At 33.3% G+C, this 72,089-nt stretch overlaps 1 protein-coding gene across 1 annotated transcript; it reads left to right on the top strand.

Annotated features, from left to right (window-relative positions):
• Positions 1–26,181: 26,181 nt before the first annotated feature.
• On the top strand, positions 26,182–31,226 carry LOC142317530 (uncharacterized). The gene is made up of 2 exons (XM_075354090.1): positions 26,182–26,323; positions 30,444–31,226. Exons 1-2 carry the CDS (start codon positions 26,182–26,184, stop codon positions 31,121–31,123), a joined length of 822 nt encoding a protein of 273 aa, XP_075210205.1. The 3' UTR covers positions 31,124–31,226.
• Positions 31,227–72,089: the final 40,863 nt, after the last annotated feature.

Raw genomic sequence — 72,089 nt, 5'->3', positions numbered from 1 at the left:
AAATCGTCACATTCATTTTCATAATCCTCATCAATTGCAACAACTGCGCTTGCGTTTCATTCATTGCCCTTCAATATAGGGTAACTATTAATATAAATATTTACCTACACGCAGTAATGTAAGGATGCCAACGCAGGGTCAAATAACTAAACTGGTTCAGCCGCTGAGCTGCTACGGTGGAACAAACATACACCCTAAATACATTACATTCTTTTTTTGGAAGTCGTGTAATAATACAAGATGTTTGGCGTAAAATACTTTAGTTAAAGAATTTTGAAATGTATTAAAGAAAAAAAAAACATAAAATGTAGCTGATTTTATCTAGATATTAAGTGAAACAATATGTTCAATATACAAAACCAAAAAATTAAATATTTTAGAAAAAAAAACAAATGAAAAATCAAATAAAACACTTCAATGAAACAGACATCCGTTATTTTTCCTGTTTAGCCTCCGGGAATTACCGTTGAGGACTTTTCCTTCAGAGGATGAATGAGAATGATATGTATGAGTGTAAATGAAGTGTAATCGGTTCGACCATTCCTGAGATGTATGGTTAATTGAAACCCAACCACCAAAGAACACCGGCATCCACGATCTAGTATTCAAATATGTATAAAAGTAACGTGTCTTTACTAGGACATGAACACTGAAACTCTCGACTTGCAGATCAGCCTATTGGGGATGACGCGTTCACCACTAGACCAACCTGGTGGGTTTCAATGAAACAGTCTGTTTTAATTTTACCGAACGTGCAGAAACCAGGACGAAATCATTCGCTAACGAAGCGTTTCCAATCCTTTGTTCATATGATTTTTCTTCTTTATTTTCATCATTAAAATATGTCCTGAAATTTTTTTATATTCTGCATGAATCATTCGGTGTAATCAATAATGAAACCAATGCATCTAACGATCTTCGTAAAGGGCAAATCGTGAATGTATTTACTACACAGCATTTAAAAAACACCGCAGTTATAAAGAAATACCCATAAATAATACAATTTTGAAAATTAACGGAAATGAAAATCATTTCCTCAGAAAATCACGTCTATTAAATTACATAAACACATTTTATTTATTTTTTTTAATGAAAAGAACCTAAAATTTTGTCATTAAAAATTTCTGATTTTTTTATTTTTTATTGTTATTATTGAATTATTATTGATCCTAAAATTCTTTTTATAATGAGATGTTAATAATTGTTAATAAATCAATATATTTAAATTAAAAAAATAAGTTAAAAAAAAAGATGAAAACTGATTCGAACCTCGTATCGCTTTCCCCTCGTAAGATCAAAATATTTCATTTGGCTATAACTCTGGAACCAATGAAAATAAGTACTACTTATATATCGTTGAAAAGCTCTCAATTAGGACTTATTACTGCAGTTAAGAAAAAGTCAAATATCCAATTTTGTTTTTTGATTTTGTTTTTTTTTTGAGATTTTTGGTCCAGTCGATTGGTCCAATCAATAACTAACAATTCATTATTTTGTAATTAATATTTTCTAATCAATTTATAAAATTTCTGCCAACATTATTAGTATTGTCTCATTATTAGTTTCATCTCGGTATAGTATCGTTACCATGATGTATTTGAGACCACTAAGGAGTTACAATTTAATAATTAAATATATTTTATAATTAATTAAAAATTATACCACGTCTACGTCTGATAAGACTGAAATATTAACCGAAGTTTAGGAAAATACAATTACAAAATCAATTTTTTAAAAAGTAATTTTGAAATGTTTATTTCAATATACATGTCGTAAGTGAATTAAAAAATCAGGCGGCCGGCTAACTGGATTACCAGGAATACCGGCCCGCTTCGCTCGCTACTCGTAGTGAGTAGCGTGTTTGAGTAGCGAGTAGGGTTAAGTTTGATTAGATTAAATATACATAAAACTCACTGAATTGGTGTAGTGGTGAATGCATCTTCTCAAATCAGCTGATTTGGAAGTCAAGAGTTCCAGCGTTCAAGTCCTAGTAACGTCAGTTACTACGGATTTGAATACTAGAACGTGGATACCGGTGTTCTTTGGTGGTTCGGTTTCAATTAGCCACACATCTCAGAAATGGTTGAACTGAAACCTGTACAAGACTACACGTCATTTACACTCATACATCCTCATTCATCCTCTGAAGTATTATCTGAAAGGTAATTAATTACCGGAGGCTAAACAGGATAAAGAAAAGATTATTTATATAATTACCAATTAGCCGGGTGCATTGCAATACGCCTGATTTCTCAATTCGCCTACGACATATATATTTAAATCACTCGTAAATATGAAACATATATGTTGTGCAAACATATGTGTTGAGGTTACCTTATCCCATAATATGCTTACTATTGAAAATACTCTTATATTATTATCATTAATTATTTAAAATTTATTTAGAACTTTTAATTGCTTTATAATTATTTTGATATTTTAAATAGCGATGTAATGTAATGAATAAACTTAACAATTTTAATAGAAGATAAATCATTCAGAAGTTATCATATTTTTGTAGTAGTGTAATTTATAATACTAATGTTTTTAATGCATTCATGTAACATGACATCATAATTTATAAGATACTTAAAATCTAGCTTTTTTCGTTCATACAAATTCATAAATAAAACTGTAAAATTACAGTGAGTCTTGGAAGTTAGTTAATTCTGTTATATTGGTAACACTGTAGTGATTGCAGCGGTTAGGTCAGGTTATGTTTAGCAACCTGCTGGTTGTTATGACTACACTCTGACACTATACAGAGAGAGGCCTATAGGTATACACAAAAAGTGAACTTTGCAGGCAGGCATTTCAATATCCGCGAGTTGCGATAACATACTAATAATGTACAGGTTTTAAAAGTTATATTGTTAAGTCACTGCAGTAATTCTATTTCGTAACTTGTATAAAATGTGACGACACTCTCCTCTTAGAGTTAAATATATAATATGAATTACATATTTAAAACGACTCGATCATTTTAGTATTTCTAATGTTGAGAATAGTAATAATACAATGTTTAAACTCTCGTTTTAAAATAATTTAACATTTATTTGTAATTGTATGAATTATAAATAATACATTTTCAATTATAAATAAAATTTTATCTCTTAAATTATATTACGCGTACTGCTAAAGTGTTTTAATTTCATTTATCCAAACCATGTAAATTTGTTTTTCTCTATTGCTTACCTCCTTAGAATTAGGGTCTTTTTTTGTTTCTCCTCCTCCTTGGTTTTTTAAGAATATTTATTTAAACTCATTAACAAAATTGTAATTATTTTTTTGTAACTTATGCACATATTGATATTAAAAATTAGAAGTAAAATTTTTTAACAAAACAATTTAATGTTTAGAGTTTATGCAATATCCCGCGGTACTTTTTCGCAATCGGACAGCTACTTTTTTCAATTATTTCTTCCAAATCAGTGGTATTTGCAGAGAAATTATAAATATAATCCAACCAAACTTAACCTACGTTCGCTAATCAAGGTTAGCAAGTGTAGTTTAAGTTTGGCTGGTTGATATTTATCATTTCTCTGCAAATATCTCTAAATACCCACTCATTTGGAAGAAAAAGTATAAAATATAGTACGTAATACGTAACGTAAAAAATCTGATGTAGACACTACATGACTTCCTTGGGCGTGACTTTAATAGGCGTGTAGACACTACACGCCTATTAAATTGCATATACACATTTTTTTTAAATGAAAAGTACGTAAAATTTTATTTCATTAATTACTTATGGTATTTTTAATTTTTTTTTTTTTTTAATTTTTATTATTGGATTATTATTTATTGTAAACGTTTTTTTTTACAATCGGAGGTTAATAATAATTAATAAATCAATATATTTAAATTAAAAAAATAAGTTAAAAAAAGGAGATGAAGTCGGATTTGAACCGACCTGCCTTCCCCTTCTAAGATCCAAATATTTCATTAATTAAACTTTCATTTGGCTGTAACTGGAAATAATTACTTACCACTTACGTACCACTTATGATACATCGTTGAAAAGTTCTTAATTAGGGATTATTACTGCAGTTAATAAAAAGTCCAAAATTAATTTTTTTATTTTTTATTTTAGGCTTTTTTGGACACTTTTGGTTCAGTCGATTGATATCAAAAGGGAAGGTGCACAACTAGATGTTACAAGAGTTCTAAATCCAAAATTTCAACATCCTACGGCTAATTTTTTTTTGAGTTATGCAAGATACATAAGTAGTGTAGATTTACCAATCTTGGAAAATTTCAAGGTCATTCGCTCTATCTCTCTCACTCGCACACAGGTTCTCTCTATCTCTCTCACACGAAGGTCACTCACTCTATCTCTCTCTTCGACACAGACACACACGCGGACAAACATACACATACACAATTTGATCACGTTTGGTCAACGTTTGGTCATATGTGAAACCTGCGAGGCTAGAAGAGACAAGGCGTGCACTTTATGCTACAGTAGACAAATGTATTAAGCGAGCACCCCATGCGAAACTATAGTAATATAATAAGCGAACGCCCCATTCGAGGCTAGACTAATGTATTAAGCGTGCACCCCATGCAAGGCTAGACAATGAACTATCCCACCGCTTGAAGCTAAATCAACACACACATACACGTGGATTGACGTTGCTGGGTGAGATGCGATAAGTATGCACTCCCGTCCGAGGCTATGAGGTAAGGTGAGTACCAGGTGCGAGGCTATGGAGACTGAAGCACGAATATTTTAAATTGAACTAAACGAACTATGAGCCGGGGATTTGAATGATTCGAATCAATTGAATGGTAATTAAAATCTGTAGGTTTCCCGTGACAACTGCAACAATAGTATACCCTGTTGCTACAAGAAGAGCTAGAATTCCAGTTGACATCTTAAAATTTCCTTTGTTCCCTCCTTTTTTCCTAATCCGCCATCTTGGAATTTCCTTTTTTATCTGTGAGAATTTCCTTTTTTACTGTGGGAATTTTCTGTTTTACCTGAAAATTTTCTTTTTTCCTCTGTGGAAATTTTCCTTTTTTCCTGAGGTTACTTCCAAATTTTTCTGAAAGAATTTCCCTTTTTCCCTTAGGAAATTTCGCTTTTTCCCTGTTGAAATTTCCCTTTTCTCTCGTACTACCAGTACCACACTCTACAACCTCCCTATCACTCTCCCACACAGTAGAGTGTTGTAAGTGTCGGAACTGCGCCACTTCCGGTCCGCCATCATGGATCCGCTATCTTGATGGCGTGACTTCCGGTTTCCCCTCCCCGAACAACAAACGTACACGAAAAAATATAAAAAACAACGTAAACAAAAAACATTGTGACTGTAAGGAGCGCTAGTGTCGCATACGTCATCATGAAAATTCCCCACGCTGTTGTTATCCTAATTATTTCAAAATTGGTAGCACATCAAATGTTGAACTATCTGCTGGTGCACAACGTGCAAAGCATAGTTTAAACACTTTCCTCACCATTCGTAACATAATTTGATATTGGACGGATGCAATTTGAGATCTGCCCAAAAAAAAATAGTCGTACAATATTGTATGAAGAAGGAATTTAGAGTTTTTGTTTTGTGTTATATGTGTTAATGTGAGTTTAGTCCTGAAAAGGAGTATTTAAACCGTTTTTTTACATCTCATTGATAACACTCTCTCTTTTAAAAATTATTAAAAAATCCTCTAGATGAAATTGAAAACTTTTCACATTCGAAATAGTTATTGTACATTATAAAATAAAGTGATACGATCGACCATCCCCTTCATACTGATAACTTTCGCAATTTGAATTTTGATTTGTATCGTATGCTACAAGAAGTGGTTCACATGAAACACAATCGTGGATGTAGTCGGTCTCATCACAGGTCTACATCCATCGGCAGCAACACGAGCATAGCAGGTGAATTTCCTTTCTTTTGCGGTATATACGTACGTCTACAGCGAGTACATTATTTCTGATAAAATACGAAGTAAATCTGTTTATTTAAAGTCACCGTATCCAACATTATATTCATCTAATCGTTTAATTTAAAAGCCTTCATCTTTTGATTATCACCATCTTGGAAACCGGAAAATACTTTTCTCTATCGCCTATAAGTGCAATAGTATTATCGCCACACTTGAAATCACAATAGAATTTTTGATTGCTTGTCGATTCAAACTTAAATTTTATAATAACATTATCACCGTCGTTATCAAACATATGTCCGCTAAGATCAACAACGTACACATAACTGTATTTTCAATTTAAAACATAACAGTGACAAACTTCGACGACCGAATTGACATCAACTTTCTTAATAACTCAATAACAATGACGTTGTCGACAATGACTATGATTGCAATGCTAAAGTCATCTCAGAGATTGAAGTCCTATTGTCTGTTACATCACCTTTGTCCCTCCCTCACCAACTGTTACCACCATGCACAACCGGTCGACCATGAACACGTATAAACCTGTCGAAAACATCTACACATACAAACATAGATAAACCCCCAACCTCTTCCCTTTTTTACTTGTGTTGTTAGTGCGGGGATTTAAATTTCAGAGTTGCCAACATAACGTTATTTATTATATTCCAAAGGTTGGTAGCACATCCACTATGACGTCACAGGTGAGTGGGAGAATTAAATATTTCCTTTACTGCACTCCTCTTACCTTTTTTTTTAACCTCCGGGGCTACCGTTAGGTATTGCTTCAGAGGATGAGATGAATGATTTGTAGCGTGTGCGAAAATTCCATGCCTGACCGGATTTCGAACTCGAGACCTTCGGATGAAAGGCCAAGACGCTACCACTCGCGTCACAGAGGCCGGCACCCTAATATAACCTAAGCCAACTTTTTTTTTCCTGTTTTGCCTCCCGGAATTACCGTTCAAGTTTTACTTCGGAGAATGAATGTGGATGATATTTATGAGCGTAAATGAAGTATAATTGAAACCCAACCACCAAAGAACACCTGTATCCACGATCTAGTATTCAAATCCGTATAAAAGTAACTGTCGTTACTAGAACTTGAACACTGGAACTCTCGACTTCCAAATCAGCTGATTTGGGAAGACACGTTCACCACTAAATCAACCCAGTGGGTTAACCTAACTCATCCTAACCTTACCTAACATAACCTAACCCTCCCTGGGATGATCAGGAAAAATTGAAGAACAAGACAATATTGAACTGCGAACTGTGAACTACGAGTTGGGTTTTAATTATAGTAATCAATTTCTGTTGGGACTTTGTATGAGGCTAGGTGCTGGTACCATGTGCGAGGCTTTATTTGGAACTGAACTCGTAGAAAAACAACGTAAATTAAATATTGTGACCGCAAGGAGAGCTAGTTTCGCAGTCTGCCATCTTCACACACGCAAGCGAGTGGTATATGGTACCACGCTTATCCGCTCAAACTTTTAGGTTAGCTGTAGGAGCTAGTTAGGACACTGGTCGCTTAATTGTTTCGTGGCTCCGTAGCTGTTTGTGGCACAGACATTCGGTCTTCTACTTTAGGGCGACCGAATGGTGTGGTGGCGGGAAAAATGCCAAGCAAACCAAGTCCGTCATCTTGAAAATTCCCTCAGGATGTTGTCATTCTAATTAGTTTTTTGAAACTTTAAATATTTGAAAGGTTGTAACCGTCTGTTTGTGCACAAACTGTAAACCCTAACGTAAACACTCTTCTCACCATCATTCTCATAATTTGACGTTGGACGGATGCAACAATTGATTATATCATAAGTCTTGGAACCTTTTCCTTAAGCAATGCGAATAACTATTATTTAAAATAATAATAATAATAAAATAGTCGTAAATTACTGAATGAAGGGGTTTAGAGGTTTTTTTTTGTATGTATGTGTAAATGTGTTTTAGTTCTGAAAATAACTTTTCCGGTGTCCTTACCCCTCCTCCTACAGATAGTGATGATCTGAAACAGACAAAACAAAAAACAAACATAGATAGTACGTTTTCCTTTTTTTAAATAATAATAATTTCATTTTTAACTAATGCGTGTGGGCATACCGTAATTCATTCGCGCGTGTGCGGCAGTACTAGTGGCTACTTTAAATACGTTTTTACACTTTAAATATTATTCATTTATCAAATTCTACCGTTTATCAGTGACATCGCAAAATAGCAGACGACTACAGCAGCTGTAGTCAGTGCTGCACTAGCGCGTCTTGTGGTGAGAGGGGGGTACTATTTACACAATATACTCACTTAGCCGCTAGTTTATTTAGATCATTTTTTTGAGGTGGTGGTGCGGCATCACCCCGTTGAGCTTTTAAGCTGAAAATTTAATGGCATCAATGTCCCATATACAGAAATAATCTGGCCAAGTTTACCTAAAATCGGTCCTGCAGTTCTGGAGATATAAGGTGAGAGCGACACTGAACATCCGGCAAATTTCCATCCAGTTTATTCGGTTCCTTAGGTGTCAAAACGTCATGATCCGGTGAAAATCGCATATGACCAGATTGAAGCGATTACAATACTTTTCTTTCTATAGCTATAGTTCTGCTACAGCATTGGACGGGAAAGTAAAATATGAATAAGTAAAAATTAAGATTCAGATAAGTAATTTAAAAATTCAGGCCAGTGTGAGAGAATATTCGGAATAAATTTAAAAAATCAGCTAGATATGTGAAAAAAAAATTTGGATCTTATCTTGAATACAATAAATACAATAAAGAATACAATAAATTTTCTATGTTTAGCACTGTCTTTCTTAGCTTCATTTTTTTTTTTTATCTTTTGCTGACGCATTTTGGAAACACTACATAGTCAAAACTTTTTGACAGTGGTTCCGGAACGCGTCAACAAGAGATAAAAAAATGAAGCTAAGAAGGCAGGCAGTACTAAACATATTGTGGTCTTAGCAGAAAAGATAATTGTAATTATTATAAACAATAATGGTCTTGGCAGAAATAATAATTGAATTATTACCTTAATAACAATATGATAAATTTTAATGCGTATAAAACATTTATATATTTCATTAAGTTGTTCATAAAGTTATAACAATTTATTTTTTTATTACATCTTTTTTTGCCACGCCTTATTGTAAATCACTTTACACTTTTTACCAGTCAGTTTGTAATTACATAATGAAAAATGGTTCTTTATATTCTTTCTTTATATTATTAATGGTGATATTTGTTATTAAAATACGATTCAATAATTCGCGCCAATTCGGATATTGTATTGAAATGTTTGCAATTAACAGATTTGTTTTCTTTAATCCTTATACAGATCAGCAGCAGTGTTCAGCTGATGTTTCGCGGCAACAATTTTATATATTTAGATACATGAAGATAAAATATTTGTTCGGCGGCTCAAACTTAAACGATGTTATATCAGTGTGTCTATTTCGATTGGGAAGTAAATTAGGTAAATATTTATATTTATCTAAAACTAAGGGATATCGTAAGGAATTAACAAAAAAATTGTCGCATCTATCAGGAACTAAACTAATGTGAAACTAACGATTGTTCCTCAAAATAAATAAATTTAGGTGTCACTTTGAGTAGGTTAGTATAATATTAGCCTATTTATGTTTTACCGTAATACTGGTAGATAAAACATACGGATAACACTATCCGTACATTTTTACTTTAAATACGGCTGTTTCATGAAACAAACAGAATACATTTAATAAATCGAAAGAGACACCAATAGAATGAAACATAACCAGTATTAACTCGTTTGTTGTATAATAGCCGATTCATTTAGTTATGAGTTAGAAGTTATTATTTCTACTAATTATAAATAGAAACATGTTAATAAATAATTATTATCTTTTATAAATTTGATACAACTTCATGTTAATGAGATAAGTATTTATTTACATGTCCGTTTCAAGATATGTACTGAATTGCCAATGAGAAACCTCGAAAATTCACATCTGGATCTCATCAGTATCTCAAAATTCCCGCAACAGAAATGAAAATTCCCGAATTTATTCCACTCAGTTTTTTATTCTGAAATGAAATTAAATTGTATTAATGAACTAGTTTAAATATTTTTCGATCAAGTGATTCATCGATTAATAACAGAACAATAAAATAATTAAAAATAGAATACTGTATTGAGTGCATCAACCATATTAACAAAATATGTAGGAACGTAAATAAATTAATAATTTGAGCTCGAAATCTCAAAAATTAGATTACAAAGAATAAAATTATTTTTACAACAAACAAGAGCACATCAATCGTACGAACAAACGTTTATCCCAACAAGGATACGTTTCTTTTATGATTACTCTGGTGAAGCGGTGGAATGCAACATCATTGGTTGAACGATGGGGAGAAATGGTATTATTCAGTCCAGCCCTATCCGACTTTAAACACTGTTAACTGGAAAAGTATGCACGTTCTTGTCGCCACCAAACATAAACCTACTACAGTCACTGCTCAGCGCTGCCATTATGAAAGAAAAAAAAAAAACACCTCATGTCAATGAGGTTTTTTTTATTGCATAATTGCATTATGTCAATGCAATTTGAAAGTAAATATATTTAGATAAATAATTTAATTCTTGAAGTGTAAAAATTCTGAAAATCCCGACAAAATTTGGATTCACAAACTAATTCCGCAACCACTAGAAAAATCCGTTTTTTTCGGAAAAATCCTGCTCATTGGCAACCTTGGATATGTACCAGAAGTAATCGGTATTTTTCGTCACTATTCGGTATCTCTTAACTGAGCACTTCATTAACCTAGGGGTTCTTCGAAATGATATCATTCGGATTAGTTCTTTAACAGTTTGCGTCGATTGAAAAACAGACCATGCCAATTACAGTTTTATTATTTTGTTGCTAGCGAACATTTAAAATAAAAAAAAAAAAGTTTTACAATGTTTTAGCTTAATATATTTCGTAATATTTTCTTTTTTTTTAAAAAAAACCTACAAATTTGCTAATCTTTTATCCATCAATACTTTAGGTAAAATCTTTTATTTTTTCTCGTTTATTTTTAAAATTAATTTAAAATAATTATCAATATCTCATTTAGTTAATTTAAAAACAAATAAACATGATTTGTTTTAAGTGGGGTAATCATACAGAAATTATTTTTTCTGAAATATTCACAAATTTACGCTTTAATGATGTCCGTGTTTACGCGTGTTTATTAGACCAACTTTTTATAAATCTTTAACATTTCCAGTTTAATTTAAGAAAAACTCGTCGGGTTAATTAAATCCTTACTCGTTATCACAAAATGAGCTGATTTTCGAAGTCGTGAGTTCTAAGGTTCGAATCCTTATAAAGACAGTCAGTTGGTTTTATATGGATTTGAATGCTAGACTGTGGATACCGGTGCTCTTTTGTATTTGGGTTTCAATTAACCACACGTCTCAGAAGTGGTCAACTGAGTCTGTTCCAGATTGCATGCTTGCCGGTAGCAGTAATTACATTTACCTATACGCACACACTCAAAGATTCGGCAGTTGCTGGAAAATTAGAAAACAGTAACTAGTAGATAAAAGTTTTGAACTGTAGAACATATTCTCGGCTCCGTCCGAACTAACATGAGACTATCCGTAAAAATAAATTGCAGCATTTTCATTTTTAGGGTAGTATAGCGTGAATTTGGCTTGTTCACTCCCTAAAATTAAAATTTAACTAAAATTGAAGTATATATTGCGGAACTAACCCAAGTATTCGCGGAACTGTCGAGAACTAGCGTTTGAAAGTAAATTAAAGTACTTCTGAGTTGGAATACCTAGCCCATCGGGCCGGTCAAGTGGTTAATTCGTCATCGCAAATCAGCCGATTTTGAAGTCGAGTGTTCTAAGGTTCAAATCCTAGAAAAGGCATTTATTTTTATACGGATTTGAATACTAGATCGTGGATACTGGTGTTCTTTGGTGGTTGGGTTTTAATTAATCACACATCTCAGGAATGGCCGACCTGAGACTGATCATGACACTTTACTTTTATTCATACATATCATCCTCATCCTCTGAAATAATACCTTATGGTGGTTCCGGAGGCTAAACAGAAAAATAGAGAGAGAGAGAGAGAGAGAGAGAGAGTTGGCATACTTACTATCCAAGATTTAAATTTTCCTTCTTATTTATTTTTAAAGTATATCTTGCGGAACTAACATAAATAATGACTAAACTATCCAGAACTAACATTGAACATTGATTGATTTACTAAGATTGCATTGAACTTTTAATTGATTTTCAACTTACATTAAAAAGGACTGATTGTAATACAATACGAAGTTTGCATTTTGGATAAGCTAATTTGAAATTGGAATGGCCGATTCCAATTTCAAATTATTATTAGTTTTTCCTTAATAAGGTAGACAGAACTGGAAAACTAATGAAAATATTGTCGAGAGCTAACGGAGAAATATTGATTAAAATATGAAAATATGGATAGGCTATGTTGGAGGTCTACTTTGAAACTTATAACAAAATACGTATCTATGAATGCAACCAGCTGTGAGATGGGAGAATGAACAAGACATGTTCGGATGGAGACACGAAACTTCGGTGTACACGTGTGTTTGGATACAAATCGCTGTAGTTTCATCAAGGAGTGATTCATCACTGTGGGATACATGTTAATAGGGATTGTCATCCGGTCTGTATGGAACTTTTTACGATTTATATCTATGTAGGTGCTATAAAGCCTATTATAACCTACATCTTACTAATTATTCTACTTTCCTTTAAAAAACGGATAAAAGGAACAGTTTTTTTTTATTTATTTTTGAAGCAGGATTTTAATTATATTTCTAATTCCTTCGGCTATCAAAACTGATATTAAAATTATTACTTGAAAAAACCCGTTAATTTAAAAGCAATATAAAAACGAACGGCGAGGTAATTAAAAGAATAATTTTTTTCAGGTGTATTTTAAAATTAAGATTTAAATAATGAAATAAAATTCCATAAATTAAAAAAAAAAAAAAATCTACTCTCAAATTGTTACTTTTATGATGCTTCAAACTAATCGACAGATACAGTATTACTAATATAATTGAAAATTAATTAGTAAGTGAAAATAGCATAAATCCAATTCATCAATATGAAACGACAAGGGTAGCGTTAGGTACGAAGCTCATTTCTCTTCTTTCATTCTCTCATTTCCTCTCACTCTTTCGATTTCATTCTCTCTTACTAAGTATCCTATAGTTCACGTAATGGATTTCATCCCACACAAATATAATCATAAAGTTTGCGGCGGAACCACGTCATCATGATCATAGCAGTATTAGAGTGGAATGCAGTTGTTAAGTTTATAGTTCAACATAATCAACTCCGTCGTAAAACTCTTCATTGCCATTCAGAGACCGTAGTTTGAGTAAAATTCTACTTGAATTACATTTATTGTACTTACCAATCAATAAGTTATGGTAATAACATATAAATAAATTATAAATACTGCAAATATTTACAAAAGTAAACATATTGCTATGATTAAATAATCAATCATTAATAAAGACGTTAAGTAAAACTGCTCTACTTAACTTACAACAACAATAATAGTAATAAATATAATTTTTTTAAAAAACACTACAAAAAAATTTAGCAAATTGTTTTATCAGCATCATAAATAAATAATGTTTGAATATGAACTAAAAATTTCAACATAAATCAATGAAGTAAAATTTGACTAATTTTCATGTCTTGAAAAATCTTCTTTTTTTTAAAACGTTTTACAGCAGTTTAAATAAAAGAGCGTTCGTTTCTACACGAGTGCCAAAAAATGAGAGGAATGTATGTAGAATGTTCTATCGTAGTATCTCAGTGACCGAACCGATTTAGATGTATCATCCCGCGTTGGAATCCTTACGTTACCGGGGGTGTCATAGGCTATTTAAATATGTATATCTTTCTCATAAAAAAAGGATGCCGGCCTCCGTGGCGCGAGTGGTCTCGGTTTTTCAACCGGAGGTCCCGGATTCGAATCCCGGTCAGGCATGGCATTTTCGTACGCTGCAAAAATTTCATTCATTTCATCCTCTGAAGTAATAATTTACGGTGATCACGGAGGTTAAAAAAAAACAATAAAAAAGGATAGTACTTGAGATAGTTTGTTGTACGTGCTTATATTTTTACTTTAGCTGCTATTGGCGTAGAGCGGACCAATGGTGGTGCGCCGGACGGCTGTGCGCAGCGCACGAGTGATTCATTCGTTCGAACGATTGATACTTTTTAATACGAATGATTTATCTAAAATTATATTTGTATTTTGGGAATAAAAAAGGAAAATATAGGGGTTAGAGCTGTGTTAAAAATCACAATTCAAGAAACAGCTAAAAATATTTTGCATTTTGAAGCTTTTCGTTGTAAAAGTTTTTGTTGTTGTTAGTATGATAAGTCATGAAGTTTAGTTACAAAAGCATGTGTAATGAAAGATAAACCATGTTACAATTTTGCGGCGGGTCAAAGGCCGCCGCGAAAAATTTGTCAAGTTCTTTTTAAATCACCCATATTTATGTACATTACAGACAGTGCTGTCATCAAATGGGAAAAAGACAAATTTATTTAAAAAAATATAGTGTGCAGAATTAAAAATTCCCCTCTTTTTTTTGCAAACCTTATATAACCTTTGTAGATAGAATTCATATTTATCAAGCGTATAGTTTACACGTATAGTTTTTACCACATGAGAAAAGATGCATTTACATTAAAATTTTAATTTTTTTAATATGGCAATTATAATATAAATGTAATTCTCCAGAATCATTATAGCTTGATACGATTTAAAATATGGACGAAATAAAGATCAAAAATAGAATTTATATCTTTTCAAATAAGTTATTTTTATATAAAATATTTTTATAACAAAATAATTATCAGAATTTAGGTGACATTAAAAATCAATTACGTCTATATTAAATTTTAATAACAAATATTAATTACAGGGAAATTTTAATTCACCTTTCATCTCCAATAGTCTAAGGGAAGAAGTCCTAAGATATCTGCTTCGATTTCTAAGCGCTTCTTTCAAAATTTGAAATAGTAAAAAATTATCATTTTTAACGAATTTTAGAAGAAAAGTACGGTATTACTTTAGGTCGCATTGTGGGAATGGGAGGTGAAATTGAGTTCCTTTACGTTTATAGGTATCAGGATTACGAAAATGATATTGACTTAAAATGTAATTTATATATAGGCTCATGTATAATATTTATGACCTGAAAATCTCCAAAACTGTTGAATCAATTTCATTGACATATAGATATCCTGTATTAGTGTATCTGAAATTATGCATGTGAAAATTGTGCAAAAATTTGATGAAAATTGGTTGAATCGTTCTTGAGTTACGCTCAATTTAATGTCGACCACAGACAACATAACATCTATTAAGGTTATGATATTAAGGTTATCATATCAATTTAAGGTTATGTTGACTATGCAGAGGTGTATCTTTCATACACGCTTATGCAGTCAGTCACAGTGTGTAAAAATTTGATGCTAATGTGTAGGATTTACTTGTTAATCGAATGTATGTAGAGCGTTGCACTCTGAAAATCAGTGCGTTTCTGACCGCGAAATTGTGAGGGCATCGGAAACGAAAAGTCAGTCTTCTTGCGCAGATTTGAAAAAGAATCTTTTATATCTGCTGCCGAATTTTTTTACGTTAATTTTTTTGTGGCATCAATTGCAGGTCCATTTGCTTCATTGAAAAGTTTAAAAACCCTAAATAATTAAAAATATTCCGAAATTATAGATGAAATATTATCGGTTTTAATACATCAAATCGTTGGAAAAGCGAAGAGGCTTTTAAATTATTTTCCTCTTTTCCCCAATTCTTCATTTCTGATTTTATCTGTTCAATTTAATCTCTCTATTCTTTTCTTACCGGTATTTCTAGTAATTCAAGCTTTTTTCAAAGTCTTTTCTCAGAGACCATATGTATACTTATAGTTGCCACTCTCAAAACAAAATATTTGGTCAATCGCTTCCAGATCTTTATCGAATTGAAATCATTTAGTTTCATACATAAATCGGTGAACTTTGTATAAAGTGACATAGTCTACAGTTTATTTAAACGAAGTACTGAAAAATTCAAAAATTCTTTCTGAAAATTGCGCTGCGATACAGCTCATCTTTATCATGGGATTTGGTGATTGTAACCAAATCCTGATTGTTCATTCCCACCCCGAAAGAAAATATTCCCGCTGTAAATTCATTTTTACAGAAAGCTAGCTTTCCATAAATTATTCAATTATTAAAAGACCGTGAACTTACAGATCGTCGTGTAGCTTAACCCTACTTTGTGCTATTTTCGATCATCTGCATTCTAATTTGTGATTACTTTTTTATTTAGATAGAACAAGGAGTTCCACCTCAAAAAAGTTTTCATTTAAGGATGATTTTTCTCACGAATTTTTTTAATATATTAACTAAAATATAAAGTAAAAAAAAAAAACAAAAAAAAACTTTTTTTATATTTTATTCGTATATTTATTCGGATTCGTATTTTTATTTTCTTATTAGAAAATTCTATCTAATAAGTGCCCATTAACTACCGAAACTAACCAAAATACATAATTTTAATCAAGATTATAATAGACCAATTAAATTTGTTGCAAAATAATACAAACTATGTTACATACTAACGAGGTATATTGTTAAAACAATTTATCGAGGTTCTTTTTTTAAACGTGTTATTTGAAACCCAACGGAAATGTAAATTGATTTAATTAGAATAAAAGGAGACAAACAATTCCTACGGAAACAAGTAGTAATAATATAAAAAGAAGAAGACGAGGAGTAGATTTCCAAACTAAAAATCATTTTAAATTAATGAAAATGAACTAGGACAAATTTATTAAACGATTTGTGCCCAGAATGTTTAAATCAAAAATTAAATGAAATATTTACCCTGTGATACCGTTATTAACGTGAATACGTTTCATGGATTGTTTAATTTTTCTCTATTTGAATTATTTTCAAGAATTGCGCTAAAAGTAACTCTGTTCCATACGGAACGGAATGCAAGGATGTTGGGGGATTTTACATTCCCTATTTTTTGAAGTCTGGACATCTATTTCTTGCTGCTAGCTCTTTCTATTTATCTGGCGGGTTTATTTTTAGTTTGATTTTAAGACGAACGGAGTTTGGGATTGCGTTCCGATCCTTTGTTGATATTTGTAAAAGTATTCTGGCTTGAATTATTCCTTGGAAGATCAACAAGTAATTTGCGTCCTTCTCTTGCCGCAAGTCCCCTTCAGTCTGTCTATTGAAGGCTTTTCCGTGTTAGTGCCTTTCGGCCTAGCAGGAATTCGCCTGATGAGGCCCTAGTTTTGTAAGAAGTCCAATACACCCCCTTCATAGAGGGAGTCGCATATGGTGATTGTCTGACTACTAATTGTAGGATGAAGGAAGGATAGGGAATCTTACTATAAATATTTATATCTAGAACTGGAACAATATTATATATATATATAATGTATATGTACACGTACGCTTATAAGGGCTTGCTAAATAGTCATTAGAATTGTGCACTTTAAATAACAGTCCTGCATAAAAGGGAACTCACACTGGTAGTATTAAAATAGGGATTCTCGCTTTCGATATTTCCCAATGCTAAAAACAAAATAGAATTTCGAAAAGAATCAAGCAGTCACTTAAAATGATACAATGCAATTATACGATTACGTTTTATAAGTATATTTTTTACCATTGCTATGTATTACAGATTACCAAAATTAGATTAATAAATAAGTGATATATATTCCAGTAATTTATGCCATTAATATAAATAATTCAATTTTGAATAAACAGAAAACTATTGGAAATAACTAAAGTTTCTGTAAAATGGTCTGTCGGTGACATTAAAATTCTCACCTTTTTTGGAGGACTGGTAGCGTTTCTGCCTTTCATCCGGGTTTGAATTCCGATCAGGCTTCACATTTTTATGCATTAAAAGATTTATATACCATTCACCAAATAGTAAGTTTACCAATTTGCTTTATCCCCTATTAAGAGTTTAACTTAAATCTGCAATAGACGAGCAACCCTTTAAAATTTCTATTAGTTCCGTCATCCTGATCCCTGTAGGGGAAGACACCCGCCTTCTGACGATCCCGATTGCCACACCACCCCGTCTGTTCCTAGCTCTGATGGGCTTTCCTGGAGATCCTCTTTTATATCATCTAATCTATAAAGCACAACACAGATATAATAATAAATATATAATCTATAAAGCACCAATCAGTTAGGCTTCTGTTAGTATGCCTCCGATGCAAATACCTCGCCAGACATTTTCATCAGTGTATTTATGCACCTACCAGCACCTTCGTATGGTCTGTTCCAACCACAACCACCACATAACTTACAACCCTCAACTATTAATTTAACCGATTCGCCGAAGCGTGATCCCCGCGCCTTCCTCTAACACCGAAGGTTTCACACAAAAGTCTTCCTATATCTAAATTCAATTAGACTATGCACTCAGATCTTAATTTAATCCTTAAACACGAAAAATTCTATCCTCATACCAACAAAACAAGTGTTGATCGCAACAACAAAATTCTCTCTGGATTTATTAAAAAATCAAGAAAGAGATTCACGGATTTAATAAGTTTCTAATGAAAACATATCCTATCTCTCTCTCCTTTGGTCCGCTTTCGGGAGCGAGGTCAATGCCTACACCCTCCCATATCCCAGCTCCATCACAGAGTTCTCCACACATCCATCTCATCCTTAAATCAAATATCTCTGCTAGCCGGAACTCGATACCAAAACCCCATCTTGGAGACGTAAGCACCCAGGCGGCCCCTAGCCACCCGGGTTGCTATTCTATCTATATATCTGGAACAGCAACAGACCCCCTTCAGCCATCCTACGCAAGGCTAAGAATCTCAGGAAGCCAGCAACTATGTTTCATTCCCTTTCCGTTTTCCAATTAACTTGCAGATCAAAACCACAATTGATTTTCGCAAGCTCTCTAGCTACTTTGGTACGTTCAGCTTCGTACATGGGGTAGACATATAAGAAATGGCGCTCAATGGCTCTAAACTCCGGACACAAGCCTCAATTAATCAAACCAAATCTGGCCAACCTATCTCAAAAAACACCATGATCAGAAAGAACTGTATAATGTGCTGATTGGGGAAAATCCACCCAAATACCTGCACACTTCTCATATCAGGAAAAATTCTGCATGTGTAACGGCCATCGGTCGATTCAATCCACCTGAACTGCCATAAATGGAAACCCTGGTCGTCTATTTCTTTTACGCGCCTGTCATTATTTCCGATAATCAGCTATTAAAAATTTGCTATGTTTCCTTTATTGGAATGACAGGAAATGCAGAGTATGTCATGGGAACGTGACGATTTTTAAAGCCAAATAAGTTTTCAATCCTGACGTGTAGGAGGGAATCAAAATAGCCGTGACCTTACATTCTGTGAGAACTCCTCCAAACATCAACAAAGTCAGGCAGGCAATAGTGAGAGCCCTTAGTACTACAACCAGAAAGCTCAGTGTAGGCCTCTGTTTATCACACAGTAGTGCCTAAGAATTCTACGCAAAGATTTGAACTTTCTTCCATACAAAATGATGGTGGTGGAAGATTTAACTGAGTGTGATAAAAAAAATGGGATGACATTTTGTGTAAATTTTATTAACTTGTTTACTAATAAATTATAATTTTATCCATTATTCCATCCAGTGGAAATGAGATAAAATGAATGAAAGACGAAGCGTATTTCATTTATCGGACACAGTGAACAAGCAATATTTTTATTACTGGTCTGATATTAATTCTAAGCACCTTCCATCTTCGTCCTCTTCACAGTTCACGTTACTATTGTGCACTGACAAGAATTGAAATTATAGCCCTATATTTCTTGAAAAAGGAAGGGCTCGTGGTTACAGTCAATTCTGATTGGTACACAAGAATGTTACAAGTTTTCCTTGCTCCTGAACTGCTTCATCATGGATCAGTTTAAATGGAATGTGATTTCAGTAAAGTAGAGCAAAAATTCACACTGCCAAAGCATCCAGGGCCGTGGTTCAAGAGACATCCACGTGATTTTCAAAGGAGGAAATGTTGCATAGCGGCAAATTCTCCAGATCTGCCAGTATGCGACTATTATCTCTGGGAATATCTAAAGTCTAGAGTGTTTATCATTAAACCTAATAAAAAAAAACGAACCCAACATCTTCATACAAGAAATAAACAGAAAAATTCCAGATAACATGGTGTAAGTAGCGCTGGAAAATCTGTTGGGTAGTCAATAGTGTATTCCGCCTCTAATGATGGACATTTGTCTGATATTTTATTTAAAAAATGAAGTTATACCAATAAATGACATTATATTTACTGTAACACTGCACGTTGAAATATAATTAGGTAAATTATTTTTTGCATTTTTTATTTCATTTTTAAATCCGTCAGATTGCCGTGACTCACCTAGTGGCAGATCCAGGGAGGGGCATGGCTCCCATGTCATAATATGCAATGCCTGAAAGCCTTGCATTTTGAAAACCCAATTGAAAAGAATTGAAACATTTTTATCAGTATAAAATACTTTTATACTGTCAAAATAACCAGTTGCAACTCTGTAATTAACGTGAATATATATATATATTTTTAATAGGTAATTAAGAGAGGCTGATTTCACTTACTCTAATGCATAATCATAACGATATACAAATTGATCACGTTATAGATCGGTATGCTGAGTGCTTAATCATCGAGATGAATTTATTTTATAAATAAATTACTGTAATATTTTTTTTTTAGGTTTTTAGGGGCATCGACTACTTTGGTCATTAGCCCCGTCCCAATTATTAAATGTTCACATTCTTATAGAGATTAGAACTATTAAATCTTTCTTGCTTATAAACGAGCAAATGCAGAAATTAATCACGATGAATTTGAATTCTTAAATATATCATAAAAACGTTTTTGTTTTGACGCCTACATTTTCCTTTCGGCCATCCTTTCTTGCACCATTTTTCCATTATCTTCCGGCCTCAACTTCTGACGATAACATGTCTGAGGCCTCGGATATGGCACCTTCCTCTCTTTCTGATACCAACGATGTTCTGACATCAGGTGATGACAGTTTAGATGGAGCAGTTAGCACCGTTGTTATTGAGTAAAAACAATTGAGTGATACATTTTCAGCGGCTGACGAACTCGAGTCGATTTCTAAAGGTATACTTGGGGCGGCTGAAATGCACGCTATATCCGTAGCTATCCTCTGGACCTTAGGAGGTTCATTAGGTACAGATTCTATATCGTCTGTCTGGTGGTGCTTTCTCGATAATTACTTGCACCTCCACTGCACTACTCTCAGATTTCTCCTGTACTGTTGCCACACCCTCCTTTGCCTTGTGACTTGTCGACGGAGAGATTTTTTTGCCTTTTCCAGTTGTACCGTGATCTTTATGAACTACATCGATTGGTGGTGTCATGGTCGCAGGTTTTGATATTTTTTACACTGCGCAGGTACGTTCTTTGTGTCAACGATGTCAGTCTGTGGATGAGGTTTTAATGGCCCTTTCCGTTGCCTAGACTCAATCTTAGTATCATCATAGCAAGACTTAGTATCTATCATTGTAGCAAGACTTGGTGCGATCGTCGTAAGCAACTGCTCAACATTAACTTTAGATGATGAAGGGGCAGCAGCTGCTTCCCTGCTAAGTAGTAGCCGGGGGAGGTGTTCTTTGATTGACAATTTACTTCGCTTCAGGGTAGCTTACTTTTTGAAACGTTTTAACCTCCTGAATGGCTGTTTCCAATATATACACTGGGCAATTCCTCGATCGATAGTTATGGTGCCCTTTGCATTTAATGCACACTGTGGGGTCTTTACATGGATCACTCTCATGTGTTTGCATTCCACATACGCAAATTTCTAGCGCTTCACATCTGGCTGCAGTGTGTCCGAAATGTTGACACTTAAAACATCGCATAGGCTGAGTGAAATGCACGTACATCAAGCCGATGTATGCCAGCTTGTACTTTTTTAGGATGATTGGACCTATTAAATGTCAATACATGCGAGGCTGAAGGAAGAACCTCACCATTTCTTCTCATAGTTAGCCTGCGGCATTGAGTCACTCCTTGACTCGACATTTCCTCCACTATTTCTTCTTTTGTACAATTAAGAAGATCACAGCAAACAACTCCTCTTGATGAGTTAAGGGTAGTATGCGGTTGCACAGATACCGCGAATTCATCGATCTTCTTCAAAGACTGAACTTTCTGGCTTTGACTGTGGTTAACAGTTTCGACGAACAATCCATTAAAATTCTTTCGAATCTTCTTGACAGGACCACCAGCACAATTAGTAATCTCTCTAGTAATTAAGAATGGGCTAACCTTTTGTAATTTTCCATTCTCTCGAGTAATAACTAAATATCTTGGTTTAGGCGCATTATTGCCAAACAAAGCTTTCTTCAAATCTCTACTAATTCTGTCAGTAACTTTTCTGATTTTCTCTGTTTCCTACTCCGTTTCCTTTCCGCTTGTGGCGAATCGGCTGTTTCTAAACGAAGGTGTTTACGTGCACCCACTTTCAAGTTGATTTGTTCAAGGTGTTCCATTAAAATTGATCCCTTCTGTAGCAAGGCTAACCGCCAGGGTACACCCCCACTGAAGAGCTACTAACCTTGGAGGTCCGATCCGATACTCCGGTGAAACTGGCATATGTCCTGGCAGAGTTAGAATGCGCAATCTCTGCAGTGACTCCAGGCTCTTACTCACCGAAGCTTTCAGAGCTCCCATGTACCGACATACATGGGCACCTTCGCTACATGCTTGCCATCGCAGCGGGCTTGTGGACAACGGAAGGGTCTCCGTTACACTTGCAATAACATTGACCCTGGCCGCCACATCGCCAGCTCCAAAAGTGGTATAAGTCCATTTCCAAATCATATCATTTTTCATGATCTCTAGGTGGCCGAAAAAATCCAATCTATCATGGTGACCTGAAGGTGGAAACAGGTCAAAGAAGAAAAAATTTCCGAGGAAGTTACTCGGAGCCCCGTTAGCCAGCTATATGTATTGTACGAATGTACAGCTGTTGCCGCCCTGGACTTGGAACGTAGGTGTTGTGTTCCGGACATGGGGATTATCAACCTCAGGGCATTATTATTATTATTATTACTATTGTACGAAAAAAAATGTGTAAAATTTTGGATTCTACTGGATTAATATTGAAATGAATGAACAAATAAAAATCAATTAAAATTTTTAATTTATTATTTTTTATCCCCTTATTAAATAACTTTGATTGTTTTCATGGCAGTTTTGATTAAAGTTGTTAGGACTGTACAGTCCGGCCTTAAAGTTAATTTAGTTTCTGGAGTCCTCGTGATGGTCACTTCGAATACTTACAGCTTAATTTTTATAAATCGAAATAAAAATCAAGAAACTTTAGCAATTTTTAGGTTTTGCTGAAACCATCTCTTTTTGCATCTTTTATAGCAACTGATTGGTTAAACAATTTTTCGTGTTTAAAAAAATACCTCAGAATATAGTATCTATCCAATAAAAATTTATGAAATATTATAAACCCAACCCCATTTGAAGGAAGTAGGAAAATATGACTCCTTGAAAGCAATGGTCCCGCTCAAATTCAGTTGCTGGATTTCCCCCCTAGACTAACCTTGCATTACATCACATCAAGTGAGATTTGAATTTCACCAATTTATAAAATTCTATTTAAAAAAATTATTTATCAGGTCAAAGTAACTTTTAATAGTTTTCTTTATAACCGGTAAATGCATTGAGGGAGGGAAGCATTTATTCCGGATTCATTATTTGTGATTATGCAAATTTATATATATTTTTGGAGAGATAATTTTTTGGTATAATGAGATCATTAACAATAAATTAGGTGTGCATTTCTTCTCTGAATTAAATAATATTTAATATTGTGTAATTATTATATGTAAGTATTATACTTTAATATTAATATTATATCTGAAATAAAAAATACTAGTAATTTATTTTATCAAATAAAACCAGGTAAAGATGGTTTACAGATTTCAATATACCCTCTTCTCATACAATTTTATGAAATATATACTCGTACCTAGTCTTAATGTATTTTTTTTTTATTAGTTGTTTTTACATTTTTTTAATGTTTCTATTTATAAAACAATCTAAATGGGTAAAGTATTCAAAATTTGTTTAGATTAAAAAAATAAAAAATTGTACAGTTACAATAATCTATAACTTAAACAGTATATACTCTTAATTACTTTATAAAATCTGCATTTAATATTACAGTAGCTGTGAATGTAAATGTATTTAATTTTACGCAATCAAATTTTTCGTGAATTTTAAATTTATATTATCCTTTAAAATAAATAATATATTATTTACGTAATAATAGTATTATATCTAATCGCTCGATGGACTCCAATAATAATAATTATAGCACGCAGACCAGTACGTGTGTGGTGAGTTGCTGCACTGCTCATTTTCTTTCACATCAGCAAAATACAGTAGTAGTATGTTACGTAGCGCAGCGCAGAACTCATTAGAGACGGTAGGATAGAAGCTATAATAACAATAATAATAATAATAATAATATAGGACTTAACCACCTGTTGCGCCTTCATTGTTATAACCTACCAAGACAGACAGTCGCCGTTCTATCTCCCCCTTCCACCAAACCAACTTACACATTTTTTCTGTCAATAGCCCATTGCCCCGATCACCCCTAAAGACAACCAACTTATTTATGCAGTCCATTATTAAACAAACTTAACAAGTATTATCTATGACTATATCAATAAGAAGTTAAAGTTCCAACGGACTTAATAACATTTCATCTTCTTTTGCTCATGTTAGTTTATATAATGTGGGATATAAATTGCTCTTAAAATATTCAGTTTTATTTCCTTTTTTTCTTTACTTCGAAGAGGAGAAAATGTTGTTTTTTTACAGAAATTTTATTTTTCAATTAAAACAATATTAAAGCTTTTCCTAATTGACAAAATGTTATAATTTACAAATCGGCTGAATTGCTAAAAGCATTGGTCTGAGCATGCACATTTGTTATTAAATACCCAGATGTGCCTCCTGACCTACAGTCTTCAATCCGTGTAATTCAGACATCTAGAAAAATTATTAATTGCTAGTTTGTAGAACCTATTTTTAAATTTTTTGTGTGCTTCGTGTGGATATAAAATCAATTTATTAGACAGGACAATAGACAAAAAGAGATAACTTCGTTTATTTTTTAAGGACAAATTTAAATGATGAAGTAAAATTGTATCCTTAATAACTCTTGGAATTTTTCCCTTATTATAAAGCGAATTTATTTGGTTCAAACTTAGCAAAAAATACTCAGTGAATGGTGTAGTTATTTAATAAAGAAAACATAAGCTAAATCAAGTCCAGACGATCGATTCACTCATATAAAAGCTATATAATTGTCAAAATAATTTGGCTAGGCATATAGAAATTAAATTTGCGATAAATATTATATTGGGCAGACAGGACGCACATTCAGTCATAGACACGATAAAAAAAAAGTTAATGTTACTATAACAGCAGAAGATAGGTAATAGATATAGATTAGATTATTAACCGCATAAATTTTACATATAGCTTAAAAAAAAAAAATCTAACTTTATAATCTAATAAAATCAAGCTTAGATAAAAATTTAGAAGAAAATGTACATTATAAATATACGTGTACTATTCACGTCAAATATTAAAGTTGTTTCCAAATGAATTTGCTAGCCGTTAACATGAAGGTCGTTTAACACTCCCTAACTAAACCACCAAATAAAAAACTAATAAAAGATCAAAAAAATATCTTCTGGAAGCATTAAATCAATAAATTAAATCTGAAATTTTTTCAAATTTAAAAATAAATTAACCAAATTTTCTCACACATCTATTAATATTGTAGTATAAAACGTTTCTATGGATATATAAAGATAAAAAAAAAAAAAATTATTTTAAGGCCACTCGAACACTGGAAGAGATTACGAGCGAGAATCAGATCACGCGAGTATCGTAGTAAGCCTCTGATCCCAACGCAAAGAGTGTAATGGAACCGCGTCCATTGCACGCGATCTTGAGCGGCTGACCTGCAACAACTGATTACAACAGGCAGCATCCCCTCAGATTGGGATTTATCCCTCGTAGTCGCTAGTATACTACGGTTCGTTCGACTTGTTTTTAATCGTCCGTGTGCCTTCATAAACAAATTTTTACTATATAAACCATATTATTTTTACATATTTCACATGGATATTGATAATGAAAAATTGATCAAAGCAGTTTGTGAAAAAAAACCTTTGTGGAATAAGATAGACAAACGTTATTATTCTCGGGATATACAACGCAGAAATTGGGCGAAAGTTGCCGAGGAAATAGGTGTTAGTAATGGCAAGTATCAATATCCAAATTATAGTATTACTATTTATTTGAAATTTATTTTATATTTATTTGTAATGTATTTATAATTTTGATATTATCTGGAATTTCTGTTATAATATTAACTAATTAAAAATTATAATAACTGCATGTATTTATTATGTCTTCACAAAAATAAGGCATAAATTTGTCTCTGATGACATAAGAAGTAGTGACGCTTCTATTTTTGCTATTAAAGCAAATCGCTTGGGTGTATCATTGGTTTTTGATTGTTGATGTATTGACGCAGTGTTTCCTCTATATTTTCTTTAGCGATGACAATATTATGTATCCTGACCCCATAGGGGAAGTTTACATGACCCCATGTGACAGTTTCGGTGGCCACGCCACCCCAAAAAAGCTCCGTACTTAGCCCTTATGGGCTTTACCGGAGGTGATTTTCAGTACCTCGGTAATGAAATCTCTGTCTAGCCTCAGCCAGGATGCCACCGATGCGAAAGCCACAAGCGACATTCCCATCGACTGTAAACTCTCATACTACTAACAAACTCCAAAGAAAACACATCTAGCCAAATCAATAACATTAGGGAAGAGATCATGCGTATAACGCCCACACTCTGTCTCATCCCATCTGCCATGCCACAGGACGACACCATGCTGTTCTACCTCCTTTATTTTCTCCGAAGTCAACTCATCTTCTTTCTTTTTCCTGTTTAGCCTTCGGTAACTACCGTTCAGATAATACTTCAGAGGATGAATGAGGATGATATGAATGAGTGTAAGTGAAGTGTAGTCTTGTACATTCTCAGTTCGACCATTTCTGAGATGTGTGGTTAATTGAAACCCAACCACCAAAGAACATCGGTATCCACGATCTAGTATTCAAATCCTTGTAGAAATAACTGGCTTTACTAGGACTTGAACGCTAGAACTCTCGACTTCCAAATCAGCTGATTTGAGAAGACGCGTTCACCACTAGACTAACCCGGTGGATTAAGTCAACTCCCTTCTTAGCAACATAACGCTGCTGCCTCTCAGAAGCATTCAAGTCTATCGGTTTCACTCCTGCGATCACCAAGATCGCCTCCCGAAAAATTGTATGGTAACCACCCGATGCATCCTGACCCCCGAAAGAGAAGACACTCGCCTTGTGACGGATCTAAACTCCACACCATCCTTTACGTACCTAGCCCTGAGGGGCTTTACGTAAAGGAGGTCATCTTCAAAGGCCTCAAGATAAACTCTATCATGCCTCTGTCCGTAATGTCACAATCGATAACAACGTTCAACTTGACGAGCGAGCATTGATACGAATTACAGAACAAATAGAAGCACGTACCACTGAAGTCCACGCTGAGTCATAACAAGTAAGTTTTTACATTTCAATCAATGACGTTTCAAGAATTTGAGAGTATCGTGGCATCAAGGTAATTTTACATCACAGTCTGTAGTTCAGTGCTGTGCAATGATGTTGGCTGTCCCCGAGCACGTGGACTACCAAAACCTTGGATAGAAATATGATTGAAGGCGATAATATGTGTAGCGTATGTCAGCCTTAGCCGAATTAAATCTAGCGATGGACTAAGGATCGAAGAATTGGATAATTCCAAATTAACAGGAACTGATGATTAAATTACTGCAGTGATGATGCATTATCAGAGATGGATCGATAAGAAATCTTTTATAAAAACGTTTGTCGAAAATTGGAATAGTTATTTAAGTAAACGGAATAAAAATTTCACTATTTCGTTACTTTGTATAGTAAATGTTTGAAAATTTGTTTGATATTTTATAAATATATTAGAAATTTCAATATATGATGGGATATTTTAAAATCCTAATTAAACTCATGCATTGTACGATAGCAAGTTTTTTAAAATTTTGAAAAATCTTTGTAATATTATTTTTTTTCTTTATTGTTATTATTTAATTATTATTTATCGTAAAATTTTTGTTACAATCTGATTCGAACCGATGTGCCGTCCCCTTATAAGATCCAAATATTTCATTAATTAAAATATCATTTGGCTATATAACTCTGGAACCAATTAAAATACGTACCACTTATGACATATCGTTGAAAAGCTTTCAATGAGAGCTGATTACTGGAGTTAGTGGGCCAGGCCTGGACACCAAAAGTGTCCAGCTTTTTTGGATACTTTTGGTCCAGTCGATCAAATGTGGAGGTGTACAACTAGATTTTACAACAAAATTCAAAATTTCAACATCCTAGAGCTAATAGTTTTTGAGTTATGCGAGATACATACGATCAGACGTGACGCCGAAACTGGTCAAAATGGATAGTTCCGTTGAAATCTGAAAACCGAAATTTTTCGCGATTGCAATAATACAAGGCAGTAATAAATGATGAGTAAGCATTTACATATTTTTGAAATCTTAGTGTTGTAATAAATTGTTTAATGTTTAGCTGAGATGATTTTAATTGCTTTTTGTAATCTGCTATTCTTTTTATACAGTTGAGTCTTTGATAGAAATATTGCGATAATTGTAAAAATAAAAATATATGAAAATAAAAATACCAACAGCAGTAATAATAATAATAATAATAATAAAAATAATAATACACACGATGTGTATTACTGCTTTCCCGTAAAATATTCATTGAAACTAAATGTAATGTTGTAAGAAACTCTCTGCACGCTTAAATAATAGTATTTTTGGGCTAAATTTTAATTGAAATTATTGAGAAACAATCGTATAATCTAACTTTAAATATAGACAATTTTTATCTCCATCGGTCATGATTTTATAGTAATTCAAATTCTACGTTCTCAAAAAAAGTGCAAGAGTTTTCACTTTTCACCCCTCCTCCTAAACTTCAAACGATTGGCGATAACTAAAATCGACCGAATCCAGTTAGCGCAAAATTAATTGCAGTTTCCGACGATACCTTCATTTTTATCGTGCGATTTTTTTAACAAATACAATAGTTTAAACACAAGCGCCGTCTTTCATAGCAACCACTATAGTGCTAATGATACGTACTAAATGTGCATTCAAAAACTTATCGCGCTTTTGAAAGGCGCTTATTAAAAATTTTTTTGTGATAGCTCAAGGTATGATGCAGGAAAGGTATCATCAAGTAAGCGGATATGTTTCATCCTCCAAAATAATATACGGAACTTTTTTTATATTCTTTCCAGGCAATACTACAACCTTTCAAAGATTCCGGACAGTAGGGAATTAGAAAAGATACCACTGTCATTCTCCTTGCCGTATGCGCCCACGTCAATTATAATGAACTTGTTATCGGGCGCAGCATAGTATTGTCACACAATGAAGTATTGTTTGTAATTTCTGAATACTGTGCCAGCATTATCTAGATTTCGTAATCACACGTGTTTCACATCTCAGTATAATCCAGGAATTTCCTCCTACTCCAAAACTGTTATACTACAAACTTCATTCGTTCATCTGTAGCGGAAATGATACGTGTGCAGTAGCCAACGGTTTCCAAATCGCCTTGAATTTTGCTTAACTATTCGTCCAACTATTACACCAGACTTTCTAAATGATTACCCTCAACGTTTTAAATTAAGACACTGCTAATATAAATAAACGTATCAAAATATTTATGTCGTACATTATTTCATTTTTAGTATAACATTATGACAATTATCTATTACAATTAAAGATTATTTCAAATTTCATTAAAAATAAAATATCTAGAAATTGCCCAACTTAATTAGAAACATAATCTATAGGAAGGAGTACACAGCGGAAATAAATAATGATTTTATGTTATCATTTCTCAGTCAATAAATTAACGAACTAAATCGTAATATACTGTAATTATTTAATATTGACTATTTATTCAGTATTTTACTGTTATCTCATGTCATTAAATTTTATTGCTTACAATTTATTATTTGTTAACTGTAAATTATTTATTATCAATCTCGTTCAGGAAAGGGTTTCCGAACTTAAACTGCAACTCTGTGTTAGCTACAGGCTTTGGCTTTCGGTGACGCGTGGTACAACAAATTGATCAAATATTTTCTCTGCTTTTTGGTAATTTTTTTTTTATTAAAAGTGAAAAATAAATTGAATTATGATTCTTTAAAAAAAACTTGCTTTGGCTACCTAAAAATAATTTTTTTCTTGTTTTTAGTGGAAGAGGTAAAGAAAAAATGGAAGGGGCTTCGAGATACGTTTCGGCGAAACTACAAAAAGATCTACAATTCCACTGAAGAAGAACATAAAGAACTTTCCTCTTCAATGCCGTTCTTCAACCAAATGAAGTTCCTTTCCGGGGTAGTGGAATCTAGAATTCTCAAAGGAAATATTACATATCCACAAAGAGTTGCTTCCTCGAGTGGAAAAGACTCCTCCAGAAATGTTAAAAACGTTTCGGCTTTACCATTGTTAGAATACCATTTTTCAACAGCTTCACAACTAACTAACATCGATGCAATGAATCAGCAGAAGCGTAGCTCACCTCCTGAACCACCGAAAATGAGCCCCCTAACAACCGAAACCATACACCATAAGCGAGAAAGATTCAGTGATTCAAAACTTGATAATTGTAATAAAAATAATCATAAAAAAGAAGAAAAAAAAATACGATTATCTGCTGAAAGTAAAGACTTAAAAGACAACAGCGACTGCCAATTTCTGTTAAGCCTTCTTCCGTATATGAAGAAGGTTACTTGTAATCGAAAATTGATCGTGAGAAATAAGATTCAGCAAGTTTTTATCGATGAGGATGAACTACATTACACTTCTACACAAACGTTGTCTTCCTACACACCATATCCGTCTTCAGGGTACTCGTCATCCCCATCAACCTAGACTACCGAATCAACAGCGGAAAGAAGCTCATCTGAACACACTGTTGGAACGGGATCCAACTCCGTCAGTATGGGCTTACGATAGTTCTTTAATAACTATTTAAATGCGCCGTAACAAACCGGTATTAAAGTAATATATTTTTACGAAATTTAAAAATTGCAGTGCTTAAAAGCTCAGAATTTTAGCGACTGCAGAGATTAGAAATTAGAAAGTTTTTTCTTCTGTGTTGTGTTAATGTTTTAATGTTGATTAATAAAAATGTTAATGTTTTTAATGTTAATATTTTTATTGCTCATTAATGTCCAAACTATTAATACTTTTTATTCATAAAAAGTATGAAAAAATAAACTTTTTCTTACCTTTACAGATAAGCGTTCTACATGCGTTATTATTTTCCTGAAATTAAAGATTTTGCTAATGATGGCTCTATAGCATTCAACATGTAATGAAACGTCTCTGGCTGCATCCGATAATAACAATCAAACTCGTGGGGGTCTTTCTTCTGATCGTTCTGCAGATGATGGAATTCGCCCAATGACTTCCTTCTAGCAAGGATTGGGTTTACTCAACAACGATGTCTCCTTTTACGAGTTTACCTTGACGGCTCGTCAAATAGGGACTAGTAAAAAAAGTAAATATCCGCAGCATACATTTCACAATACTTCATAAGATGGTCAGTAAGTATTTCAGCAACTTAAACAAACTACAACAGTATAAAAAAAACTTCAGACACCGATACTAAAAATACCGTATAAGCTTTTTACAAACGTTGACAGTCGCGCAAACTAGCCTGTAAAGGACGTTCCCAGTCTCTCATAGTTGGCTGCAGTTGCGTGATCTTATAGTTGCTTCTAGTGGACAAGAAGGCGTACTGTCATTAACAAAAAATAGAACGCAAAAAAAAATCATAGCTTATGAAAATAAGAAGGCGTATTTTTTACTTGTAAAAAATTAATTCTTAGCAAATTGTTGTACAAATTCCGTATACAATACCTTTGTTGTAAGATTTAAAAGCATCATTAATCAAGCTACGACTCTTCCTTTTATTTTCTGTGGGAATTTCCCCTCAACATTCATCTCTTATATAACAAAGAATATTTTATACTTAAAATATTACTAAGCAAAAATGTTAATTTGTCAATTATCATATTCCGTAGTAATAATCTTCTATAATATTTTAATCGTAAAACATTTATGTTTTATGGGTTGAAAAATATAATTTTCTACAATATATTCGTCTAATTTTATTTTGATTAACAACATTACGTTGATCAGCATATCGTGAATAATTTTATATTAACTAATTCATTAGCCAAAAATAAGAAATTTATTTTTACATTAAACGTGAAAATAAAAATAATTACATGGATATTTGCTTAAGACGGGTCCCTTTACTATATTTACCTTAATTCTTCATGTTTCCTTTTAGATCGTCTATAATTGGTTTTTGACCTACCTTTTTTTATACATTTTACTAATTCTTCTAGCAATGTTTTAATCAACCTTTCATTTTACATATCAACCACAATAATTAGTTTTCCTATTCTAGATTGTTCTAATTAAGAATTTTTATCGTTTACTCTATTCATTATTTAATATTTAACTCTAGTGAAAATTAAGTGCATTGACAGTGCCCATATTTTCAAACGCCTCGAGTATATTTCTTTTTATTATTTTTTATTATTTTCTGAGGGTACTCAGAAAGTACGCTCCCAACAGGAAAATTCTTAACTCCACCTTATTACACAATAAACTTTTCTTTCTGTTAAGTGCTTCCTTACCGATTGATATTAGGTAGATTTCATAAGAAAGCTACCTATTGTAATGGGTACTATGATTTGAATTCTGGAAAATTTTGACATATCTTCGCGTTTCACATCCCCTACACCCCAATACCACCGTCGGTTCAGGAAGGAAGTTTATAGATTTACATATATATAAATATATATATATATGTTTCACTTTCTTGTGGATACGATAACCGCCGTAATTTTCCGCCAATCACTTTCAAATTTATACTTAAATAAAACGACACAAAATTTAATTTATTTTTTTTTTTTAATTTTAATTAAATTTTTTCGTTAATGGGCAAAATCGGACCATGTGGGTGGAAATGGGAGGGCTTTTCTGAAAAAAAACAAATATCGCTATAACTTTCTTATTAAGTAAAATATCGAATTCGTTTAAAGTTCGTACTATTCTTTGGATAAGGGCCTAAAACGTATCTAAGTAAAGATTTTTGATATCGCCAACCATTGGCCCAGGGAGAAATGGGGTTTCGAAGAAAAAAAAATCATACCTCCCTTAATAGGCACAGTATCGAATCGGTCGTTAGTTCTCTAAACATTACCTAAAATTTTTGTCTGAAACAATTTTTAATATGACCAATCCTTACTCCAAGAATGACCAAAATGTTGCTGGAATTGTAACAAGATGGAGCTTCTCGTATTCTAAACATGTGAAACTTTTTTTCACATGCAGCCATTGTCGAATTGAGTAAATTTGAAGTTTAAGGTGGAAATATTTTTTATCCACTACTTAGCACCGGTGAAATCTACTCCGCCTTCCGGCGTGCCGAAAGGCATTTTTTTATTTTGTTTTTATTTCTTGTTCGCTTTTTCTAAACCAAAAAAAAAAATCTCCTGTTAATGTAAAACCTAAGTATCTGCACTGTATTGTTTGTTCAAAAACTACTTATTTTGTGTACTTTTTCATATACTTATTGTCGCCTATTCTAATTACTTTTTTCTTAACATAAATTTTCAACTTGTTGAAAATCATCTGTTGAATATCCTATTCTTTAACATTTGCGGAATCTACTTTCCTTTCTTCAGTTTTGAAGCCTACATGCTATTCTAGGGCAGTCTTTATCATATCTTAAATGTAGATATTAAACAAGGTTGGGAAAAGGCAAGCAGATTGCCTTTCTCTTCTTCCTAGGTCAGACCACTCACTTTCTATATCCCGTAATATCATTTTTTTTCTGATACGGGGTCAATTCTTTAATTAATCTTCCATATTTCTTTTAATTTTTAATACTTTCGTAATTTATCTCATTTGACATGGTCGTATTCGTTTTTCCTCTTATCTATCAAAGATAAACTTAATTTTTTACGTCTTTCTATGTGCATGTCACCAAGCTTTTTTTTTTTACTTATTTTTCTGCTCAGAATACACACATGAAAGTAAAATATGCATAGAATGAAAAAATATTGATGTGGACATCACGGCCTATTAAATTACATATACACATTTTTTTAATACGAAAAGTACATGAAATTTTATTTCATTAATTACTTTTGATAATTTTTCATAATTTTTCTTTGTTGTTATTATTGAATTATTATTTATTGTAAACCCGTTTTTACAATTATTAATAAACCAATATATTTAAATTTAAAAAAAGGTTAAAAAATAGGTGATGAAGTCGGATTTGAACCGATATCCCTCTCCTTGTAAGATGAATATTTCATTAATTAAAATTTCATTTGGCTATAACTCTGGAACCAATGAAAATAAGTCCACTTATGATATATCGTTGGAAAGCTCTCAATGAGAGCTTATTACTGCAGTTAAAAATTCAATAATCCAAATGTTTTGGATTTTGGGTTTTTTTTGGACACATTTTGTTCAATCGATTGCAATCAAAAGGGGAGGTACAAAACTAGATGTTACAACTGTTCTAAATCTAAAATTTTAACATCCTACGGCTAATCATTTGAGTTATGAGAGATACAAAATACCTACGTACATACATACGTATGTTCAGATGTCAAGCCGAAACTAGTCAAAATAGAATCAAGGATGGTCAAAATGGTATCTCCGTTGAAATCTGAAAACCTTTTTTTTCGCGATAACAATATACTTCCTTTACTTCGTACACTGAAGTAAAAATGGATGGTCCTGTAATCTTAAGATTTTATTACTTCATGCTGTTTTGGTGATGGTGTTCTGAAAAATATTTACCATATTTTATTGTTGAAAATTGCATTAAGCAATTTCGCTACCTCGTATTCATAGGACCTATTAATGTACAATTTGAATTTTTTTTTACACGACTGCCAAAAAAGAAGTGTAATGTATTGAGGGTGTATGTATGTATGTTTGTTTGTTCCATTATAGCAGCTCATCGGCCGAACCGATTTAAATGTATGACTCGTGTATATGTGTGTGTATATATATATATATATATATATATATATAGATAGAGTAGTGAATATTTTCCGATTGAAGTACAAACTTTAATGAATTGAATTAATAATGCTGAGCCTCTATCACTGTGTGAGCTGAGTTTGAACTGAATGATTCATATCGATCTAGTGAATATTATTACAAAAATAATAGAATTAAAATTAAGTTAAATTAAAATTTTTAACTAATATACTCAGAAATGGACCTTACTTACATGACTGCACGAAAAGGAGTGTAATGTATTCAGGGTGTATGTATGTTTGATCCATCATAGCAGCTCAACGACTGAACCGATTTTGATGTATGACTCCACGTTGGAATTCTTACGTTATCGGAAATGTCATAGGCTATATAAATATTTTTAAATACATTTAAAAAATTATACACTTACAAAAATACTATATAGAAAATTGCCACCCCCACGCTATTTAATTATCTTATATTATTAATTAATCCTATTAACGAGCAATGTTTTATGTTTTTGGCAGTCGTATTTTTTAATTTTTAATATTTACCTCTTGTATGAATAAAATATTTAGCGTAATATTTTTAAATAAATTATTTTAATTATACTAATATAAAAATCTAAAAGTTTGTTACTCAATTTTGATGAATTATATTTTCATTTTCTCTCTTTATTTAATAGAGGAACATTTAGGTTACAAAAAACCGTAAATTGCAAGCAGCATCCAGAGTTGGTGAGATTGGAGATCACATTATAAATGACCGTCTAAGGGCTCAAGTAAAGCATCAAATAGGCGTGCAATGTCGCTAGTATAATGTAATTCTTATATATTTTAATGTTTACAAGAGTAAATGCAGTGAATTAGTTATGTTTATCTAAATTTACATCGTCTGAAATAAGAGAAGATAATGTAATAAAAAAATAAAAATAAAAAACAGAGAAGATTGTTTGAGTTGTCTGTACACGTTCACAACTAGAGGATGGGAAAAGTCACAGCGTCTACCTCATAAGCACTTACATTATATCCATCCCTTAGGCTGCATTACCTACTGATCAGAATTTCTGATTTTTAATTTCCATATTTATCAATATAAATAAATTTTCTCATAATGATTTTATTATTTAAAAAAAATTAAATTATGCTTTTAATAATAATAATAATAATAATAATAATAATAATAATAATAATAATAATAATAATAATAATAATAATAATAATAATAATAATAATAATTACAAAGGAGAATGGAAACTTCCAAAAAAGATTTTTAATTATTACAAAGGAGAATGGAAACTTCCAAAAAGTTAGTCCATTCTTAATCGCAAGAGAATACAAATTGTGCTGGTGGTCCCGTTAAAGAATCCAAAAGACTTTTAATGGAAAGCCAGAAAGTCCAGGCGTTGAAGAAGATCGGTGAATTTGCGGTTTCTGTCCAACCGCATAGCACACTGAACTCATCCAGAGGAGTTGTTGTTTGTTGCGATCTTCTTAATTGTACAGAAGAAGAAATTGTACAAGAAATGTCGAGTCAGTGTCGCAGACTAACCATGCGAAGAAATGGTGAAGTTGTTCCTTCACCCTCGCATGTTTTAACATTTAATAGGCCGAATCTTCCTGAAAAGGTACGAGCTGGCATCCATCGGCTTGATGTACGAGCATTTATTCCGCAGCCGATGAGATGTTTTAAGTGTCAACGATTCGGACACACAGCAGCTAGATGTGAAGCGCAGGAAATATGCATATGTGGAGAGAAAACATATGAGGGGGACCCATGTAAAGACCCTCCAACCTGCGTTAACTGTAAAGGGCATCACAATTGTCGTTCAAGAAACTGCCCTACATATAAATTAGAAACAGCGATTCAGGAAGTTAAAAGGCTTCAGAAGGTCAGTTATCCTGAAGCGAAGAAGATTGTTAATCAACGTAAACCACGACCATCGACTTCTTACGCAGAAGCAGCGGCTGCCCCTTCCACATCTAAACTTAATGTGGAGGAGTTGCTTAACACGATGGCACCAAGTCTTGCGACAATGATTGAAAGAATCATTGATTCAAACATTGAGTCGACTCATCGAATGGAACAAACTAAACATGAGAAGGCTCACCCTCCGTCTGACGCCGTTGACATGAGAGACGCACCAGCACAGTTTAAATCACCAGCTAAGCCTGCGATTACTGAGCCACCAACTGAAGTAAGAATAAAAAATCTTGACTTATCTAGCAAAGAGAAACGGATCACTCTGTCGTCTAGTCACAAGCTTAAAGAAATAGTGACAAGAAAATCTGAATCTACGGAAATGGAGGTGCAAGTTATTATTGAGAAACCACCAGACGTAGAGAATATAAAACCTGTACCAATAGAGCTTCCAAAAGCGCAAAGATCAGCTTCGGTGAGAGCATCTATTTCAGCTGGACCCAGTACTGCAGTAGAGATAGAGTCCAGCTCATCCGCCGCGGAGACTGCATCGCTTATTAGTTTAGATTCCCTAGCAAAGATGCTAACAGCACCGACGAAACTTTCATCAACTGACGTCAGCCGCAGAACGTCACTGTCATCTGAAAGAGAGGAGACGATGCCATGTCTGAGGCCTCAGATACGCTGTCATCAGAGGTTGAGGCCGTCAGAAGAATGGAGAAACGCAAGAAAGGATGGCCGAAAGGAAAGCCTAGAAAGTAATATTCTGGATTCGAAGTTAGAAGAACGTAAATTTTTGAATATTTTTGATTCATAAGAAAAACCTTAAAAAAAAAAACTCAAAAAAAAAAAAATAATATAATAACAGCTATAGTAATAATTGATTTTACAAGATTCAAAACTGTGTAAGTATTCATCAGACTAGTGTATATTTCGACTTCATATTACCGAGGTATTTGTTCAATTTTATTTACTTATTTATTTATTCACTTCAGAAACTTTTTCTACCTTTTACTTATTGATTAAAAATGAGTTTATAGTATATGAAAATATCCAAACTGAATAAAAATTCCGATCGTTCAAAAATTTCGCCCTGAAAGGTCGGTTATGAGTGATGTAATGGTGAAAAAATATTAATACCAAAGCTTCAATTGAATTAACCAGAGAATAAATGGAATTCGAGAGTTTAATTTTTTTTTAAATCTACAGAACTGCATAGATTTTGTTGTTTTAATGATAACTTAATGCAATTGAGGTACAGTGTTGTAATTAGATCGTATAAAAAATAGAATTTGTTGTTCATTATCTTACTTGTTGTTAGTAGTATTGTCTGTTCTTGAAAGATTATTACCGACATATTACCGACATTATGTTTTTAAAAATTTATTTTCCGCCCTATGAAGATTTTGGGTTCGTATTACTTTCTCTATATAGCTCTGTTTTAAATCACCGCTACCAGACTTCTCCTGAACTTAAATGATTTTACCTGACCTACAATCTTTTGAATTGCAGTTCATCCTCTGACACACCACACTACCGATTGATCATCCATCCGCACGCTTCATTCTTATTCCTCCTACTCTAATGCCTCTAATTTTTTTCTATAATTATTTTCCCAAATGTACGTTAAATGTTTTTAACGTACAATATCTCTGACTTATTCCTTTTTCAATGTTCATTATGATTATTACTAAATATTACAATATTACATAATATTTCAGCTGGTTAAAGATTTGAAAACAAATTGAAACGTGTGCAGTGTTATATTGATGTTGAAGGAGGCATGTTCAACACCTTTTATAAAATATTCCAGTTATTGTAATATCCATTTCATTAAAATAATTAAATAAAAATACAAAGTAATAATTAAGAAAGTTTCGTCATTACACTTTTATAATCTCAGTGCGCAACAACTTTCCGAAAGTATTGTATAACGTAATTTAAGGTATTAATTGTGTAATTGCGATAATCGTTTTATCATTTTATACAAATATTAACTTTTGCAACGAAACTTATTATTTTATTACAATTTTACTTAGAACGAAATATGTTTGCATTTACGCAGCATAAAAACCTATTAAATTAAGCATAATATATTATATAATAAAGTATTTTATTTTATTATTTTTTTAATACATGATTATAAATGTAAATGTCCTTCATTCATAAGAAAAATGAGGTTTAATTTGGACAAAGATATACACTATTAAAACCGGTTTCCTATCCACCAGTTTGTCTTGAAACATGGTTTTGCACTCGCACTCTGAAGAGATCGCAATGAATTGATGGTGTATTATACAGACAGTCTTATCTACTCGCATTCTCTCTTTCTCTCTTTCACCATAATTTATATTAAAGCCAGCTTACCTCAATAAGAAGTTATATGTATTATTATTATAAACAAGAGGACAACCGGTAGGTAGTTAAAGCCCCCTAAAGGCTTACCTAATAAATATACAACGAGGACTACCGGACTTGATTTACAAGCAATATAATCAAAATAGTTTTATGGGTTTTTTTTTCTCTTTTTTGTCAATTTTCTTACGGAACTTTTTTAAATTACTTATACATTAATAAACACCAATCAATGTTAAATAATATTCTAATATAACTTATAAACAACATTTTTAGTTAACCTGAGTAGGAAATACTTATTCTTAGATTTTACAAATTATAGACTTATTAAAAAAAAATTAGTTTTGTAATAAATTACAAAGGTTAATTTTTCTACATGATATATATTAATTTAAAATTTATTTGAAGTAAGCTTATATAAATTTAAAAAAATAAAGGATACATTATCCCCGTTTTAAGCTTATTTAGGGTGAATTAATAAGTGATACTACTTGAAACACACCCATGTACTAAACAAATATTTCGAAATAATAAAAATCAGGAAATCTATACGTAAAACGAATATATTACATAGTATATTTTACATTACATTTCGGTCTATAAAATCTGGTTTCTCTGTTAATTAATAATTTGAACGTTGAGGGACCTCTGTTGTTACCTCTTGGTGAATTTAAAGATTACCAGTTTTAATCACGGAATATTGGTATCTGCAAAAACGTATTTGTTATTGATAAGCGAGTTGAGATCGGAGACGTTTTTAATGTTCTTGGATTTGAAAAATCAAGATTTCATTATTATAATTACTTAACATTTTCCAGAGTTGCGTTTTATTAATTCGGCTTTAATAAGCATTTATAATTTATTATATAACCACAGAGTATATAGATATCAGCAGCAACCAGTATATCTGCCTGGCTGCTTATCCTTGGATTGAATGTAATTTTACTTTCCCACCTAGCGCAACAGCAGAGATATAGCTGTAGAATGGAAAGTATTGAAATCGGTCCAATTTGGGCATATGAGGTTTTTACCGGATCTTTACGTTTTGACAACTAAGGTACCCAAAAACCAAAAAACCGGATGGAAATTTTTCGGATTTTGGTATGTACGTGTGTGTGTGTTTGGTGTCGCCCTTTAAATAACCTTATATCTCCAGAACTACTCGACCGTTTGATCGAAGATGGCCAGATTAATTCTATAAATGGGGCATTGATGCCATGAAATTTTAGGGCTGGACCGTAAGGTCACCCTCAGTATCTCGATATTTCGCCTAATTAAGATCTTATAAAAAATTAGAATTTAAAAAAAATCGCACTCCCAGTCCAAAAATTCTTTAAAGTAACTATTGGTCAAGTGGATATACTGCGTCAATAGTACCCCTTCTCACCGCAAGAAGCTACAGTGTAGCACTGAGGTACATCTGCTGCAGTCGTCTGCTATGTTTGACGTCACAGGTGAGCGGTAGAATTGAATAATATTTGAAGTGTAAAGAAGTATTTAAAGTGGCCGCCAGTAACACCACACCCGCGCGAATGAAATACGGTATACGAGCACACTTTAGTTAGAATCATTGAATTAAATAAACAAAAAATATTGTATTTAAATAACATGACAAATATTTTAAATTAAGTTATATGTGTATGTGTGTGTAAGCCGTGCATCAGAAAAAACCCTGTGACGGGGAAGTTCTATAACTGTGTTGTCAGCTGTTTTAGAGTAATGCAGAATAATTTGCATTTTATTTACGGGTAGTAATTCATTATTTATGAAGATATAAATTAGCTAGTTGCCCGGGCACTCGCTCGAGAGAATTTTAGATTTGTGGATCGAATAAGTTTAGAAAAAAACATTATGTTTTTATTAAAATTGAACCATAATTTAAAAGTTAAAGTCTCAGTAGGCTTTCTGGAATATTGGTCTATTTACATATAAATTTGTCTAAATCTTAGTTGAGCAAAAAAGTGATAATATATCGCATCGAATTTGTTTGATAAAACGGTGGAGAATGTAGACCGCGGTCGTCTTCTGGAATGCGATCACTATTCATTAAATATTGTTGTGATTTAGAATTATCATATAGAATTTTGATCGCTCCTTTCCTCTCCAATTGGATTTTCTAAAAATGCTCAAACAATAGGATTTTTTAAATGTTTATTTCTAAAGAAACTTTAAATACCAGTTTTCAAGGAAATATATTTTCTTGACTATTGACTTGAAAAATCTATTTTCATGATTAAAATAAAATGGTAATACATTATGTTATTTAATGATTACTTCGGTTTCTGAAACATATAATTTTCATTAAAAAATTTGCTCTTTTTCTCCCTCTTATAGAGGGAATCTCCCAAAATCCTTCTTTAGTTGGTGCGTATGTTATAAAAATAATGTACCTTCCAAAATTTACTTACCTGTATAGGTTAATTGGTTTGAGCTGTGCGTTGTTGATTCAATGGGGATATTTTGTTTTATATATATTAAAGAATATGAAGTGGAAACCTCATGACTTGCTTGTACGCCTATTAAATTACATATACACATTTGTTTTTAAAGGAAAAGTACATAAAATTTTATTTCATTAATAACTTCTGATATTTTTTTCTTTTTTTTCTTATTATTCAATTATTTATCCTAATTTTTTTTTACAATAATTATTAATAAATCAATATATTTAAATCAAAAAAAGGAGATGAACCCTGATTCAAACTGGTGGGGCTTCCCCTTGTAAGATTCAAATATTCCATTAATTAAAATTTTATTTCGTTATAACTCTGGAACCAATGAAAATAAGTACCACTTATGATATGTCGTTGAAAAGCTCTCAATGACGGTTTATTGCTGCAGTTAAGAAAAACTCCAATTATTCCTACAGTTAATCATTTTTAGTTATGCGAGATACGCATATATGTCTGTACGCACAGACATGCGTCGGTGCGTACAGACGTCAGATGTCTGTGCGTAACGCATTTACGTACAGACGTCACGCCGAATCTGGTCAAAATGGATTCAGAGATGGTCAAAATGAATATTACCGTTGAAATTTGAAAACCGAACCTTTTCGCGATCACAATACTTTCTTTACTTCCTACAAGTAAGTAAAAATAAGTTATATATATATGAATCGCCGGTAGTAGAATTTATAAAAAGCTCCATTCAAAAATGAAATGTAAGAAATAAATTAAAAAAAAGGAAAATTTTGGGTTAATTTTTAGACTCTTTCGCTTCGATCATAAATTTACCTAAAATAAAACTCGTTATATAAAATATGCAAATGACATACTGGAGTACCATCAAGTGATATGAAAAGTGTGCTCGAAACGCAGACGATAAAGAACAACTTCTCTTTACGATTAACTTTTCGCAGTGACGACTTTCAAACAAATACAGCATACTTAATATTAATTAGCTTATGTCATCCATTCAATTTACCAAACTGTCTTCAACTGACTTTATCAAAGCATATACAACAAAATTATTAAAGTTATTCTCAAAAATTGACTGAGTTTATAATTCCTTAGCAGATGAATCAGCGTATTCAATGTCTGAAATTTCAACTAACTAATAACAGAAGAAACTGAGTCGTAAATTCCAGTTTCAAAAAAAAAAAAAAACAGCTTTAATGTCCGCAGTTATTGAATGTGTGATGAATATCTCAAACAATGCTTGAAGAGCACTAATAGAATCTTAGTACAACAGAATATGAAGAAATGTGACTTGGTAACAGTGGCGGCTTGCATATAGGCACTGTGGAACTGCAGCACCCCCTATTTCCACTTGATGTTATCGATAACATTTAATATAATGAGTAATTTTTCTTTAATTCTTTCTTTATACTTGTACAATATATAACCCTTAAGCTTAATGTCAGTAGCCATCCCCAAGTTTACGGAAAAGATACAAAAATGTTTGTATGGAAATGTGCGTTTTACAGTTCCAGCGGCGTGGTGTTTGGCTGCTGTGCGCAAACGCTCATAGGAAGCTGCACACGAGGCTGCGAGGGAGGGAGAGCACTGTCGCTCCCGCAGTGCCGACCCTGTCGTGCTAGTAGAAGGTAGTTTTTTTACTCCGCGTGTGTATGAAGCGTTCTTTGTTCGTTTCCTTTTCTAGTATAGTCGGTGAAAGGAATAAGAAAGCGGTTTAGTTAGTTTTTCGGTAATGATCAGAAGATGGCGAAGAGCAGGTGCTCTATGATTGCCAAATCTGTCCAAAAACACGCTCGAAGGGCGAAAGAGAAGGTAATTAGTAAAAAGTAATTATTTATTTGTTTCTGTGTACATAGAAATGTAAATTAAGCACGATTGGACTATAGTGCCATTAAGTGGACATTTTATTAAATTATTGTCTAATAATATTAAAAAATATTATCTGTATTGATATTTTATTATTTATTCGGTTAACCGAATACGAATGCGCTTAAAAACCGTGTAAAATATTCTTGTAGAATTAGATTGTTATCCTGCTTCCAGCTGATAAGGCAAACAAACATGAAAACTTACTGGATTTAGGTGAGAAGAAGGTTTTTTAATTCCTGTTGTAGGATCAGTTGATTTTTTATACTTACTTGGCTGAATGAAGACAATGAAATGGTGGAAGTGCGAAGCATAGATTAAGTATATTTTTGGCAGCATGTATAGCCAGTAGTTTTTGACTTAGAGAAGTTAGTTGAGGTAGAATAACTAACTCAACTCATTGGGGCAGTTAGTCGAGGACATTGTAAAAAAGGGCAGTCAGCAGATTCCTTTCCTCAGCAAGATTAAACCTCGATTTGATAATATAAGTCATTATTAGTTGATCCAGTCGTTGTCAATGGTAAAGGTTCAATAACCTTCACTAAAAATATTTAATACTTGAGGGAGGAATACATCGGTAGGAAGTCGTAAAAAACTTGAAAATATTTAAGAAAAAAATAAAAGGAAATCATATTCTTTTAAATACAGCTTACAAGAAACGGAGTCAATAAAATGTATTTGTAAAGGGAACTAATGAACAAAACATGAATAAAAACAAAATGGAAAGTAAAAATTTCGTGAATCAGATAAATTAAAATAAACATTGAAACATAAATAGATTATATAACCCTATTAATTACTTAGTGCACTACCTACGTAATCACGCGTACGCGTAATTGATGAGTAAGTTCATCGAAAATCGATCAGTGATTAAAAAACATTACAGTACATTAAAATTCAATCAGAAATCAAGATAGGTTTAAGAAATTATGTAGAATTTGTCAAATATGAGCACATAATTACATAAAATATCATAAATTCTGTACGTCAATTTAAATCTATGACGTAATACCACGTAACGTAAAAGTCAAAGAGAATATAATCAACTATTTTGTGGTAGCTATTCCCACAAATCCATGTGTAAAGCTCGCATGCCTCAAACACATTTTCACACTAACCATCTTTTTCATGGAAATACGTTACCTTTAAAGGTACATAGCAGGAAATCAATTCTTTCTTGAAATAAAAATACGAAGATATCGTTAAAAACGAAGAGGTTAAACGTATTATTTCATCGGAATTTTGTTTTCCATCGGAATGGCATCCCCTCATCCTTTATTCCATCTTATGGAATTTGCAACAAAAAATGTTATACGAAAATCACAACATTAACACCAGTATTTTAATTACAATTTCAAAAGTATTTATTTCCAATGCGATGCTATAGTTTTAATGCAATACACAGTTGTTTCTAGTTGCTAACAATTCATTCCAATAAGGTATCTTCAAATCACATTTCAGGAAGCGTATCTGACGAAGATTTGGTTTGTGTTGACCTTAGCGGCTATGTCAAATTATGTGGCATACTGACACGTGTTAAGTTTGGTTGCTAAGAACAGAGATAATCACGTAAATGTTGTTCAGTTAATAGTCACTAGATATTTTCAAATACTTAAATAATGCTTTGTGGATCATAACACATCTATGTAGTAAAAAAAATGTTTAAATAATACCTTTTATAATAATGTTGATTTAATTAATTGTTTTGCCTTTTTTTTTCTAAGTAAATTTCTTAGTAACGTTTGTAAATTCTTCTCAATTATCCTTCCTGTTTAGGAATATCGATTTCTATTAAGTTATTAGCGAAAACATGAAATAAAATTGTAATATACAAATTCCAAAATAGATTTTACGAATAGTATTACACAAGAAATTGCACAGGAGTACGTAGATAATCCGAATTTCTTCCAGTATCATTAATATATAAACGAAATGGTAGAATGATAGAATTTCATTTACACTATTTTATCATTAAATTTAAAGTCAATTTTTTTATTAAATTTCAAATAAAAATAATTAAGTATAAATACAAACATTTTTTGTTTGTGTATTATCAACGAACGAACAGTTCGTTGTTACTGAATTCAGTAAACGTATGTGTGTGAATATTTTTTGTCTCGGTTTTTGATTTTGATTTCGGATTCAGATTAAGCCTCATTAAGAGTATTAAAAAATGTACGAAGGACCGCGATCGGCCGTCGAGTTCACCAAAAAAAATTACCGCCAAAATTAAAATTATATAATAATCATTACGCAATGATTATTACATAAGCGGTGTAAGCTACTAAGTTGGTTCAAACGCACTAATGAAAGATTTTCTGAAATGATAAATATATATATATCAATTTTGTAAATCAAGTAAAAGATCGCAAAATGGCGGAAAACTAATTTTTTGATAATTGAAAAAAAAATCGGGCTGTGTCGTGGCTCATGGCCCTTGGTTTAACGTGAAACGATACAGGGCTTGGACGAAGTTCCTCCGAGGTACAGACCGACCAACTTACATGTAGAGTTAAATGAGACTTCCACCATGGTATCTTTTTTAACAAAGCTGAAAATCTCCAATGAAAAATTTTAGTTCTCTCATTTGGTCAACTATACAGATAAATTGGTCGATCTGTATTTCAGCGAGTCACTGCTAGTATATTGGATTGAAATAAAACGAGACGTTGACGGCGTACTAAATTTAGTTTTAACATAAACAGATAGTAAAATGGTACATGATATTTATTTCGACTAATATTCAACTACAATTTTGTTCACCATTAGTCTGTGATATGAGAAAAGACATAAGGTATAATAAGCAGCGGTAGAGGAGCTCGCGCCCACGGCGTGTTCACTGAGCGCGCCGTGCCAGATTTGCGACGCTAACGAAACAGTTTCGCTCGCTCAGCGCTGGACATTGGGGTAACTGTGCGTGGCGCATAACCTCTCCTTTCCAACGATATGCGTAATTTATATTTCCTGACTTTTGCGCGGGCTGAGGTTGCCATATTGAATTTTTATACTTTTTACATATTTACTTTAATTTTTTATACATAAATATTGTCCAAAATACACTTATTATTACATAAATCGATCTATCTCGACAAACTCTAAACACAGACACACAAATCACCGCGCTATCACGTCTAAGTCGTGAGCTACATTGAATTGGAAATGAGCGAGAGCGCCAGTTTTGGCCGATCTGCGCCAACCCGCTCAGCAGTCACGGAAACTCAAAGTCGAGCTAACCATGTAAGTTATAAAATGACACCGCACTTACGTCTCTGTAATATTTAGGATGTTATTAAGGCAGGACGATATAGACCTTTTCGTTGCACTGCAAATTTCTGTTCTGGTACCCGTGTTTCGGTGCGATTTTAAAGACGTTTCACATCAAAACCTTCCCATAAAATCGTCAAGCCACAATATAAATAAATTATATTAACTTAACTAAGTCTATGTAGGACTTCTATAGAGATTTATTGAAACCGTAACCAACTTATTTATGACAGCTGCAGACAACGCCTCAAACTACCTCGGCAGAAACTAAGGTTCCCCCAGGTAGCTGGAAATCTGTCTTTAATCATTCGCCATGCCTGTAATGAGAAGATCCATGGGGTGCCCCCCACCGGGACTCCAATCTTGACGCCACGTCTCTAATGGGGAACACCAGAGGGATCCTCACCGGGACTCCTGTCTTACTTTACCCCTCCGTTGTGTAGTACCAAAGGGAGTCCCCGTCCAGTCATCGAAAGTGGGCACCTAAGCGACCCACCACTCCTGGACGAGGCTGTCCCAACCGTAGGTCGTCCCCAAAAGCAAAGGCGGGGGGAGGGTGTCATTTATTGCTGCTAGTTCTACAGCCACGACCCCCAAATGAATGCACATATTTACTACGACGACGTAGTAGTAGTAACCCGGTGGTGGGTTATATTCACTTACAATGAGAGTAAAACTTATGGTGGTCCTATGATTTTTTCTATTCACATACTGCTGTTCATCTTTTTCAACTATTCTTATTTCTATTGTTGTAAATGTAAAAATACTATTTTAGGTTTTTATGAAATTTTTATGGATGATTTACATCTGGGACATCAAATAATATAAAATGTAATTAACAAAATATATTTTTCGATAATAATAACATTAATAGGGATTAAATGTGACAGAATTCATCCCTTTATCCGGGAGAGCCCTGTTACAAACGGAATTAACTAAATAAGACTTTTTTCTTTGTTAGAATTATTAATATCTTACATTTACTGGTACTTATTCATTTAAAGTTATTAAATACAGATAAACAAAATTATTGTTAATCTGCCAGAGGTTTATTATTCATTCCATTCTTAAATCGTATAAAAAATACTGGTGTGATCGGTATTCGAATTCATTATCATAAAATTGTTTTAACATGTTCTTACACCCTTGTAAGAAGTAAAAGAATTAAATTAAGTAAAGGAAAGGGTCTCTGATTGCAAAAAAAAACTAGTATCTCTATATTTCTTTATCAAATGATGAATTGAAGGTTTATGTGAATTGGCACATTATGTGAAGAGGCAAGTCAACGAGTCACCGACGCACACAGAGCACATGGTCGACAGCGCGTGCAAGAACGTTGCGCATTGAGACGTGCATCATTTCACCGCCTTACGTTCAAATTTGAGCCGGACATAGACTATTCGTCACATGCATTAATTGTCATCGGCAATATGGACAAAGAATGCCAACACTGTCGTACATTTAAATAGAAAGGTGAATCGGTCGGTGTTTACTGCGCATCAGGAAAAGTTTCATTCCACCACTGAATTCGCCGCTAGAACCATTGAAAATATTATTGGCTGGAGCCACATCTCAATCGAAATTGTTTTTGCGTAAAATTCGTAAATTCAGTTCTTGCTTCCAAATGACAAAAATCGTTCAGAATAATGGTCGTAATTTTGAATCAACATTTAAGATTCAGGGACAACTGTATCATCAAATTGGTTATTTGTTCTCAATGCCTGATGCCGATCCAAAATTTTTGGATCGGCATCTCTAAGATGGACCTACTTCATCGGGCATGAGGAGCAACGAATTAACACACGCTGCCAATGCAACCACATCGAGCAGATGGAGGAGCGAGAAATAGTGGCAACTTTGGAAACGTTTCTGCGTTGGCAATTGCTTCATCGAGCATTGCAGCGACCTTGCTTGACGGTGGGCAGACTGCGCATTCAGCACTCAAGTTGCCATTGACCAATCACACAAATCCAGACGCAATGTGTAACATAAAGAAGCATTCAGGCATGGCTGAAATTTATAAGATAGATTTCATAGGTCGAGTTGTGATAACTGTACGAGTGGTGGCGTCAGGTACTTAAAAAAATTTTTTTTTTTCATTTTTTTTTTTCATCAAAACGGTCCAAACAATTTATAGTTTATTTGATTTTTTTTTAACTTTTGAATAGGACAACGTCTGTCGGGTCCGCTGGTATATATATATATATACCTTATGACACTTCCAGTAACGTAAGGATTCCAACGCGGGGTCATACATTTAAATCGGTTTGGCCATTGAGCTGCTACGTTGGGACAAATATAAATGCATACATACACCCTAAATACATTACATATCCTTTTTGGACAGTCGTGTAAGGATTACCCACTAATACCATCTACAGATAATGCATTAAATGTATAATCGCTAAGAGTAAATCGTTATCAAATGAAATAATAAATTCAAATCGGGGATTAATAAAACACACATGAGCTTTTACATATTAATCAATAAAAAAATAAAGTCGGTCTAATACAGATTATTCAAAGGTAGTTAAAAAAATAGGGGACATTTCCTTAAGCGCACTAACGTTTTAGAACGGGCTCCTGGTATTAAATTGTTAAATTGCTTTTAGTCACGCAATTCTTCTATGTGAAATTTTAATATTGTATAGTTGCGTTTTATAATGAAGCTAACTAGCTGAGTTTATTTTTCTTGTGTGTGTGTGGGTGTGAGTGTGTGCTTTTGCACGTGCGCGAGCATGTATATATTTTATATATATTTATCAATGATTTAATTACCATATAACAGGAAATACTTCGAGTTACATACAATTAAAATTAAAAATAACTAGATGGTACATAAATTATAACCAAATTTTATAAATTTATTATCGTAAGATTAAACTTTAATTAACGGTAAATTAAAGATCTAGATAAATGAGGCTATAATTTAAAATATTAATGTTTTTCTTTTCTATTTAGTGTAAAGATAAAAAACCTGATAAACGAATAACAAGAATTCATTCATGCATTTACAACTACTACTTTTAAACTAGAAACTGGCTTACTGTAATTAATGTTTAATTAAATGAATCTAAGCGTAATTATTTTTCTTAACTAGTTATCTAATCAAAATTAGTCCCATTAATGAAATATATTTATTATGTACATTCTCATACGCTATTTAGAAGTGATTTACGAAGAATGTAAAAATCTTTCAGGACATGTTTTACTACTGAAAATAGTTTCTTATCAATACAGGTTCAGAAACGCTTTGTTAGCGAGTAGTCGGTGGACGAAAGATTTTGTCCTGATTTTTTTTTCTGGGCGCAAAACGAGGTATCGTCATCAAATATGATATTTATATAATAAACATATAAACATTTAAAAGAAACCATTAAAAAGTGAACAGTATTATAAAAACACAGTATGGATAGAAAGAGCCTATGATGTGTATTTTAAAATCGAAATAAAACCACAGTGAATACAACTTAAAAAGATAAATAAAAATAACAAGATTAACATTCGGCATATACCAAATGGCATAAACAGACGATAAAGATCCTATGCATAATCAAATGTTAGCTCCTAATTAAACTTGCGACCAATGCCGCATAACAGACACAATCCACAAGTATGTGGTGCACAATTAGTTAGTAATCGCAGCGAGCACAAACGGGTGCATCTGTTGAGTCGTCAGATATCCATGACCGAGCTTTGTGTGCCCTATTCGTATACGGCAAATAATAACCTCCTCTCAACGGTTATTCCTGCACAAGGAGCTCCGCGGTTACTGGACGAAGTTGATTGCTCATGGTAGCATTCCATTCACTTTACCACTCAACATAAACCATCCTCTTCAGAAAACAGTCAATCGTTCGAAACAGATCGAAAACAGATCGTTCGAAACAACCGATTAGTGAAAGGAGACTGGAAACAAGCCTCTTTTACGTCACTATCAGCTGGCTCATTGCCTGAAATTCCAATATTGCTGGAGATCCAGCAGAAACTCACAATGTTCATTTGAGAAATATCTCACTGAATCTTACATATAATAGTGTGTCTAGAGTACATGTCACCAATCGCCTGTAAGGCACTCATGAAATTTGAGTATACAAGTACGTGTCAATATGTTGGACTAATTATATTTAAGGCCTTATTAATAACATACAGCTATGTGACAAAAATATTAAAGGCCAAACATATGTGTTCTGTTGCCAACTATATAAGCAAAACCCAGAATTAACTTTTTCAGAGCCAGCATAAACTGTAACGTCAGGATTCACGCTATTTATAATATAGAATATTTCTCGTAATTTAACCAGATTTATGATACTGACAGAGACGCAAAACAGTAATTTACTAGAGAGGATAATACCATGGAGCAAAAGTGACAACTGGAAGTATTTGTATGTTTAAAGTTAAGAAAAGGCGGTGATCTCTGGTGCCTACAGAACAGTAGATCTTGGCCGTTCCTCATATCAATTAACGTACTGGTTGGAGAACACTGCATCAAAGGAAGGATGATTTTGTTATCCTGATTTCTGCACCTTCGTTGAAATTAAGCCAGTCTGTAAGGCCCACAAACTAAAGGGGTAAATGTAGTGGTTTTAAATGAAATCTCACCTGAAAAATAGGTCCCAGAACTGCATTTCAGTGTTTTTTGAGAAATTCGGAAAAAAATACAAAATGTTTGGGTTCAAAACACACTATTTTATGTTTGAGGTAAAATAGCTTTAATAAATAGGTAATAAATACGTAATAATTTTAAACAAAACTTTTATAGAATATAATTCTGAGTAAAATGGTATGAATAAAATACACAGAAATTAAATACAAACTTAAGAAGATTGATGTTCATTAAAAACATCACGTGGCCTCACAGGTAATAGTGTAAAGCAGTATCCCCAAAGCGGGGTTCGCGCACCCCAGGAGGTAGGCAAAAGCCCACCGGGCTGGTCTAGTGGTTAACTTGTTATCGCAAATCAGTTTATATCAAAGTCGAGAGTTCTAAGATTCAAATCCTAGTAAAGGCAGTTACTTTTATACGGATTTGAATACTATATCGTGGATACCTGTGTTCTTTGGTCGTTCGGTTTCAACTAACCACACTTCTCAGGAGTGGTTGACCTGAGACTGTATCACATTCATACATATCATTCTTATTCATCCTCTGAGGTAATTCCTTACGGTGGTTCCGGAGGCTAAAAACAGAAAAAGTGGGTGCGCAAATTGATACTTGGGGGTACGTCAAAGAAGTAGTATAAATAATAAATAATTTGATGTTTGACTACACAACGCACACACACACATCTTATACGAGATTATTATATGGGGTACAACTTATAATTATTTTCCTCTTATGGGGACGCGAAAAAAACGTTTGGAGATTACTGATCTAGAAGTGTTACTGTTCTGGGACATTTTTTTCCAGATTTTCAGGTCAGATTTCATATAAAACCACTAAATTTACTCCTTAATCGGGGTCCCAAGAATTACAATGTGACTTAATTCTACCGTTGGTGCAGAAATGAGGGTATCTTTCGCCAGTCGTTAATCTTCTTTTTTTCTTGTTTAACCGAGGACCACCATTGCTTCATAGGATGAGATGAACGATTTGTAACGTGTGTGAAAATGTCATGCCAGACCGGAATTCGAACCCGGGACCTCCGGATGAAAAGCCAAGACGCTACTACTCGCGCCACGGAAGCCGACAAAAGTAATACCTGAAGTAATACCTTACGGTGGTTCCGGAAGCTAAAAACAGAAAAAGAGGGGGTGCGCAAAGTGATACTTGGGGATATGCCAAAGAAGTAGTATAAATAATAATCTGTTAATCTAACAAAGCGTTTCCGAACCTAATTTCTTTATTTTTTTTTAATATTTACCACTAGTATATGTCCTGAAGATTCCTTATATTATACGTGATCACTCATATTGTGTATTTATAATGATAACTAGATTTTATATGTATCTATTTATAAATTTATAGATATAATTAATTGATTCTATGTTCTGAAAATGATTTTACTATTCCTAAAATGTAGTTTATTAGTATACCAGCATTTAATAAAAATTTTTGCAGTGTAATGATGTAACTGAAAAAAAAGAAAAAATTCAGCTTCTATAACTTCGCTTCTTTTGTTGAATTATCGTATAATAATATTGTTGATCTTTGAAAAATTACAAGATGTAATAAAAAAGATTAAAAAATGTCATGGACTACAACTTTTAAAAAAGGATAAAAATATATTATTTCATAATTCTAGAATTACTGTTGAGTATTTTGTATTAAAGTAACATGATAGTATATAAAAGAAGATACAAGTGCGAACATGGATTTAATACCGTATTAGGAATGCAGCACAGGAGTATACATACGTGATGCATGATCTTAACGATCAATTTAACAGTCAAGTTATCAGATTTAAAATCTAAACCGCTTTAACGGAAGCTCATTTTTATTAGCAATGTACGCTTTATATCAAATTATTATACATAAAGTTATTCTTTACTGACTTCATTTGACATGATCATGAAAAAAAAGAGTAACTCTTTAGTTATTTTTATTGTGTCAGGGTTAAAAACAATATATTTAACACTAAATAAAAATAAATAAACCTGTTGATATATGTTGTACGATATATGAAATATTTTAAGTAAAAAGTAAATAAGTATATAAATAAATTTTAAAAATTCCTTTTAAAAATTTTTATCTTTATATTTTATCTTGAAAGTAATAATGTAACAAATTTAGCTTGTTGGCATATTGGTTTACGTAAAAAAAAAGCTTTCCTATTAAATAAGAATTGACTTTAAAGTTGATTCTATATAATTGTCTATTTCGCTATCTTTTGATAGCGAAAGTTATTGGTTTCATAGGCATAATAAAAATTGTCTTCTGTATTATTTTTTTTTGTTTCTTATAGAAAAGGTGTCTGTGATTTGTTTTATATTATTTCCCCGTCTAGATAGCACTGTAATCGATCCAAATTGGATAAATGCGGTTTTCACCAGATCTTCACGTTTTGACACATTTTTTTTCTTCAGTCATTTGACTGGTTTGATGCAGCTCTCCAAGATTCCTTATCTAGTGCTAGTCGTTTCATTTCGGTGTACCCCCAACATCGTATATCTCTAAGAATTTTTTTTACATATTCCAAACGTTGCCTGCCTGCACAATTTTTTCCTTCTACCTGTCCCTCTAATATTAAAGAGACTATTCCAGGATGCCTTAATATGTACCCTATAACTATGTCTATTCTTTTAACTATATTTTTCCAAATGCTTCTTTCTTCATTGATTTGCCACAACACCTCTTCATTTGCCACTTTACCCACCCATCTGATTTTTCACATTCTCCTGTAGCACCACATTTCAAAAGCTTCTAATCTTTTCTTCTCAGGTACTCCGATCGTCAAAGTTTCACTTTCGTATAAAGCTACGCTCCAAACAAATACTTTCAAAAATCGTTTCCTGACGTTAATTTAAACGTCAGGAAACGTAGCATCAGCAAATCGTAGCATCTTTATCTTTTCACCTTGTACTGTTACTCCGGATCTAAATCGTTATTTAATATCATTAACTGCTAGTTCTATGTAAAATTAAAAAGTAACGGGGATAGGGAACATCCTTGTCAGACTCCCTTTCTTATGTTCTTCCATTATTACTGTTGCTGTTAGGTTTGTGTAAATGTTAGCAATTTTTTTTCTATCTCTGTGTTTGAACATTTTATTTCAGTCTACGTTATCGAATGCCTTTTCTAGGTCCATAAATTCCAAGTATGTTGGTTTGTTTTTCTTTAATTTTCCTTCTACTATTAATCTGAGCCCTAAAATTTCTTCCTTTGTTCCTATACTTTTCCTGCTAATTGTTCTCTATTCTTCACATTTATCTGCTGCTGCTTTCTTTAGTATCATGACCATAACACTCTTTTTGAAGTCTGACGGAACTTTTCCTTTTGCATAAATATTACACACCAGTTTGTATATTCTATCAATCGCTTCCTCAGCTGCATGGCGCAATAATTCTACAGGTATTCGGTCTATTGCAGGAGCCTTTCGGCCAATCAAATCTTTTATTTCTCTCTTAAATTCAGACCTCAGTATTGTTTCTCCCCTTTCATCCTCTTCGACTTCCATTTCTTCCTCTTTACAGTATTTCTTAATTGTCGATAGTTCCTTTTACTTTCTTCATCACTAGCATTCTTATATTTTCTACGCTCATCCATCAGCAGCAATATACCGTCGGAAATCCAAAGTTTCTACCAGTTCTCTTTGTTCCGCCTAAGTTTGCTTCTGCTGATTTAAGAATTTCCTTTTAACCGTTTTCCCATTATTTTGCTACATTTTCTACCTTATCTTTTTTACTCAGACCTCTTGCGACTTCCTCCTCAAAAATCTTCTTTACCTCCTCTTCGTCAAGCTGCTCTAAATTCTACCGATTCATCTGACACCTTTTCTGCCGACTCTATAAGTCGGTCGCCTCTTTCATTCCTTTTGCCCAGCCCTTTATTCACCCACTATATTTCTTTCCTTGCCTTTTCCAATGCTTGCATTCCAACCTCCAACTGTTATTAAATTTTCATCTCCTTTTATGTGTTTGATTGCTTCGTCAATTTCTACGTATACACACTCTACCTCATCATCATCATGGGCGCTTGTGTTATAGACGTTAACAATCGTTGTCGGTTTAGGTTTTGATTTTATCCTTATTACAATGATTCTATCGTTATTCATTATGAAATACTCTTCTCTTCCCTATCTTCTTGTTCATTACGAAACCTACTCCTGCCTGCCCATTATATGAAGCTGAGTTAATTATTCTAAAATCACCTAAAAGTCGTTTTCCCCTTCCCACCGAACCTTCCTACTACATCTACATTTATCCTAGCCATTTCTCTCTTTAAATTTTCTAACCTACCAACCTTTTTTAGACTTATAACATTCTACGCTCCGACTCGTAGAATGTTATTTTTTGATTTTCTGGTGACCCCTTCCTTAGTAGTCCCCACCCGGAGATCCGAATGGGTGATTAGTAGTTGACCTCGGGAAAATTTGACCAAAGAAGGGGCCTCCATCATTGTTATATGAAGATGCAGAGAGCTACATCTTCTTGGAAAAAAAGCAGCTGTAGTTTTCCATTGCATTCAGCAGCGCACTACTCCGAAGATTGAGTGATGTTGATATGGCCGTTTAAGTCGTCCTGACCTACGCCCTTAACAACTACTGAAAGACCTGCGGCGGCCCTCTTTCAGGAATCATTCCTTAGTCTGGCTCTCAACAGATACCTCTCCAATATTGTTGCACCTTCGGCCCAGCTAATCTATATCACTGAGCACTCAAGCCCCCTCACCAACGGCAAGATCTCATGATTCACAGAGGGAGTTTGACACCTAAGGAACCCAAAAAACCGGATTGAATTTTTCCGGATGTTAATGTTCTCGTATGTATGTGTGTGTATGTTCAGTGTTGGCCTCTAAATCATCTTACACCTCCAGAATTACTGGACTGATATTAACAAACTTGGTTAGACTACTTCTATATACGGGACATTGATGCCATTAAATTTTTCAAATTAAAAGGTCAACGGGGAGAGACTGTAGAACAAGGTTACCCTCAGAATTCAAGATTTTTCATAATTAAGGTCATATTTTTCTTCGACAAATTTCTTAACAATTAGAAAATAACAATATTTGCAACAAAAAAAAATTTGCAAAATCGTACTTCCACCCCCAAAAAGTGATCTAAACTAGCGGCTAAGTGGGCATACTGTGTGAATAGCACCCCCTGTCGCCACAACGAACGCTATTATCGCAATCTGATATCTTGGAATTCACATTTTTTCCTCTGGGAAATTCCATTTTCTCTCATCCTCTTGGACCGGGAAATTTGAAATTCCACATTTTAACCAAATTATTTTTTACACCTTAAATATTAATTATTTTATTTTTTAACGTAATATTTTAAAGGTTGGTAGCACTGACGTACAGCTTTTGTTGTTTCCTGCCATGTTTTGACGTCACAGGTGAGCGGTAGAATTAAAATTATTTAAATATAAAAATCTTACTCGGTCTGGCTAGATATCAAACTCGATCGCCGGTTGACTCGGTACCTGGTGTGTTAATTCTCGCAGCTACATCAGTCTGCCGACCGTACAAGCTAAATTTGTTCTATGTAAGTTGTGAACTTTATATTAGTTTAGTTAGTGCTTACCGTCGCCGCTAGTACCGCTACACCCGAGGGAATTAAATACGTATGCGCATGCGCTTTAATTAAAATCATTTAATTAAATAAATGCAAAATATTATATTTAATTAAAATTATAAATATTCCAAATTAAGTTATGTGTGTAAGTCGTGCATTAGAAACAACTCACAGTTGTAGGACTTTCTCGGAACGCAGCATTAGCTGCATGATGTACAACAATTGTCTTTTCAGCTTTTATTTCAGGTTTTTTATCCTTTTAGAATTTTTTATCCCTTTTAGTAATTATGTTTTTCCTCTTCTTTTATTTACTAAATTAATTTACCCTAAATTTCTTAGTAAACAACAGGGATAAGTTTCGTTTTTATACGTCTAATTATACAAGGGTTAATGAGTCCGAAAACGTTTTATTTTCAAGTTATAGCTTGACAAAACCTTTGCTATGATTTCTGCTCTGAAGGATAAATAAAGCCACACTGAGATTCTTGGAACTTAAATTATAGGATAAATTAAATGAGTTCATATGATTTTTGACATGAAAAATTGAATAAGGTAGTCCTCTAATAAGCATTGAAAAAACTATTGCAAATCACAAAAAATTGAAACCACACAATACAATATTTTCATATTCAGCCTCGGAGGTAGGCAGATTAATATTGTCTTAGTAAAAGAATTAAATTATATTTTAAATAAAGTGGGAAAACGTTTTTAAAAGGTTATAGCAACTTATTAATAATGGTAATAGAAACGTATATTATAGCCCTTCTCATAAGCTGAAGTTCTGTATTAAGCTACACGAAAACAAAAAAATATCCGGTTTGATAAAAGATGAATACAAAATTAAAAAAAAATGATTGTACATTCGTAAACATAAACACGAGGATAAAATATATGAAATATATAACTATTAAATACCATGTAGTAGCTTAGCTCGTCAACCAATACCGTTATCTTAGCATTTTATAAACAGACAAAATGGTCAGTTTCAGGTAACATGTAACACAAAACTTAAACTTTTTAAAATACGATAATTGATCTTCATTTAACTAATCTTTTAAGTGTTAATTACTATTTAAAATGTAAGAATATTAGCGTAGTTTTTAAGGTTACATGGGTAGAAATTAATAGTAAAATATTAAGAAGAGATAGCGTCATATCAATTATAGTAAATTACTGAAAATCGATTATCTTGTAAATACCTGAAAGGGCTGATAATTACAGCAGTAGCGTATTATTAAGTATTGAATTAAGGTATTCTGTAAGTATGAAAAAATTCCGAGCAGGTTACTGTAGTTTATACGTAGTAATTACCGTTCTACTAGCAAGCATTTACAACAGCTTTTTTTCTACACTTTATCATGAAATATATTCCAACGGTATATTATATAATGAATAACGTTATTAGATTTTAATATTTAAATCTATATTCTGATTTCTATCCTTATGAAAGTTCTCATTTCAATATCACGATTAAATCGATAATTCTTATTTAAATTGTAATAATTTAAAACATGGAAACAGTGACATGAGTTTTTAGCAGTTAAACGTAGAAAAATAAAATAAATAAAATGCTCTTACTTCAAAAAATATATTTTTCTGTAGGAGACACTACATCTACATCTCAAGTCCCAGGGGGGCACTACCGGAGAAGGGGCAATAAAAAATTTTAATAGATAGGGTAGGATTTTTTAATACCATTTTAAAGGGGATTGATAAACAATAATTATGATTAAAATATTTGTGTTACGATCCCCATAACCAAAATGGCGGCCATTCAATATTTTTTACAACTAGGTTGAAAAGTGATCTAGAGTTCCTCTTTAACTACTGCTAACAGTGAAAAAAATTGACAAATGTTCTTGCATAATAACAAACTATTTTTTGGTAAGATCTCTAATTACAGAGGCAGGGATAGACCACTTTTGTAATTAGCTCTGAAAAATATTTGAAAAACCCCTATTATGATACGGGTTGTCATAACCTGAAGCTTTTTACAACAAAAGTTTTGTTTCTCAATGTTCTTTGAAATGATGTGACGTAACTCTACTCTTTCCATTGAAAATTCATGAATCGCTCCAAATGGGTGCTTTGATTTCTTCATGAGGGGCTTCCTGGATGGATTTGTGGGTATGCCTGGGTGCATACACCGAAATATAGATCATTTTAGGTGAAGCATTTGTTAAATGTTATTTTAAATTCCTGGCATCATAGCTCTACAGTTATGCTGCAAGAAGGAAAATATGGTAATCTTTAAAAAAAAATGGGGTATGGGATTTTTTCGTTTCTCAACGTTTCATGATGCAGAGACCCCAAAAAAGCTAGAAAATTTGGTGAAGGGTAATGTTTTTATGTTCGTACATATTGGTGTGTTTGAAGCATAATAACGTTTGATTGGATAAACCGATTTTGATGAAAGTTTTTACAGATTCTCGTGTATATTGAGCAATTTGTTTATAAAAGTTTGGGGACAATATCTCAAGGGGGTGGAATTGATAGTTTTCTTGGAGTCAATTATCTCAAAATTTTTCAAACATAACCCCACTTTATATTAAGCTCAGTATATATATATATATATATATATATATATATATATATATATATATATAGACACACACATACACACACACACACACACACATGCTTATCTTACCATTTTTTTAAAATTTGCTCCAAAATTTCCTCTTCCTCAAAAATCGAAAAAATATTATTATTGCATACTTTATAACGTAATATTTTTTTTTCTTCCTAGGCATAGTAGTAGTGCAAGTGACACAAAAAATGAAATACTTTGGAGACAATATTGAGGGGCAGGTGATTAAAGTTTAAAAATTTCAGTTTTTGAATTTTTTAAACTTTTTTGTTTATTTTTTAATATTATTAAAATTGAAATAATAATTTTAATAATAATATAAATTATGTTTCATATAATTCACCCCCACTCGAAAAAAATATTTGTGGTAACTTATTTTTTTGCTTGTACATTTTCTAGTGAAATTTAACATATATTGATAATTTTACAATAAACTTTCAACATAAATTATCCTAACCCCAAAAAAGGAATCTTAAGTGACTTTTTCATTATGTTTCTTCTACACCAAGTGTTCCAGGACGTATTCGCCGAACATCATGTACTGATTCAGGACACCAAAATGAGCAAAAAAATTCATATCGATATAAGTCCTATTTTTCTTTGTTTTCCTTTTGAATCCCATTTTATGATTTTCAACAAATAATTTTAAACTGGTAATTTATATTAATTAACTATTATTATTTATTATTAATAATTTATATCACATTTAGTGGAGGAAATAAAAACAGGCAAAAAATTATTAGCTTGCATTACAGTGCGCAAGCGTACTGCCGGGATAATTGTCTGCAATAACTCGATTGTTTGCCAACGGATTTTTACAAATGAGGTGTCATTTTTTTCAAAATAAAATGCTTAATAAATTTTGTTATGAGTAAAAATTTAATCAAACAAGTAATTGCAAAGATATTGGAGATTATAAAATTAAGATGGCCGCCAATTTAAAATTTTTGAAGGAGACATTTTTTTATTTTGTAGAATAAGACATTAGTATTAGATTTGTCAAATTTAATTAAAGCAGATTCATCTGTTCCTTAGAAATATTTTTTTTTTGAAAAACACAAAATGGCATTCAGAAGGAATAAACAAAATAGGGTTTATGTCGATATGAACGTTTTTACTCATTTTGGTGCCTTGAATCAGTATCTGAAGTTCGGCGAATACGTTCCAGAACAGTCTGGGTAAGAATAAATAAGAAATGCCAATTAAACTTTGTTGTCAGCTTTGTTTTATTTTGTTTAGCGACTGAACGACTATTCACAAGTTGCTGTACTTAATTAATATTCTGTGCATTCATTAATAATAAATTATTCATTAGTTAATATTAAATACGAAATTTAATATTAAATTAGAATATACTAAAACAGTATTAATAGTTTATTACATATTTATTAATATTTATGTTTTTATTATTAATGTATTCATTAACATTCCTGTCTAAAATAAATATCAAGCATCTCCTTTAAAAAATCCGAACGAGTTTTCAGCTCATTCAAAAAATAAGCTGTCGATTAAATCATCATTTAATCGGTGTTCAGGCATCCCGATTAGTTTACATTAAATATGTAATATTTTATTAAATGTAAAAATGGTTTTAGCATTTCCATGTATTAATATTAACAAAGTTCTATCATTACTGGAAAAATGATTTAATCCTAAAAAACACAAATCCACTTCTATAAAATCCAACTGCTTTCACGTTATATAGCACAATACAACAATTTACTACGAGAAATAACCTGATTACGCTTCCGTTACTATTTTTAATAGATTATCGAACCATTTAAAAAATCATGCCTACAATTTATTCAGAATTAAATTAATTAATTCCTTTTCAAAAATATTACTATGTTGATTATTTTTAAATATAATTTTAATTTAAATATAACGTTTAAATTTTAAATGTAGTTCAAAATATATTAAAATAATTTTAAATTATTTTTTCAAAATTGTTACTTTATTCTACGTCAATTCTATTTATTTATTATTACCTTCGCAATTTTTTATCGCATCATATTCATATAGTTACAACTCTACCGTCTTCCGTGGTAAAGCAGAACGGTCGAGACTCATACGAGAGGGATTCTTGGTTTGAACCCCGTGGTAATCATAGTTTTGTTCTGATAATCTCTTTTTTTCCAAAAATAAAGGAAATTACTCTATTATATACATAATAACATTCTTTCTTTATGTTTCAGCCTTAAAAATTTGTAAATATTTATATTTGTTTCCAAATTCGTGAACAATTTTTGTTTATGATTGTCCTTTTTGTAGTTTTGTTTTTTCTTAGTCTTCCTTCTGAAATTGTCTACCCCTTCATAAATATACTGTTTGAAGTTTTATTACTGATATTTGCAATTTGAGTTGTTAATTTGATTTTAAAATGATCATGAAAATATGGGATGATTTATTCTTTTGAACTGGTTAATTAAAAAAAAAAATGAATTAGTAAATATTTCTTAAGTTAGTACAAATAATATTAATAAAGTCAGCTACTTTCCTTTGAGCAATGTACCTGAAAAAACAAAAAATATCTCAACTAATTCGTTGTATTTTTTAATTTTTTCACTAGTAGTGTTAACAGATTTCAAAAAACAGTAGGAAGTTTTCAATTTGGCACAAATTTTAACAAGATAAAATACCTTAATTTTAGAATGTTAGTATACGTATTTAATGATATTTTAGAATCGGCTAGGGGTTTAGTGGACAACTTTAGCGAATAACCCACCAGATTGGTCTTGTGGTGAACTCATCATCGCAAATTAGCTAATTTCGAAGTCGAGAATTCTAAGGTTCAAATCCTAATAAAGGAAGTTACTTTTATACGGATTTGAATACTAGATCGTGGATACCGGTGTTCTTTAGTGGGTTTTTCCCCTCTACATAACCCGCCCTCACACGGCCGGACCACTGCTTTTCCAGCATAATTCGGCCCTGGGGAGAGGGAAGGTGCCACTGCGTCTAACCATCCGAGTGGCCATACTGGGGACCCGGCCATGCACCCAGCGCACCACCCGGACGGCCGGGACTAGGTCTTCTCCTTGCTCGCTTCTAATGGGGGGCCTACCGAAGAGGTATCCCCACCAGATCTATGTTCTTTTGCAATCTCCTGCTTTGCTCAATTACTTCTCTTTGCCACCAGACGTTTATCGTCCACCATCTTCGTCGTACTGTAGTCCTTCAAAAGCCTTCGTTCTTAGAATATAACTAATCATGCCCGTGATCAAGGCCCAATTTCTAGGACCATGCAGCATAATTGCTACGATATTGTCAGGCGTAACCTTGCTTATCACAGCAAGAACCTCCCTTCTATCCTCGGTCCACCTGGCGCAATGAGAGATGGTGTGTTCAGCCGAGTCACTGTTCTTGCAGTCGAAGAACCGATCCGACCTCTTCCGCTTTCAAACAGATATTTATTGAAGAAGCCGTGGCCGGACAATAATTATTTCAACTTAAAAGTCAGTTCTCCATGTCTTCTTGTCAGCCATGGCTTCAACTCCGGGATTAGCCTCAAGGTCCACCTACCCAGTTGTGAACTATCCACCTCGCCTGGCAGCTTTCCAGTAGCATCTGTTTTACCCGGCCCCTTGGCATTTCCTCTGTTCCCCTGGCGGTCTCTTCTGCCATTAGATCGAACGGAGGCAAGGCCGCTATCAATAGCGCCGCCTCTGTTGACACTATCTGATGAGACCTAAACACACCATGGCAAGCGACTCTTGCAATCCGATAAGCCTCTAACTATCTTCTTCTGCAGTGCTTTCTTCCAGGTTGGCACCTCGTATAACACCACTGACCTCGCCTCCCACTCTAATAGCCATCGTTTCGAGAAGCTCCGTCCACTGGTCCGGCCAATCAGCCTGGTGACCGCTGCCACCGTCCTTCTCGCTTTGTTAACAGCCTCGATCAGTTGAGGTGAGAATAACCTCCTACTGTCGAGTTAGATCTCTAAGTACTTGGCTTAGTCGCAAAGGAAATTTCAGTACCACCTACCGCGAGTGTTATCGGTCGCAAATGACGACGTCCTGCCATCACAATTAATTTAGTCTTTTCCACTGCTAAGCGCGGCTTCCTTTCTCATAGCCAGTCGTACACCAGCCGCATAGCCGTATTACCTCTGTCATAACCTCCTCTTCAATAACGACCAGGGATAGATCATCTTCGAATCCGGTAGGGTATACATCCTCAGGGTACTGTAGCCTGAGGAGTCCGTCATATGCCACATTCCACAGAATAGGTGCAAGGACAGAGCCCTAGGGTACCCCAGCTTACCCACCGGGTTGGTCTAGTGGTTAACGCGTCCTCCCAAATCAGCTGATTTGGAAGTCAAGAATTACAGCGTTCAGGTCCTAGTAAAGCCTGAATTTTTACACGGATTTGAATACTAGATCGTGGATACCGGTTCTTTGGTGGTTGGGTTTCAATTAACCACACATCTCAGGAATGGTTGAATTGAGAATGTACAAGACTACACTTCATTTACACTGATACATCTCATCCTCATTCATCCTCTGAAGAATTATCTAAACGGTAGTTACCGGAGGCTAAACAAGAAAAAGAAAGAGAAAAGGGTACCCCAGCTTGCATAGTAACCTCCACATTCCTACCCTCTGCACATCACACCATCGTCTTCAATGGCTGGGTTTCAATTAACCACACACCTCAGGAATGGTCGACTTGACTGGACAAGACTACACTTCATTTATCCTCACTCGTTCTCTAAAGTAATACCATACAGTTGTTCCGGAAGCTAAACAGAAAAATAGAGAGGGACTTAGTGGACACTACACCGGCACTCCTCTGAAAGAACCTTACAATAAAAAAAAAAATTAAAAACAGGTTAAATTGCTTACGTATCATTAAAACAAAAAATCCATCCATGAGATAATTTCCGTGAAATTGAGACATAACCGAAATTTTTATTATCCTATTACTCTAAAAAAAAAAACGTAACGTAATAAATTAGCTCGCTAAATTAAATTATTCTGAAATATTAAAAAAGAAAAAAGCCATGTTAAATACAAAGAAAAATACAATTATTTAAACCTCTGCAAAAGATACAAAAAACAGCACTTACTGTAGACTGAATATGAATTAAAAAAAGATAGCGAAAAATGATGGAATAAGATATAAAAATTTCATCATACAGAAAAATGAAGTAAAAATAAAAAGTTATCTTAGATTCAATTAAGAAAAAATTATATACTCAAATATAAATATTCTTAAGACTTTTTTAAAACGTATTCAAAATGCTGAGTTATTCAATACTTAAAATTGTTAAAATTAGGATCAAATATTATTGTTTACGAGTTTACTTTTAGGTTCTAAAGTTAAATAATAATGGAAACAAAAATATCAATTACTTTTACCACAACTTTATTGTTTCATAAAATTGAATCACTATTGAAAGCCAAAAACATGTGCTTTAGGAGAGATCAAGACATTTTTATCCCATCAATGATTTTGTTTAAATCGGCTAAATGTGTATTGCATTAAAAAATTTTTCACTTCCAGGAACTAAAGAACCGTGCATACTATTTAACCATTGTAAAAGAATACTTTCGCTTTTATTGTGACGCATGGAGAAGTATAACAGCTTAACCAGACCACCTCTGTGAAAGTAAATTAGGATTACTGATTTAATATGTAATTATTTATTAACTAACTAAAAAGCCTTATTAATACTGCCGATCTCCGTGGCAGAGTGATAGCGTCTCAGCCTTTCATTCGGAGGTCCTGGGCTCGAATTCCGGTCTGGCAAGGCATTTTTCATTCGCTGAAATTTCCATATTCATATACCCATGTACAAACTTTTTTGTAAGCTTTTGTGATGAATTAATATATCAGTAAAAACAAAATAAAAAAATTGTATGTATATTTATATATATATATATATATATATATATATATATATATATACACATATTAAATTACTAATTGTAGGGTAAGGACCGTCACTCGTTTCAAACGCTCAGGAAAATAGTACGGCTGGTAACAGGTTAATGATAACCGATCCGAGTTATATATTAGGACATATATTTGAAAACCATTCACATGAATGTGAAAACCCGGGTGACTTTGATTTTATCTATTACTCTAACTTAGACAAGAATTTGGCAAACCTCTTTTGTTTCTTTGCAAGTAATTTTGTAATAATTACCTGATTATTGAGGAAGTACGACACCCCCCGAGTATGAGCTGAGCGTCTTACCTTCGGCCAGGCAGACATATTTCATCGAAGCACATTAATGGAAGGGAAAAAATAATTAAATTTGATATCTTAATATTTATTTTAACGTATTTTCTTAACTCATTAAAAATAAAGTTAAAAATAAATTCTTTAATAGAATTATTTTTATAACAATTTTTCATTTATTACCCCCTCTACTAATTATATCCGGCCATTTTGAACATCTCCTTGACTGTAGTGGGTATAAGTGCCGCTTCCAGTTCTTATACGACTTTTTAAGTTAGCATTTCTATTTTAAGATATCAAAAACTTAAGTACCTGAATATTTAGATTAACTTTTATCTTTGGGAAGGAAGGTTATTAAAATGGAGGACTGGGCGAAATGAGGTAAATTTTCAAATTAATAAATAATAATAACAATAAACTCGCCTAGGTAGTCTAGTGGTTAAAATCGTCATCACAAAATCAGCTGATTTTCAAATTCGAGAGTTCTAAGATCTGAGTCCTTGTAAAGGCTTTTATATGGATTTGAATTCTAGACTATGGACATTGATGTTCTTTGGCAGTTGTTTCAATTAATCATACGTCTCAGGAGTGGTCGACTAGGAGGCTATTCCAGACTACAGAGTTACCGGTACATTTACATTTACACTTACATTGCACTACATGTACAGCTACGTCAGACTTGCAAGCCGGTAGCAGTACTTACATTTATCCACACACACGCACGCGCGCGCGCACACAGAGAGAGAGAGAGAGATCCGGTATTAGCAGGAAAACTGGTTGGAGAAAACAATAATAAATAATTTTAAAGTTCCGGCTTCCTCATCGTGTAGACTAATAGCTTCTTACTTAATCCTTAACGATAAAAAATGTAGAAGAAAAAATTAATAATAAAGAAAAACGTGGGTGATAAGAAAAGATGATCCAGCTACGGAGAAACGATACCAAGAGACAAACAAACTTGTATTCAAGGTTTCTCAAGGACTTATTCACGTAGTACCCAGATAGGGAGCAGCATGTATTTGGAAGAACAATGATTCTATGTTGATCACTTTAAAAGTATGCTGTAAAATATCTAATGTGGACACCACATGACTTCCTTGTACGCCTCTTAAATTACATATACACATTTTTTTACAATCAGAGGTTAATAATTATTAATGAATCAATATATTTAAATTAAAAATTAAAAAAAGGGAGATGAAGTCGGATTTGGACCGATGTCCCTTCCCCTTGTAAGATCCAAATATTTATTTAACTAAAATTTATTTGGCTATTACTCTGAAAACAATGAAAATAAGTCCACTTATGTTATATGGTTGAAAAAATTTCAATGAGGGCTTATAACTGCAGTTAAGAAAGTCCAAAATCCAATTTTTTTGGATTTGGACACTTTTGGTCAAGTCGATTGCGATCAAAAAGGGAGGTGCACAACTAGATGTTATAACAGTCCTAAATCCAAAATTACAACATTCTATGGCTAATCGTTTTTGAGTTATGAGAGATACATATGCACATGCGTACAGACGTCACGCTGAAACTAGTCAAAATGGATTTAGGGATGGTAAAAATAGATATTTCTTTTGAAATCTGAAAACCGAAATATTTCGCGATCACAAGACTTACTTTACTTTGTACAAGGAAGTAAAAAACATTCTTTCCCTCCAATAAATTGTAGATTACCCAGAAAGTTAACTAACCATATTTCCTCTAAAAATAACTTAGACATTCCTGAAATTATATGACGAAAGCAAGAATTTATAACTTAAACTGTTCTCAAAATTAAACACTAGGCTGAAGTCAATTTGGAATTTTTTGCTTATACCCGGTGAGCAACTTAAAATAATATTTTCATTAGGTCTCCAGAGGCCATAGCCGATATTGGAAGAACTTCTGCCGACCCAAAATATTTATATGTAAGTAAGTTACCACAACAAACCGGCGTTAAATAGACATCTTGAGGAAAGATTTTTCATGAGTTAAATTTTAAATCATCTGTGCAACAACTTAAGAGTCTAGACAAACTAAAACGTTTTAATTGTTGCGACTGGCTTTTCAAAAACATTTTCGATGAACTGATAGATCCAATGTTGTATTCTACGTCGACGAGACACGATTTCATTTATCTCTTTTAATTAGTCACTCGATGTTTGCACATTAATAATCTTCTAGTTTACGCACCAATGTTAATCAATAACATCGTTAATTAATTAGTTTTCTTAAAAACAAAATTTAAAAAAATTACTTTTAAACTATTTACGTATTTAGAATTTTGTTTACAAATTTGATTTACCTTAAATAAACCAGCTTTCTCAACATTTTCATCTCTTATGTTTGTGTTTTTTATTGGTTAAAAATTAATATATGTGAAATATATTTTATCTTTATTAAATAATGTTAGAAGTTTATCGCCTAGTAAATTACTGTAATGATGTTAGCATAATATTCTATCACGTTTAAAATAGAGGAGAGGTTTTATATGTGAACGTACTTGTACAAGCATGTGCGTGTTATTACGCGAATTGTCTGTTTGGTGGGGAGGAGGATTGAGGACGAGATAGACTGTATATATATATATATATATAAAAGGCGGCGTACATGTGTGTGATAAGGGGAAATGTCAGGGGTGAACAAACCCGCTGTTCCGTATCGCGAGTAATTGCCACGCGGCTCAGTCTATAGAGCGGCGATACATAGCAAGAGGGGCCCTAATCAACCGGAGTGAATGCGACAAACGTGAGCCCGGGAACTTTCCTTTCCTGCTTACCGCACCGCTCTCAAAATTAGAAAGTCGCGGCGTGGTGTATATACATTTCGCTAACTCACTCAATTCTCTTCTCAGTTGGTTTCACTCGACATTACGTCATCACTTCTCGAAGCCTTATTTACTTGCCGGGGTCTACTATCGTTTCTCACTATAGTATGTATTATTTACAAACTATATAATACTTATAAACCGAATCAATTTGACGGCCTAACAATGCATCAACATAATACACAATAAATTTTAAACCATTCAATACGTCATACACACAATGGTACTTGAAATAAATTATCGTACAAAAACCTATAAGTTTAGTGTAATCGTTGGAGTTAAGTAGAGCGTAATGGATTACACAATAATATTTACTTTAATTTATTGTTAGCTGTTTATAGTAATGTAATCGAAATCAATTTATTGATTTAAATCAAATTCCTAGAGTGTGTCTCACTGGTATAACTATACAGAATTAACGGTGACTGGTAGAAAGCTCTTATCAAACAATAGGCAAAATTGGCGTACTTTGAACATTTTTAAAGCTACTAAACCAATTATACTGTAAAAGCTTAATCATTTTAAAATGGTTATTAAAAAATAAAAATTATTATTTAAAAAATAAAAATAAAATTTATTTTGTTGCTGTAATCAAATTATTATTATTAAGTAATAATAATAGCAGTAATAATATTAATAATGTATGCTGCTCTGAAGGTATAAAAGGAGGAATTGGGGATGTCCCAAGAGCCTACATTTTGCCGGTAAATGGAGAGATACGACCACTAAACGCAGAGGTCATTAAAAATATCTTGGTTTCAAACAGATCCTCACGATAAGTCAAGCAAACAGGAGTTAAAGAGTGTGTTCAGAGAGAGACTCCGCAGAATCCTGGAGACAAAAGTCAATTCAAAAAACAAAATCAACCCTCTTAACTCTTGGTGTGTGCCAGTGCTCACACATTCGTTTGGAGTTGTTCATTGGTATCAGATGGATCTTGAAAACCTGAATATCTTGGTGCACACAACATAGACAAAATGCAGGATGCATCATCCTAAGTTCGCAGTGGAACATTTGTATATCTCTCGGAAAGACGGTGGTAGATGCCTCCTAGACCTGAAGTTGCTTTGTAATAGACAAATCGCTTCGATGAAAAGGTATTTTCTCTCCAGATCTGAAACATCATCATTGCATAAAGCAATAGCTGCATCTGACAAGGATTACTCCCCTTTAAAGCTGAATGATGATAATCTCTACTGCAGTATCATTACGGCCAGTCCTAGGATCCGGTCGTGTAAGTTTAAGACACTCCACGATAGATTTCCTTATTCACTTGAAAATGCAGGACGCAGCTATGCATTGGCTAAGGGATGGGATTCTGTTTAGAGAAACTGAAGGGTTTATCCATGTCATCCAGGATCAGATCGTTGCGACGAACAATTACAAGATGTTCATAGAGCTTCAGGACATCTGACTAATCATCAGAGACAATTGATCGTTTGATAACTGGGTGCTCCAATTTGGCTAACTTGGAATATCTGCATCGCCACAATCTTACAGTAAACATTGTTCATCAGGCGCTGGCGTTGAAATTAGGACTCGTAAATGACAGGGAGCAGTGTCCTTATTATGAATATAAGGCTAATGTGTTGGAGAATGAGCACTGTAGACTATATTGTGATCTTCCCGTACATACTGATAAATTTATTGCTACGAATAGGCCAGACATGGTTCTCTACAACATTAGAGAAAAGACTGCTATTCTCGTTGATGTCATATATCTGATCATAATATTAATAAGGCTCAAGCAGATAAAATATTGGCAAAATATTGCCAGAGGGCAATAGAGTATAAAGAAGTTTACACACTGAACTCAATTGAAGTCATACCCGTTGTGATAAAAGCAACTGAATTAGTTAATAAAAATTTGAAGAAATGCATAGAAAAGGTTGGCCTGGATCCTAAACACATAATTCCAAAAGTCCAAAGATCAGTAATTGTGAAGGCGTGTAGGATTGTACGGAATGTGTTAAATGTACCACAGCACTGCCTCAGTGGCCCCTCGTACTGGAGTTCCGGATGTGAAATATATCCGAGACGAAGAGATAATAATAATAATTATTATTATTATAATAACGCCCCTCAGCGTGAGTCAGTCAATTCGGCCCGTGGCAGGGAACCGTCTCCCCGCCCGCACCTGATGACATATTGACTGACATACTATAGGTTTACGAAAGCATCTGTATCCCATTTTTCGTGGCAGAGGATCCACGTAAAGACCCTCGTCCAAGAGAAGCTTTATCTTCGGAAGCGAAGAGAAGGAAGAGCGTCGAGTTCAGTGAGGCAAAGAAGAACATCCAAACTAACTTTCAACCTAAGAGCTTTGGACCAATTCATAAGTATCTGTTGATAAAGAAGAAAGAAGGAGATTTTTCTAAAGCTAGTTCTTTCGTGATTGCTCATGGGATCACGGAACCTGCAGAAGAAGCAGCAAAAGAAACGGGAAGATAGCTAAGGGCTTGCTTGTGGAAACCGTAAATGATCTACAGTCATCACGGCTACTAAAAGCTACGTAGATACGACTAATCGACATTGAGGTTGAACTGCATGGTATATTAAATAACTCCAAGGGAGTTGTGTGCAGGAGGGAGTTGTTGCATGTAGACATTTGAATACCCGACATAATGGAGGAATTCTACCAACCTAAGTGTGCTGAAACAATTAAGGTTGGCTTTCATAGACTGGATGTCTGTACTTTTATCCCGACACCATTGCGGTGTTTTGTACGTCAGAAATTCGGTCATTCTGCGGCGAGATGCTCTAAGAAAAAGATCTGTCCCTGTGGTGATCCATCACATCTGGACGACTCAAGCAAAGATCCGCCGGTTCTGTTAACTGCCATGTACATCATTTGCTAGATGGCGAAATTGTCCGACTTATAAGGGTGAAGTAGCAATACAGGAGGTAAAGGCCATTCAAAAGGTAAGCTACTTCGACTTTAGCCAGAAAAATTATACTCAGAAAATCTCTGAAGCTTATGTCTTATGCTCAGGTTGCTACCGTCGCTCCTACAGCTTCTTTTAAATCAAAGACATAATTTCTGAACCGGTACCAGCATTGGGAAGCATGTTCGAACTTATCATCGATCATAAATTGAAGACTCGACCAATTAGAGAAAGTAATCAAAATCCGATAAAGAAAGAAGAGGATGTCTCTACACAAAATACTATTATACAACCGAGGAATGAACCTTTGACCAGTCTAAAGGTGAAG

Source organism: Lycorma delicatula, chromosome 1 (genome assembly GCF_047948215.1).
Source record: "Lycorma delicatula isolate Av1 chromosome 1, ASM4794821v1, whole genome shotgun sequence".
NCBI lineage: Eukaryota > Metazoa > Arthropoda > Insecta > Hemiptera > Fulgoridae > Lycorma > Lycorma delicatula.
The sequence above is the reverse complement of the archived record's forward strand: the minus strand, read 5'-3'. Positions and strand labels throughout refer to the sequence as shown.

Bases quoted from the DNA above. Each gene is read 5' to 3' on its own strand.
- LOC142317530 (XM_075354090.1), top strand. From the start codon at position 26,182: ATGGATATTGATAATGAAAAATTGATCAAAGCAGTTTGTGAAAAAAAA. The intron at 26,324-30,443 runs GCAAGTATCAAT...TCTTGTTTTTAG, and splicing joins GGAAATAGGTGTTAGTAATG to TGGAAGAGGTAAAGAAAAAA.